Below are 59,640 nucleotides of genomic sequence, written 5' to 3'. Positions count from 1 at the left end.
AATATCCAGGCAGGCCACACAAACTAGTGAAGGCCGCCGTCACTCATGGGCAATCACTGCTCAGTTAAGCACTACTCACAAAGAGCCACACACCAGAAGGCTGGTCACACACAGCAGGCTGTTCCACACCTAAGCCAGTAGCACACTCTGACCAGCACAGAGGAAATCCACCAGAAACCTCTCCCTCCTCTTCCACACTGCTCTTCTCCAGCTTATATCACCCCTGAGGGTAATTGGTTGTAACGAGAGCAGATGAGCAGCAGGTGTGACCTAAAGGAGAAGGCAGGGGCAGAGAGAGACAAGGGGAGGGGCCAGAACAAAGGAGGAGGAGAGGGAGAAGACAACACCACGCCCACACATTCCCACAGCCTCCCAGAATGTAACACCATCCCCAATATTTGAATCCGTAACAATATCTAATCAACCAATCACATAGCAGCGGCTCAGCATGTACACACGCTGGAGATGACCTACTGAAGTTCAAACTGAGCATTAGAATTGGGTAAAAAGTTAATTTAAGAGTTTTGAAAGTGGCATGGTTCTTGGTGCCAAATGCGCTGGTCTGAGTATTTTAACTCCGTCCAACTTGGTACTTGCAAGGTGTAGCGAATGAAGTGTTCTGAACTCTGTTGCAGGTGATGTATTCAGGATAGCACATTCTTCTAGCTGCCTTCTAGGGGTCAACATCGGGGCTCATTGGCCTCCACCTTACTCTCCCAGCGCCATCTTCAAAATTCTTTGTCCAGTATTGCTTCCATCTTTCCTCTACACATGGATAAACCACCTAAGCCTTGTCGCTCTAAATTTGTTGCTCCCGGTCATTCCCCCCAAAGTCTTAGCATCTTCCTCCAGTTCTGCCTCCTGTCTTTTTGTTAGTACCACCATCTCCAAACACTACATCATCCCTTTACCAGTTCCTCCACTTACTGTCCTTCCTACCCATATTGTGCCCCCAGTGGCTGGTAAGACAAATATAGCAACCAAATTAAACACTGCTGTGCTTAAATTCTTTAAAGAAGTCCTTTGAAAGAACCAAAGCAAAGATCTGGCTCCTCTGAGTGGTGGGCTGACATTAGACAAGGCATGCAGGACATCTGCTGTATGTAACACAACAGTAAGAAAGCAATGACCTCATCCTTCAGAATTCCTGACAATGAGAGGTAACAGAGAGTGAAAGCGAGAGAAATACTATACCAGTGAAACATCATACTCAGGCATTCTGGGAAATGTGTTTTAAATTTACAATTTGTGATTTGTAATAGAAAACCAGGTCAGAAAGGTCGGATGAATTTGTCATCTGCAACTCACATTAAGCCTTTTGGGTTACACATGACCTGTGTGACACTGGTTAATACTTGAACTTTCATTATTTCACCAACTGATTGGTGAACACATCCAGTGAAGCATTTAGCTTCCAGGGAAACATTTTATGGTTTGTGTTGTGTTGCTTGAGCAACCATCTTTGTTTTGGTCAAAAAGTGCCCTGTAATTATTATTGCCACATGAGCTGATGAACACCAAAACAGAGGTAAAAGAAGATTAGCCATACATTTGCTAAGATGTCAAAAACACAACTTCAAACAAATGGAATTGGTTTTAGCCACATACGCATATTTTCAAAAGAGAAGATATTACATTTCAAATTAAGCCTCACACACTGTGGTTTACAGTTTCTCTTTCCTTTCACAAAGGAGTAGACACCAACCAAACCCTGCCCCTACTCAGTTTTTGGCACTAAGTGGCCAAAAACCGATTTTATAGATCAAAATCAGACTTAAATGCAGTTCCTAATTGACTTGTACACTACAGATGATGTGAGATAAACCATCCGCACTCACTGCTGCTTCCTTTGTTTGAGCTGTGTGATGTAGTTCCAAACGCTACAAGGCTGCAAATTTGTTTTTCACAAATTCAACATTTTAACTTCACGCACACCAGCAGCGCTCACGTATGTTCAACTTGTTTTCCTCAGTTTTGATGATTTACCAGCAACTGATCTAGTGTTGCTAAACCAATTATCTGTTGCGTGACCCATAGCAAATGTACTTTACACCCAGTGTGAATATGCGTTAGTTCATACAGGTGTTGACAAAGTGTGGTGTACTGTTGCGTGTGTGTGCCAACTGCTGGGCTGCGGCTGTGTTCACTTGGATAACTACTGAACTGAAACCATCCAGCTCTGGAGCCAACCCTCAGTTGGTGCCATGACTTTGAGTATTTCAGTATATACACATGCAAGCAGAGAGCTTACTCCGCTGATGTCTAACACAAAATATCATTATCAACAGGCTTAATTGGTCCCACTGGCGTGCTGAATAACCGTGGCTAACAGACCATGGAACTTCAAACATTTGGATGATTCTGGTATCAATTTAGGGAAGAATGTGTTTCTGTGTGGATGGATGTGTGAGTGCGCTGGAATGTGCGTCAACGAAGCTGATTAAAAACCCCCAAAACTGCACAGTGTGATCAAAGCCCGGTGGGTTCATACAATAAATAACCTCATGGAATTCAAGCTTTTTAGAAACTGTAGCATCTTTTACCTTTATACTGATGAAAAAGAGCATTTCCCGGGGCTACATTTTAGACAATGACAATTTGGCAGCACTGAAGTATCCAGATAAGAATATTTACCATAGTAATGACTGCAAAGAATGTCCTTTGGGTTGTTACAGATTTCTGTACTGGAAAGTCCAGTCGTCCATTTTCTTAACTGCTTATCCTGGTGGAGCTTATCCCAGTTGCCACAATTTATATGAAAACATCTTCGTATTATTTTTCTTACCTATTCAACATTCCTTTTCATGTCAGCCATATCCAGGAGCTATGAGTGTGAATGGCTTTCTGTCTCTCTCTATTAGCCTTGTGATGTACTGGTGACCTTTCCAGAGTGCAGCCTGTCGCTTAGCCCCAGGCTTCATTAGGCTCCAGGTGTCCAGTGGGTCTAAATGTTTACATCTGGAGACTGTGAAGGTCATCAGAGTACAGTGAACTCATTATCATGTTCAAGAAACTAGTTTGAGATGGTTTGAGCTTTGCGATCAGAAAATGACTACACTGTGGTCATAAAGGGGAGTCCATATCTCCCACACCATTGCACAACCAGCAAATGCCTAAACCCAGGCTTGATGGAGCCATGCTTTCATATCATTTTTAGAAAATTCTGACCCTGCGATCTGAACATCACAGCGGAAATCAAGACTCATCAGACCAGGCAATGTTTTTACAATCTTCTATAGTCCAGTTAGAGAGCTTGTGGTAATCGTTGTCTCAGTTTCCTGTTGAGTTACTGTTGCTTTCCTTTTAACTTGAAGCAGTTTGGCTGTTCCCCTCTGATCTCTGGCATCAACAACAAGATATTTTTACCCAGAGAACTGCTGCTCACTGGATGTTTTTTCTCTCACATGGTTCTCGGCAAACCCTAGAGATGGTTGTGAGAGAAAATGTCAGTAAGCAGCAGTCTCTGAAATACATCTGACACCAATAACCAAGAGCCACTTAAATCACCTTTCTAATGAAGCCAAATGAAGTGGTTCGTGAGTGTATACTTTATCAGTAATAATATCAGCAAGTACACCATAAACAGTTAATAGACCTTCTGTTCTGAACTGCAGCTCAGACTAATTATGTGATGAGACTTTTTCATTTCCTGCCTTTCAAAACTAATACAGTTATCTATTTATTTAACAGTAAACAGCTATATTAAACTGCACAGTGAGTGCAGGAGAGGGAAGACAGAGCGAAAATTGTAAGTCTGACAGACGGCCACTGGAGCTGCCTCGTCAGCTGACTGGCCGGGTGTGTGTGTGTGTGTGTGTGTGTGTGTGTGTGTGTGTGTGTGTGTGTGTGTGTGTGTGTGTGTTGGTGCAAAATTTACACCTGCTGTTAGTCTAACTCGCTGGTAGTCAAGGTTAAGGGGAGCAAACTGAGAGGCCTGCAAACTGGTGCCAGGTCTGGATTATGGCCTCGACATGTTGTAGTGTGTGCACTGGTGTGTTTTCAAAGAAACTATTTTCCTGTCTCACAGGCCAAGGCCACAGATATTCAAGGTGCTCACTCCACAGTGTTCTGACATTTGTTAGCAATTAGCCTCGGCCACAAAACTGACATTCAACAAAACACACGGACCCTCCCTGCCTCTCTCTCCCCCTCCCTTTGCCTTTGCATTCTGTCCTTTTCCCTGTCCCGCCCTCGTTTTTTACTTTCTTTGTTTCCCTCCCATCTCTCTCTCTCTCTCTCTCTGCCTCCCTGCCTTCTTGCTTATATCTCTCTTACCAATCTTGTGCTTTCTCTTCATCCTGCCATGCTCCAGTTGTCCCTCCCTCTATAAAGCTACACATGGTTTCTGTCTAAGGAGGTTTAGCTTTATCAGGCTCTGGATGGGGAAGGGATGATGCCAGAGAGCTGCAGGCAAATGTGCAAAAGTTAGATGAGCTTTGATCACCTACCTTCAGCATCGACAATTTTTTCAGAATATTTCCAATAATCCAGATATTGCATAGTTATTTTTTTTCTAAATTTTAACAAAGATTGTTTTATTCTTCACTACACTGGATGTGAATGAACATCTTTTGTGCATGATTTGCTTCTTTTTTTCAAATTTGGAGGTGCTTTTTTTTTCTCACTTTCTCTGGAAATTTGGTCACCACTGGAACGATGCGCATGAATGACCCATTGGTACACTGCTGACTACTTCTGCTTTTCCTTTGCACTTGATTTTGAGAAGAAAAAAAAATAGACCGCAACAAGTTGGCAATACTGCAGACGATATCTGGAGCCAGAAATCATGAAAGGTAAAGAGACTTCACCTACAACATTACATCTTAGCATCTAGAAATGCAACTTTGCCCTGTTTCACCAACTTTTGAACATGCAAAAGATCCATCTGATGAAAACGTAGGTGAATTTCCCAGTGTGGAAAACACTTAGAAATGTAGTGAGAAACATTATGTCTCATGGTGAGATGCAGACAGGCACCTGCGCAGGGCACTAACAATCACATATGCTTCTCATCATCTCTGAAACCTGGCAGTGCAGATCCTGAGAAAGTGCACGTGTGTTGTTGTTGGATGTGACACTTTGATGAGTCATCTTTAAATCTCTGTAATGCGTACATGCGTGCACCACAGCCTGGTCTCATAAAACTTTAGATACTCTCTAGCCATGCCAATCTACCGCAGACTGAATTAATATTCCGCTTAAGATAGGGCGGGTGAAAATATACGAGTTGAATTTGAGTATTTTTACAACAGTCTATGCAAGGAAAACTGCCAACAGCTGTGAAGAAAGCAGAAGTACTTAGATAGTTTCCAGAGATACAGTATGCACAGCAGTCACGTGGGGGAGTGGATACAGAGGGAATGACTGAGCAGGAGTGAGAGGGAGAAGCCAAACAGAACTAACAGCTTGAAAATATGTGGAGATGTCCTCACATATTCATTATCATAACTGATAATTATTTTTTTTTACTTTGAATGATCTCTTTTAACTTTCAAGTTTTATGTTTATCATATAAGAAGAGTATATTTACTGGAAATATCAATCTCTACCTCTAACTGGTACATCGAGCTTAAATGGGGGAGAAGCTGCACATGAACCACAAGGCGACACAGCAAATTAACTCCAAGAACAGTACTCTTCTCAGCCACACAATGCAGGAGGTCTGTTAGTGGTTTCAGTCCAGCCCAGCCAGAACAAAACATGCTGCCTCATACATTCCTCCCAGAATGGAGAGGAGAGGGAGAGTCCAAAAACAAGGAGGTGCAGGGAAAGGAAAAGCAGGCAGACAGGTGTATGGCTGGCAAAGGAAAAGGAAAGAGTGAGCAAAGTGGAGGCCTGAGTGCAATTTTTGCTGTGGAAGCTTTATATAAATTTACAGTCAACGCATCATGAATTTGAAGTGAAAGGAGAACAAGGACACTGAGTATCTGGAAGCTGTGTTGGCTTCTTGTCACTGTATTCAGAGTGCGTTTCCTCATTTGTTTTTACTAGCTTGGATTCATAATCTAAATGTTTCTCCTGGGCATTTTCATGTTTCCACACTAGAGCTGGCAGCACAAAATGTTGACTGTGATGTTGAATCTGCAACTTGATCTTTAATTAAGACCTTAGCAACATTATAAGTTCCAGCTATAACAGTGGCTGTTTGTTTATTTTTCTTCCCTCTTCTCACCACTTTTATGTGCAAACAGAGCTTAATTCTTTCACTGCATCACAGTTCGGATACTTACATTACCGGACTTCGATGAACCACGTGGACTACATACTAAGTTGTTTATGAAAAACCTTTGACAGGGTCATAGCAACTTGTTGAGCCCCTGACTGCACAAAATACTAGATTCTTCTAGTTGTAGTTGACAGTTTAACTCACACAAACACAAACAATGCCAAAACTAAGGTAACGGCAGTGCCCAAATAGAATTTGATACTGAATTTGTCAGACAGACAGCAAAGCCTCCTGCTACTGACTGAAATGTTGCTCTCTTTCCATGCCACACCCAAAACAAAACCAAAAACTCTTGTTTACCGTTTTAGTGTAATTAATTAATAATAGCATTAATTACCTTTATTTCTACATCTCTCAGTATCTCTCACAATCAGAGTTACATGCTGATTCCTAGAATTGACAAAAAATAGCATTAAAACATTCCAAAATCCATGAAATGAGCTAAAATAAGAACACAAAAGAACAAATTTAAGATGACATCATTTTAAAAAACCAAATACAAATAGATAGATATAGATTTTTTTAGGTTGTTTAATATTAGCTGAAAAAGTTTGTTCCACAGCATTGGGCTTAAAACTGTGAAAACATGGTCCCCCTTTGTTTTAAGCCTGGGCGGTCGAACCTGTAACAGTAACTACAGTAACAGTAGCTCAGTGCAGTTCAGGTGGTAGCGTCACCTACTAACTGGAAGGTCAGGGGTTCAATCCCAGTCTGCGCGAGTGGGTGTGAATTGGTGAATGAGGCAAGTTGCGGAAAAGTGCTGTATAATAACTGGTCTATTTATCATCTTTTGGGTATGTGGCAGTACATGGTGTTAGACATTTTGAGATGGATAAAATGGAGCCATACCATTAACAGATTTAAAAGTAATCAGAAAATCTTAAATTGTTTCTGTAGGGAATGGGAGGCCAGTGTCTTATACACTATAAATGGGAAACTGCTTGATCATTTAGGCATGTATACAGTGAGTTTCAATGGCAATGGTAGATGAAGATAAAAACATAAAATCCTGTGTGCGTTAACAGCAGCTTAATTGACAATGTCAGTAAAAACAGCAAAATATAATAAAGCAAAAACACGACTAGTAAGTGTAGACCTTTATGAACAACAATGTTTTGAGTCTGTTTTTAAATGTTTGCACAGATGCACAGACATATCTGATCTCAACTCAGTGATCACAGTGGTCGAATCTGGAGGAGATGAGGGTGTGAATAAGCTGTCATATTACATGGACCAACTAGTCTGACCTCAGCCATGTTTCTAATCTGTGCAAACAAGACTGGATAAACACACTAGTTGAAACTAAGATGACGATGAAAAAAACACCCAGGTTCAAGCAGGTTAATTTGAATGGATTCTTAGTTATCCAAGGCAAGTAATGTAGCTAATTTAGCTTATTCTGTTAGCTTTGCAGGTAAGTTTTTGGACTCTGAGGTATACTGGATTAATTTTTATGAGTTTTAGTTGAAATCCTTACAGAGATGTTATTATTTAATAGGATTTTGATCCATTACTGTTTTGTTTCTTATGCTGCTGTTGTTTTTAGTCGAGCCAAACAAAGGCATTCAAGTTTTTGTAGTACTAGTTTCTGTGGTGCGGCCTATTTTGATTTGGTACAGTTGAGCAAACACTGGTGTTAATTAGACTCCAGAACAAAAAGAATAAAAAATGAAAAATGATGTCCAAGCTGTCAACTGTACACTTTGGCTAGAAAACCTTTGGAGTGAAAAGATGAAGAAATGATTATAAAATATGAGGGTGAGTAAATACAGAAAGGCTTAGTTGTTGAAGATTGTACATTTCCTTTGGCCTTGCAGTCTTACTGTATAAAACTAACCAGGCCTGCCTTGCTTCTTTTTTTTACTTTCTCAGCCTGGTTTTCCAAATCAGTTTAATCTAGAAAAAACATCATCCATTTACTGGATGTTAACTGCAAAGATCTTGTGTTTTACTGCCTAACCACAATAAAAGAGTGCTCTATTGAAATGGCCTTTCTATACATTCTGGTTCACAGTTTGCAGCGACACATACCGACCATTTATATTCTTTTGCAGAAACCACGCATTCCAGTCACAGGGCACCTAAATGGCTGAGATGTCAACAAAGCTTTAGAAAGGGACTCATTTTACTTTATGAGTTGTGGTCAAGACCTCCACTCTGATCTGGAGGAGGCCCCCTCTCCTAACTCTGGTTCCACTTAAGGCTTGGATTTGCAGGAGGAGGAGATTTTACTGGTCAAAACAGCAGAATGAACCAATGAAGGATGGGAACATGAAAAACTATTATGATGTGGAGTAGGCATCTCTATTTGAACAGAAAATTGGATAATGCAGCGAGTGATGTGGGGAGGTCAGAGGGCATACAGAGCCTGTTATTTACAGAGGATAACATTTTGCACAATGCCTGTAGCGAAAGTAAAGTCCAAAGGGAGAAAAAGGGTGGGTATGGGGTTTGGAAAGTCCAGAGCCCCCTGAGATAAAACCTCAGCAAAGGAACCACAAACTGAAGTGGTGCTGCTTTCACGAACACTAAAAGTCAGAGAGTAAAAGATCAGAACGACATCCTGAGATCTGACTGTTAGACTTCACAAAGTTTCTATATATATTTTAACCTTTCTTCTGCACACTTTTCCCTTAGAAGTATATCAGGGACACAGGAAAGGCTGTTCCAAAACTGCTAGTGTTGATATTTGTACATCATCTACACACGAGGGCTTTGACAGCAACAGGAGTTACCTGTGGATGCTTGTCTGCATGACTCAGTAGTTTTTGTCTGTGGCTTTCATGGTAAAGCTACAGCATAAAGCAATGCCCCCAAACCAGTCCACCAAGAGGTGGCTTTCAGAGTTTGGTGTGGAAGTGTAGCTGATCTCTGCTCCATCCAACACCTGTGGGATAAATGGGAATGTAGACTGCGAGACCACTTTGTGTGAACGGGACCAAGAAAAACTTTGCAAGAAGAATGGAGGCTGTTGTAGCAGCAGATGGTTTTTGGCATTTCTGGCTGTGTTTTATAATCTTTATTCCTATTAGTGTTCACACTGAGGACATGAACTATTCATCGCGCACAGAAATACCGAATGTCTCAAATGTCTCACAAAGAATGTCCAAAATATAAATATATTTTGATTGTTTTGTACTTTTATTCTTATTTTTAATCTTGTTGGACACGAAATGTATCTATTTCTATTTCTAGTCCTTGGTTTATGATTGTTTTCTGATTATGATGCATCTTTATGTTGCATATTCTGTCCTTCACATGTTTCCTCTAAAAAAGCAAAGAGTTCAGTGATGTTTGTTTACCTAAACTGTGTAAATCTGTTGTATATAATAAGGTTCACACATTTTTAAACACCTTTTTTTAGCTGTTTAACAAAATATACTAACGTCATATAATGAGTATGGGCTTTGCTTTAATTTGAAAGATTGTAAACAAATATTGTATTAACCACCATGCCTTCACAGCCATGGCTCAAAAGACTTATTTTAAATCCTTTGTGAATGAGGTCTTTGAAGTTTGGAATCAGGGGACCACCAAAGAATGGGATTTCTACTATGATGTTTTTCCAGGCCTCTAGTTCTTCTCTCCTAACTCTAACTCCTCATTTTCCATTTCTTTGTTTGTCTTTCTACCTTCAGCTTTCTCTTTTAAGTGAAATCCATTCTTGATCGATTTGAGATCAGTTGATTAACTCCAGCGTCGCTGCATATTTCACCTCCTATCTTTCAAAAATTCCTGGCTTGCTTTTGCTGTATTTGTTGGGTCATTACCAACCTGTGCTGTGGAGCACCATCCAGCTGCAGCCAGCTGAATCTTCCTGATCCTTATCTTAGTTTAATCTGTCTAATGAGCGAATGTTCTGAACTATTTTCTATAGTGAAGTATTGTATTACACACTTTTTTTTAAAAATAGAAAATTGACATGGCTTCCTCCTGGATAAGGCTCGACCACCTTGCTTGACCATGGAAAGCATCCTATGATCATCCACGACCTTGGTCCTCTGTGGACCTCAAACTTTTTATGCAAATAGCCACATTCATCAAATAACTGTGACCTGAATATGTTTTATACGCAAATTGTGCTTTCACATGTCCAAAAATATATACACCTAACTGCATGTACATTAACAATGCTGAAAACTCTGACTACTCTATATCCATGTAAGGTCTGTAACTCTGTTACATAGGTCACAAGCACAGTTACCATATAATCAGGGCCAGCTGCTTTCAAGATAACTTACCTGCCAGGGGGGAAATGCCCAGTTATGTAAAGTATAAATGCACTGGGATCTGAAAGCAATGAGATTTTTATGGGTGTAAAAGTAATCTGCATGTGACCACATCCTCAGGGAGGAAGGTCTAGCCAGAGATCTAACCCCTGACTGCTGCTGAGTATGCCTGGGATGTACTGGAATGAACTGGAGGATGGGGTACCTATGTACAGGTGTCCATTACCACAGCTGTTTAGCAGCATGGATTACCTACATAATACCCTTCAGAAGGTTTTATTGTTTTGGTTGGTTTATTAGATAGAAATCTGTTTTTATTTTCTTCACTTTTATCTTATTACACCTCGCAGCAGTTATCCTAAACCCTGAAGGTGTTATTCTCCCTTAATGATGAAATTTGAACCAGCTGAATCAATGTTGCAAGGGTGCTTTTGAATAATCTGACCTTATCAGTGACAGGAAAACAAAGGGTTGGGTTTTATGTGAGCTGTTTATGCAGATGCTCTGTGTTTGTTTAATTTGGAGGGAAATGCTTTCAGACCATAGGTGGTAGGTTTGTGAAGCACCGCAAATTAATAAGACTGCCTTTCCACTGAACCAAAACATCCTTTTAATATGGCAGGGTTGTGTTGTGCTGCTGTCAGATCAGCTCAGTTCTGGTCTGTGTGTGTGTTGGACACGACAGCTTCCCCACTAATGAGACAGACATAAGAGGGGTTTTTTTCCACTGAGAGAAGCGAAAACACGACTAAAAAAAGGCGCAAGTCAAAGGAAGCAAAGGAGAGTCATACATGTAGGGTTGTTCGATATTTCTTGTTGAATACAGTTTTAGAATTTGAATTTCAACTTCCAGTAACAGACAGTGTGCTGGCATTCAAACATATTTATACCACAAAAGTCCAAAAGAATTCCAGGAATTCAGTTTTCCACCAAGTATGTGCTTTAGTCAGGGTGGGAAGGTCTCTGAACAGGATTTATACCTCTTTTAGACAGACATGAGGGCTCTTCACTAAAACCCCCATTTAAATGTATTACTACTTTTAATTTCACTGTTACAACATGAAGCCAGTTGCAAGATTTTTGAGCAATCCGTAATTTCGTTATGGTTTGTCAGGAAAATGGGAGATAGAATTGCACAAACTCTGTTTTTACCTTATGTTGTAAAGTTCTGAACACAAAGTTCTGAAAATTGCTTGCTGTTTGCAGGGTTAAATTTAGTGTTTTGGCCAACTTAGGTCAGCAGAAGAGACTTCAGAGTCCCAGTTTAACTAGTAGTGGAAATTACAAATTCAACAAATGAGTCATGGCTGAAAGATATGGAGGGGACAAGCTGTTAGGCAACAGTGCTAACCACCGTGTTACTATGTAATGATTTATTTAATGATGTTTTTATTTAACCCATTCTGGCACTTGTGGCCTTCCATACAGCACAGAAATCATGAAATAATTAATTAATTAAAATGGGAAATAATTAACTGAAATAGGGACATCAATAAATGCATCATTAATTAATTAAAATTACCGATAAATAATTAAATGATTTGAATGACACAAATTTAATTTAATTTAACTGATGACATGTTCAATCAATTATTTATTTATAAATATAGTTAATTCACTTTGGCACTTGTGGCCCTCAATACGGGTTTGGTTTTAACTTATAAAGAGCGTTAGAGAAAAAAAAAAATACCAGTAAGTGCCAAGTGTTGCAGGTATTTAGTTAAACAAGCACAGGCTGCAGATCACATCGAACACTTCAGTAACAGCTACACATTTGTGAAAGCTAATGAAAAAGATTTTCTGCTGATCAGAGTAGCTGGCCACCAGGTGCAGATTATTATAAAAAGTCTTTCTTGCCACTGTAAGCATGGCCTCAGTCCATATTAACCTGAAGTTCTTTCTCTCACTCTTTCCCCTTTCTACTCCCTCCCCTTTTCTCTGCCTCCACCCATCCTTATGTCAGCCTCAGTGTTTTGTGACTTGTCCACCCAGACCTGACCTCAGCCATTTCAGCACTGACTCACATAAACATTTACCTCATTGCTGCTTTTGCAAGTGTATACTTTCTTCTATCAAAACTTCACTAACATTGTTCTCCAAATAGATCCCATGGTTTAATTTCATTTGACCTAACCTAACATATATTTTCCCTAATTTCATCCAAGCCTTGAATCCCTGTTTGTTTTCTCATTTGTGCCATGTGGAACCAGAACCCAGTCATCTAAGGGCAACTGTGTGTGTCTGCATTACACAGACATTTCTTTTTTTTTTTTTTCAACAAAAGTTGTACTAAAACCGTTTCTCTAGTTTAAAAAAAAATTAATGTCTTACAGTCCACCATTAGTTTAATTCTCCTGCTGTTTTTTGTCCTATTTTTTCTCACTAGCGGAGGCCAGACCTCGCCTGATGTTGAGATGATCTTGTGGCTAACTGCAGAGACTGATCCATAGCAGAAATTCCCCAACATGTTTTTGCAACACAGAAACATTTAAGGCAGTTTTCACTTATATAACAATGCACAAAAGAGACCAAAGTTATGTTGCACAGTGGAAATCTCAGACCAAACAACTCTTACACCTGCTCATTAGCATGTGGCAAACCTTTCACTAAATGCTGCAACCTCTGACTCTTTTTTCCCACAGCTGTATTGTGCAAAGGAGTAGTTCCTTAAAAACACTGTTTTTTTTATAGCTCTAAACATTCATTACATAGTCTAAATAAATGTCCATATCTTTGTCAAAATGTCACAAAAGAAATACTAGACATGCTACGTTGCTGCTGAAGGAAACATTCAGGGACTAATAAGTCACCAACAAAACAGTCAAAGTAATCATTTAATGTCACATTCCAAAAACAATCCATAGAGATGTTTTTCACTCTAAGGATTCCACACAAAGACGGTTAGGATGGAGGTGCGACAAACACAGCTATCATTCAAACAGGAGACTCTCGCTGCAGATGGCTGCTCCTCCCTGAGCCTGGTTCTGCCGGAGGTTTCTTCCTGTTAAAAGGGAGTTTTTGCTTCCCACTGCCGCTAAAGTGCTTGCTCATAGGGGATAATATGATTCTTGGGTGTTTCTCTGTATGTATTATTGTAGGGTCTACCTTACAATACAAATCACCTTGAGATGACTGTTGTTGTGATTTCCAGCTCCTCTTCTTCAGAAACAGTTTCCCCTGTGGTCAGCATGAGTGATTGCTAAACTTCCAGCTCCACACCCACAGTGTCCCAGGTGCAGTTGTATGCTGCACATTTAATAACGTGCAATAAAGCCCCAGCACTTACTTACAGCTATGAAAACATGAAGTCAAATGCATCTGGGGATTTTTAAGTAATCTAGCTTCATTTGGTTTGTTAGGCACTCTGTGGTCATATCAAGTCATGCTTACTCCAGCCTTTTCCATGACTGTGTGTGATAACAAATTTCTCAGACTCACAAACAAACACATTTTCTCATGCTTTGCACCACCGTGGGACTGGTTTGTCCTGAGTGAGCAACAATTCAGAGAAAACATCTAAAAAGAACAAAAACATGCATTTTCTGGGACAGCAGCTTCATGCTGTGTGCACTCGGTACAATGCACACTTCAAGGGAAACAGGGAGGCAGCTGGTTTGTGTGATTTATGAGAGGAGTAATAAAACCTCTTTGTGGCTCCAGAGGAGCTGAATTTCACTCAGCTTCATTTTTTAAACGTCTGCTTTTTGTGTCTCTTTGACAGACAACTATGGTGGATATGAGAACCAGCTTTTCAAAGGTAATGATCAAGCTCTTTTGTTGTCCTTGGTGAAGAGCCATGGATGTGAACCAGTTCATTATGCACGACTGTCAATTTGCCCTCACTTGTATTCACATTCACATACTGGAGGTTATGTGGCTCTGTTGACATAAACCACATTCACACTGACTGCAAATAGTGGCCTCGAGTAAACTTCTCGGCTGATGTAATTACATCCATAGCCTGTGAGATTTATCATAAGAAACCTATGATTACAGCTCTGTTTAATAACAAGTGTGTGGAAACTAGCCTGTTTAATGGATCAACATTGACTATTCAGATATGAAAACTTATCCATCACCTTTCAACCCTTATGTGCTTCTTTTTAAGCCTTTCTATGACATGGAATGAAGATTTAAAGAATTGAAAATGACATAATGATGAATAAAACTTGTTTTATCTTTTCAACTTCTTTTGTTTGCATTTTCTTTGTTCTTCAGAGGAGGACTTCACTGGAGAGGAGGAGGAAATGCCTTCATTTAGAGGTAAGGGCCACATGAACAAATCTAACAATGAAAAACAGCATCATCTTAGGATGGGCTTTTTTTTTCTTCCCCCAGCAGTGACATATTGTGTACAAATTGTAGGTTTGGTGAGTTTGTTATGTTAAAAAGCTCCAGTCCAGTAATACAGTTTTAAAGTTTGCCTAACGTCAGTCCAATCAATCCATTATTTGTAATTGAAATCGTACCAGTTAAGTTACAATTAACTGAAGCATTTTAGCAAAAATGTTATTCGTAGAGAATAAAATACCAGATGTGAACAATTTTCAAGTTTTATATCAGTTTTAGCTTTGGGACATTATTATTCACTATATACTGACTAAATAGATCAGTTGCATCAGTCGAGTCAATAAATGGCAGAATATTGACAAAAAACCCTCTAAAGTAGCACATTCAGAGATTAAGTGAACATCGTTAGACGATAGAGGCTGAAGAGCACATTTGTTTCTCAGGAGTTGATTGAAAAAAAGAACAAAAAATAATGGAGTTACATTTTCCATGCATATATGAATACAAACACAAATGGAATAGTTGTGTGTCTCTCATATTAACTCTAAGATGATACTGAATAAGTCAGTTTGGTGTTATTCCTGTTGCCCCCAAGCAGGAGAAAATAAATAAAATGAAAAGATTTAAATGTTAAAATCATGTGCTGATGAGCCAAAACATCACGACAGTCCCTGCAGCCGAATCTGATCTGTCCCACTAAGAACTTTGGAGATGATATCTTGGACCAGGGTATTAGCTGTAGATATTTTAAATACTATACATATCAGTTCAACATGTACCTCCAGTATCTGCCAACTAAAGGCTCCGACAAGCCTTACCGTTTTGGAGATGCTTCAGTCTCTGCCTTAGGAACGTGGTTTCTATGTTTTAGCTACTATTGTTTTTGTTTTGTTTAACTAAAGAATCTGGATACTTCTTTTATGAGCGCTTCATTTTACAGTAGCTACAACTAAACGATCAGATCAGAAAATCAATTTTGTTTTTCGTTTGCTAATTTACTCACTTTGTTGACTTTGTTCGTGTGATTTGATCTCCAGGTCGTAGTCGAGGTGGCTGTGTGCGGTGCCAGCAGAGCCATTCTCTTCAACTGGCTGTCAAAATCCTCTATGGATTTGTTGCCTTCCTAATCATAACTGTTGCAGTGCTGGCTTCACTTGGTGAGCTCAACTTGACTTTTGATTTGCTCTAAATGAAAACACAGAGGTCTTCCTCATGCAGAGATTGGTTGGACGCATTCAGCTCTGTGCATTAAAATGAGTGAAAAGCACATCAAATTTCTCTACATACATTTTAGTTGCCTGAATAGTGCACTCCCCAAACTCCCATAGATCAAGTGAATGTGTTCCAGGATTCTGTTGCCCATGTTTTACCTGACAGTTACTCAGCAGCAGCAGGTGCTTTTTACATCAGCATCACTTTTTATTGGGCTTGAAAGCCGTAAATCTTTATGGTTTACAATTGTTCAGGGACATCAGAGGACAGAGTCAGGCAAGAACTGATTCAAAATCCCTCAACACACAGAAGGCTGCATTCAGATACACATCCTAATAAAGCCCAGTTTTGAATTAGGTGTGCCACAAAATGCGTGTGGGCGTTTTGTGTAATTTTTCATTTGCACGTGTGCTGGAAACCTGGACGGAGTGTGCATGTTCATCATCGGCCATCAGCAAGTGGTTTCAGCAAACATTTGGTTGTTAGGAGAAACCACTTTTTTGACCCCTTTATGCTTAATTTCCTTCTTTTTAGACCATTTCTGCACCTAATAATGTTTTTTTTATTTTGCATGTAAAGAAAAGCACACAAATCAGACACCATTCATTTTCAGTGTAGGATTTAAACCACAGTTAGTTAAGAGTTTTAGCAGAATATCAGATGGAAATATGCCTTTGATTTTTCTTTAGTTTTCTCCCTTTATATTTACAAAAATACTATTTTACTGAAGCAAAACTGTTCCCCCAGAAACTGTTCCAAACTCTAAAAAGAGGAAACCTCAAGTATTTCTCTTGTCTCTAATTCATACAGAGCTACACTGAAAATCAAATGCATATTTTACCATTTGTTTTTTTCTACTATAAAGGACAATTAGCTGACTAATTTGACAGCTGATACTGTTGCAAAAGGTTCTCAAATCGCAAAAAGAATAAAAAATATCACTTTTTCCTTTAAAACCTGATCATCAGCAAGTTTAACCACTTCTATAAGGGCAGTTTTGGAAGTTTACTGCATATCTTAACACAATGTTGCAATTTTCCCAGGACTGAATGTCTAAGCAAATTCACCCAAAGTTTAGAGAAGCAGTATCCTGTGCAATAGCCAGAAAGATTGCAAAAGACCCAAGATCTACATCTCAGACTCTACATCCCTCATTTGGTATGTTACATGTTAAAGTTAATGACAACGCAATTAGAAAAAGACTGAAGACGTATGGCTTGTTTGCAAGAGTTGCCAGGAGTCTTGCTATGAGAAATCCAGTTCTTTTTAAAAAGTGCACCACAGCATGGCTTAGCTTTGCAAAATACATTTGAATAACACACACTGACACTGTGTCAACGTCCAGTACAGCTGTGCAGCACCAAAGTACTAAAACTTTAATACCATTGGAAGAAGTCATGCACTTGGCCGCAAATCCCATCCGTGAATATGCACAAGAAGAGAAACAGTAACCTTTGATATTCAATTCCCTGATGAACATCTGTTTTTTAGCAACAGTTTTTTTTCTGCACAAAATATGGACACAGTTTTACCCCTTTATGGAAAAAATAGTTTGGGGAATGAAATGTGTTTTGTCACACTGAAAGCATTATTTTGAAACATATGCCACCAGATGCACACCCCTGCATACCCATAAAAAAAAGATTTACTCATTCACATTCATACATTTAAAATATATTCTGTTGCTTCAACGAATAGAAGAAGCCACAGGCCATGTTCAACTGCACTGCTAGTATGCGCACATGTGGAAGCATTTATATATGCAAACAAACTACAGAACGGCTTCTAATATTGCCCTGGCTCAAAGCTTAGGATGTTAAAAAGCTAACTGTTGCTAAACTGCTGTTAGTCACTTGGGAAATATGTTGAGGAATTATAACCTGACCAGCTGGATAAACCATCATACATAATTAGTGTTTAGGCCAATGAAAACTTTAGGTGTTTTGTTGTCAGGGCTTAAATGACAACTTCCTGTTTTTACTCCTTTAAATATCTCTTATTTCCTGTTAACACCAAGTTACTGCTGTTAATTATTTCCTCCTTACATGATTAAATCTAATGATTTCATTCCCCATTTACCCCAGAGCACTCGGATCGCTCACTGTTATTGTTCCTTTACTTATATATAAGTTATAAATATATAAGTACAACTGTTTAAAAATACTTTGAAATATTTATGTGTAATTCTGTGTACTCAGTGTTCAGGAAGGTGGACAGCCTCTCTGAAGAAGAGTCAGCTTACTACAAAAAGATCACAAAGGTCCAGCAAGGAATAGAGGGTAAAGTAACTTTTTTTAATACTCACTTTGATCCTATAAGAACTATGAGAAAATATCAAGGAATAATTGTTTTTTCACAGATAACAAAGTTTTTGCACATTTGTTGAATTGAACTGTTTTACTTACATTCCTACTAACTTCTGGGATTTTATATATTCCTAAAACAGCTTTAATTGTGTTTCAATTTAAAGCATGACAGGAGTTGGCTGTCTGTGAATATTATCACATGGATCAGCACATTTTAACATATTGGAATTCAGGAAGGTTTACCTTACAAGCTTCAGCTGATCGTTTATACATTAGTTTTCTTCTTCTATTCACCTGATTACACATTAGGAACTTGGTTGTGTGGTCAGCTGTCAAATACAGTAATTTAGAGCATCCTGCCTCTTTTCCTGTGCCATCTCACGTCCTTTTTAACTTCCCATCCCAGATGTGAGGACCACATCTAACTGTTCAGGCTGCCTGGATGCAACTCTGTACAGTGAGGAGATCAGTAAACTGAAGAAAGAGTTTGAAGACATTCAGAGAATGATACTGGCACAGGAGCAGGTATGGTGGCCTTCAAAAAAAAGCTCAAATAATAAAAGGGGACCAGTAGTTTAAAGCCCAAAGAAAATTTACCACCATTTCTTTCTTCTCCAGGTCCTGGACCAAGCCTCCAAGACCCAGTCGACACTAAAGGATACAAGTAACCGGCTGACACGTGACATCCAAAACCACCTTATGTCAATCAAAGTTCTCAATCAGTCACTGGAAAGATACCTGGATCGGGTGGAGGGCTGGAAGGACGTGGTTGAAGAAACTCAGGAGAAGATAAAAACACTGCTGGAGGATTCGTTTGACATCAAAGCTACAGCGCATCAAGTTAATACAACAGTGGCACACAGGTGAATGAAAAGCTGAGAAAGGACAGATGTGACTAGATCATACACTTAATGGAGCATGCTCAGTGTTCAGATTTATGAATGGAGGAAAGCATTTTGCAACACCAGTAACCTTAAACTATACAGCATCCACAGCCTGCCGGATTATTTCAGTTTTTTCTTAACTCTACGTGTATTCACCTTTAAGGGTGATGCTCATTTATAACTCAGTGTTTTTATTCTTGCACTCTACTAGAGTAGCTTTGCGCGATTCAAGGTTCATAATAATCCTGATTTAGGTTATATTGGGCCTTGGTGCAGTTCTCAATATATCCAAAGTTCTTGTTGGTTGCCCTTGATAAACAAATTATTAGAACATCATGTACATGTGTGCATATGTGTCTGAAATAACTCTATCAGGGATATTTGCCCTTATTATCAACACTGCTGCTAACTCCCATCTTCTGTGATCCCTCTACCTGTTAGTACACAGTGGATAGATGCCCTGCAGAGAAAAGCAGATGAGGATACGTATGTCCTCCATAAATTAACCAGTGACTGGCAGAACTACAGCCGGGTTCTGAGTGCTATCAAGTCCAACACCAGCAGCACAATGCAAACCATGCGCTTCCTACAGAACAACATCGTAGCAGATCACCAAAGGATCGCCATATCCACTGAGCTCTACTATGATCTCACTCACCAGGTTAGTGCATTTGTAAGCTTGATTGTTCTTAGATATTCATAAACAGACTGTGTTAAATAAAAAATCATTAATCATTAATAGAAGAGATATGGTTGTTTACATGGCCATAAATCAGTTAGGAGGAACAGTTATCGGGATTTAAATTGATTCTAAGTTAACTTGTCCTTTGGGGAATCAAATGGTCAAGTTGCAGCTGGACAGTCTAATCTCTTGTAAATCAGTAAATCAAGCAATTTGGGGACGTGTGAGGATAGGATCCAGATTGTTTGGGTGTTTTCTGCAGGTGATGAACTTACAGATGCAGCTAGACAACGTGTCAACATTCACGGACGAACATGAGGAGAACATGCATGACCTTCACTACCATTCAAGGTAACATTCAAAACACTCAATGTCCTTACACTGACTTTCTCGTGTTAAGGCTTAATATACTATCAACTTCCTGATTTTTACATTAGTCTGACTTATGTGAAAGTTAAATACTGAAACAAGTGATGTTTACATATCATGAAGTCTATTATATGTGTATATATTTATTTATATACACAGAGAGACATATCATTCCAGCCATCACAAACTTCTGTCCTCTTTAGGTACTATGAGAACCGGACGGGTGAGCGGTTCTCTGCCTTGGATGGTCGCTTGAACTCTATTGAGATGGAAATTGTCTCAATCTCCTCCAGCGTCAATGCTACTGTGAGCCACGTCCAAAGCATGTATAAGTACATCAACACAGAGAGCTCGTCATGCCAGACTCGCCTGGGCAGACACACCGATGAACTGCAGGTTGCAAAAAACACAACAACTATATTGTAGTTTTTGGAGTTATTTCTGGAGACCAAGCGTTTTTCCGAAATGCTGAAACATATTGCAGTTTCCGTCTGGGTCGTACTAGTTGTCCAATACTAACAGCTTTCAGATTTAGAGTCAGCAAGTGAAAATTCTTAAAGTACACACAAAAGACTCCCAGTAGCAAAATGCTTGTTGTAATTTGCATGATCACTTGGGCTAGTGAGTTAGCTTTAAGGTTAGTTAAGCTGATTTTTGATTTGCCACATAAACTTCTAATATTTAGCCCTTCCATTGTTAAATTCCAACTGCTTCTCATTATCTATGCGCCCCCCTCCTCTCTTTTTTTGTGCAGAACTTGAACAACACAGTCTTGCTACTGCTGCACTTAGCTGACACTCTAAGGCAGCAGAACCTGTTGCTGAATGTCCGACTGGACATGGACATCAGGAATTTGTCTATGGTGATGGAGGAGATGAAACTAGTAGATGTTCACCATACACAGCTAATGCAGAACTTCACTATACTTAAAGGTGGATGTTGCTGTGTATAAACAACAAGAATAGCAAAGAATGCTTTGCTTTGATTTGTTTTTTCCTTTTACATTTACAACACCATCTGTTGTCAACAGGCGCTCCTGGACCCCCAGGACCCAAAGGGAACCGTGGTGAAAGTGGCCCAAAAGGACCCATTGGGCTGACTGGCAGCAAAGGTGACCGAGGCCCTACAGGAAATCGTGGACCTGCTGGACCTAAAGGTTCACCTGGTCCCAAAGGAGTACCTGGTGAAAGAGGCCCGAGTGGCAGTAGAGGGGCACAAGGTAGCAAAGGAGATAAGGGGTCCATGGGTCCACCAGGCCCAAAGGGTGAGAGGGGCCAGAAAGGTGATATGGGTCCCCCTGGTAAAGATTGTCTCCCAGGACCTCCAGGGTCTCCAGGGATCGAGGGCCAGGCCGGAATACCTGGCATTAGCGGGCCAATAGGACCCAAAGGAAAGCAGGGGCCAGTGGGGCCGCATGGACCACCAGGAGTCTCTGGACCTCCTGGCTTGGCGTGCAGCCATGACCGAATCAACAACCCCACACAAGGGACTGTGGCGCCTGCTGCTGGTTCCAAGAGACAATAGAGAGAAACATGGAGTCCAATGTAATTTGTCTCGTACGAAGAAGTTGAAGGGGTCATGGTCCAATGCCTAATTATCAATTTCTATGAAACTGAGGAGGACAATGAAGAACTTAATGAACAAGTGCATCAAATCAAATTTAACATGGGGGAGTTAAAAAGGGTTTTCCTGATCCTGTGCTGAACTAAAAAGGAAGGCCTAAAACTATGACAGAACTGCTATTACAAACTGAACTGTTGGTGAGAAGTCAAAATGACCAAGCCTATAAGCTGACAGTGTTTGGAAAGACTTTTTGGAAATGGTCTTCACATAACTGATGGGTTCTCTTACAGTGGAAATTATACAACAACAACAAATTAATTTACGGAACAAAATAAAAAACAAAATCTCAAAATCAGTAGGAATATGAAAAAAGAAAAAAAAACATCCATTACTAAACATGAAGTCTTGCCTGTTTAATGTAGCAGAAGCAAAGAATGTGTTTGAGGTTGTTGTCAAGCCGCTAAAACCTCTTGGGGCATAATAAATGGAAGGGTTGTTAACCACAGATTTGGACTTAAGTAGTGGGGTTTTCCATCCAGACTAGCCAAAGGTTTACATTGTCATTCACGACTCTATGGAAAAATATCCACTCGTTCTGAGATTATGTACGCATTGCTGACATAACCTTGCCAATGGGGGGCACTGTTATTAAAGTGTCACAATTAAAACCAAAATCAGTTTTCATTGGAGGTTCAGAGCGGGTACTCTGAGAACCTTTTTTCCTTTAGTGGGTTCAAAGGTGATGAATTGTTTTGTTGTGGGTTTATTTTTCATGTGAATGTCTCTTACATGCAGTGATTTTTTTTTGTGGTAAAGTTGTTAGTTGAAAATAGTAAAAATGAAAGCTAAAACAACTGCTGCTGACATTAGAGATCATAATTGTGATAATTCTTAGTGTAAGATAGGAAGCTTGATATCACTCCTATATCTTACAGCATAGAGCTTAAAGTGGTGATAAATCTAGTTTAGCATAAAGACTGGGGACATAGAGGAAAGCTAGCTCAAGTCTTTCCAAGATACAATATGGAAAAAAACAGATTCAGATGTGCTTTTTGATCTTTGGAGATTAAATTAATGCTATTTTCCACTAGTATCCACTCAGCTTGACTCAACTCTATTCACTATTCTAGTGTCAGTCATTTTGAACACCACCTCAATGTACATGGGGTCGTGATAGCGATGCGGCCGAAAGTCCAGTGACTTGATTTGTATGTGCAACAAGCCCAACACACCAATGGAGGACGCTTAGGTGATGGTTTACCTGCTTCTCTGTCTACGGCTTTTTGTCCTTTCTGTGATGGAGTCACTCTCATGACTTATCAAATCACACCATTGGCCAATCAGTGGCATGCAGTCTGTTGATGTCACATTTTCAGATCGACTTAGCTCATTTGGAACGTTGGCCGAGCAGGTACTTAAAGCACCTAGTACCAGGTACCACCACCTAATGGAAAACCCCGAAAAACCGAGTCAAGTAGAGTTGAGCGGAACTGAGTTGTTACTAGTGCAAAAGAAGCATAAGTGCATCACCTCGTATATGTTGACACTGAGAGAGCTTTATTTTTCTCACATCTAGAAAGAAAGCAAATAAGCTCATTTCACTTTATGCGCTACTAATATTTTAAGACGTATGATGCCTGACAGGTCACAGAATTAAAGAAGTTTATATAAATTTATCAAGTATTAAAAATAAAAACACCAAAATTAGGGATAATTTTTCTTTACACTTTGATGATAGATATATGTTTTTTTAATGGTGTTTGGGTCTTAAGAAACACAAATAATCACTGATATGTCAAAGCGAAAGTTTAACAAAAAGAATATCATAAAATGTCTGTAAATCTGGATGATGTAATGAAATGCGACTGGCTTGCATTGAACTTCAATAAATGCTTATTGTAGAGTTTCTACCGTGTCACTATCCTGTTGAACTTCCAAAGATTATGTAAAGAAGGGAGACTGGTTTCATCCCTGCATCAAAAGACATGTCACAACCCTTCCCCATTAGATTTTTAAGCCTGATTCAATTGTCTGTATATAGCCTGGTATTTTAACATGAGTATGTATTATCTAAAACACAGATAATTTATAAATTTAAAGTCTATAGTGCAATTAGTGCAGTACAAAGCTGTGCACAAATGAGTCAACAACAAAAAATACTTTTGGAATGTTAAATATCACCTATTTTATGCAACCACAAAGCACTGTAAATCAGACTGTTAGATGTGACTACGATCAACAATCTGCACTGATATCTGAGAAAGGCTTGTGCAGCTGTGGACGAAACCAGATGAAAACCTCCCTGCAGAAGACTGTGGCTGCCCTGATCTCCTGCTGAATTATATTTTCACAGCCTTGCCCTCTTTTTCCCTGTGCTGGAACATCACATCCCTTGTGGGATGTTAAAGAAACCTGACCTCCAACAAAAACGTCCTTCAGAAAGCCACCAAAAATCCCTTATTCCTTCAGTCTCTTGAGAAGTTATAAGCATAAAGCGTTTCCTTCCTATAAAGCTGAAGCAAAAGTGTGAATTTCTGTCATTTTTAAATCATTTAGAAATTCTTCACCATAATTCAAACCATTTCTTGTCTTTCTATTTTGTAGTTGGGAAGCCCTAAAACAGACATGTCTAAACTCTTCCCATATGTAGAGCCATAAATCATTAGCAGTGATGCTAAACTGATGGATGGGGAATTTGCAGGGCAGAGTATTAAAGATATCACCACAAACAGCTATTAACAGACATGCAAACAATTGTGCAACTATGCTACATTTTTATTTGTTTTAAATACTTTACATACGCATCCCTCATTGTGCTTTTTTATTTAAACAATTATCATTTAATTATAGCCTACCTTGTTCACAATGTTCCGATCTTACTACCGCCCACCCTTGATGTCAGTTGCAGGATCATCAAGTGCTTGGACACACTCTGTATCCAATGGCAGGAATTATTTGCTAATTTCAGTTTGCACTTTGCACCACACGCTAACTTGGAAGGTATATTTGAGAACCTTAAACCTAAAACTTGCAGAGGTCACTGGAGGGGGGATTTTAATTACAGTTTCTTTACATATTATGAAGGCTCAGCATCTCTAACCCCAGACTCCTGTCAGAATAACACATAGCCAAAAGAGCAACAAATATTCATCATGTTTACCAGTGAAAATACTCTACTGTTGTCTTTTTGGTGCCCAAGTAAAGCTAACTGATTTTTTTGCTACTTATAGTTTATCTAGTAGATGTAGAAAAGTTTTGATTCACTTGAAAGTTGTATATTTTTTTTTTCAGATTACAACACTCAGTGACGCTGTAACATAAATAAGGAGCTGTCTGCTATGAGAAAATGTTCAAACCAAGGCATGTTGTGCTTACTGACCAGTATAAATCAACCCACCAGATTTGCTTTCACTTCAGAGTGAATTAAACTTCACTTTACAGAGTAAAAGCTCCAACTTCAAAATTTTCCTGAAAATCATTAATGGGGGGATGTAACACTTCTTCCCTCCCTCCACACCACAACTGGCTGGTGATAAAGAAGGTTCAGTAGTCGTAAAAGGCTGTATGTGGGAAACAGTTTATTACCAAAAACCCACAGGACCAATGTGTTCTGCTGATTGTGATGTGATGTCATGCCTGCACATGGCTGAACTGTGTAATGTAGAAAAAAAGCCCTGAACATCTGTAATTCACATTATAGGGTTAGGGTTAGTTGTCTTTTCAGCCCTCTTTGCCCTCCCATTTCTCAGGTGATATATTGCAGCCATAAGTAATTCTTTAATGGCCATGTTTAATTTAAACATGCTTACCTTTTTATTAAGATTGGCACCTCAAGCAGTGAAACTATTTACCTCTGTAAGTATAAAAGCTTTATAAATTAGATAACTTACTTTTCAATCTTCACTTGTCTCTTTAAGATAAAATTCTCCATTAAGAAGTCTGTTTGAGGGGTGGGGCGGGTCTTTTAGCTTTCTGTCTGTATGACAACTCGGGTTGTGTAATTTTAAGCATATTGACATTAAACCTGCCAGAAGTTAGAGGTAGCATACAGAGACATTACCTAACCTTCGTCAAGACACACGTACATGCACACACATATACCACAACATTTGAGACGTTAGCTAACTGTTGATTTGACAGGCCCCCAAAGAATTCATTACATAGACAGCTGTAAAAACACTCTGCTTTTCCCTGTGGCTCAGGTAACTCATACTATGTTTGTGTGTGTGAGAGAGAGGACAGATATCACACCTGCTGCAATGTGTGATTAACAAGTCACTGTTAAATAAACACATACTGGCTTACACTTGGAAAACACACACACACACAAAATCGTCACCAGTGATGTGGTAAAGACATTTTGAGGCAAGTTAGAGGCCCAGTTAGAGTAGTTTCACCTCAGCTCCTTCACATCCACCCAGTGTACAGTTCTCTTTATTGCCTCAGATGTCCACCAACACACTTGACTGCCAGAAACCTGACACAGTGCCTACTAGCCCAAAAACATGCATTGCGTTGGCTGATGTGATTTGTTGTTTCGTTGCCCAAATACAAACAATTGCTAAGAAATTGAAGTTACATCTATACTTCCTCCATCCCTGTAGAATATACAATATATATTTTAATTATTTGTCAGAAGGTTCAATAAACACAATCCCAGGACAGGAACAAACTCCACCCAACAACTCAGCAGGCATGCCCAGGTGTCCACACCCTAAGAAAGAAAAGGAAAAAACCCACAGCCATCCTCTGGTGGGAGGCGTCACACATAAACACTGATAATAACACTCATGTTTGAAAAAACTGAGATTTATCTGGTCATAATTTCATGGTTCAGGCTTTAAAAGGGTTAAACTCTGACTTTAGGAGAATTCACAGAAATGTTCTATGTTCACATAATTTATATTAAAACACCATATGTGTGTGTATATACATATTTCATGTATCCACACACACACAAATATATACATATATAAATTCAAATACATATATATATATGCATGTATATGTGTAGATAGATAGATAGATAGATAGATAGATAGATAGACAGACAGACAGACAGACATATATGTGTGTGTGAAATATGGAACTGCAATACAGTTGTTAAATACACTATGGTTACATTAAGGTAAGATTCACCAAGTGAATCACCATGTAAAGACTAAGGAGAAAACTGGAAAGGTCTGTGACACAACTTCTGCCAAGTTTCAAGGCTCAGAGGCTCAAGATGAGAGATGGACTCAAACAAAGATTCAACCAAAGACTCAGGAAGTGATAAGCAAAGAACTTTATTTAACAGTGATGAAGTGCACATGGTAAACAGAGCTAAAGCTATGAACTGAGCACGAACTATGAACATGAACTAGAAACTCATAGCCAAGAGGGAAGGGGCAAATAACATGAACTGCAAGGGGACACTATGACGGCTGGGTGCGGGAACTTGACGAGGCAAAATGTGACAGGCCAAGGCATTGTCTGGAGGTGGAGAGAAGTAGGAGGGGAAGCCGAGAGACAGAGGTCTGGGTGAGTCCAAAATTCCAAGCAGTAGAATAGGGAGGCAGGCAGGTGAGAGTGGTGAGTAACAGAGAGGTTTTACCAGCAGCAGCAGCATGAATGAGACCAGCATCCAGGCAAGCAAGGCCATGGCATGGTTGCAATGATCGCTTCCGTGAACCGACTACAAGACAGGAAAGCAAGGTAAGTACAAATTCTGTGATTAGCAGGGTTTGGCGAGCGGTCACACACTAACATGCATTAGCTGACATTCTGGTGGAGACTGGTTGAGAATGTTGTTGGCCTGATTTCCATCAGGTGGGATTCCCAGGAGGAGCCATGAGGGCTCCGCCCAGAGGAGGAGAGCAAAGACTGTGGAAATGTACTGTGACTCACCCACAACCATGACACCAAGATTGTTACTATACAGCTAAATGTATATCTGCATTGCTGTGCCTGGAAGAGGCAACACTTGAACGAAAGAACCATGAAGGAGACTGTGACTATTATGAAGTGCCACCTCTGCTCTAAAGATAACCTCATAAAGTTTAATCCTGCATTTTCTACAACTAAATGTTTCACTCCAATATTTGCAACTTATCAAATACATAAACACACCCATATTTGAACATGTAATTCCTAGAAGACAGTGTTTACAGAGAAATCTTTGTGATGGTGATGTTTCTTTATTTATGGCTATCTGTTAACTTTGTTTAAGGTCTCTTTAGTTTGTAAATGTATGTTTATTAGATGGAAGGAAAGTAATGATATATTGGATTGATTATCATGGTATAGTTATGTAAATAATTATAAATAATTATGTAGTAATGATAAAGAAATGAACAAAGAACAAAGAACTCACTCGAAAACACAGACTTCAATTTTCATGTTACACACCTGTTTACCTTGAACATTTGCCCAGCTCTTAATCCACTTTCTAAGACTTTTACTCCCCCGGAGGAGAAATGGCTCGGCTAAAAATTCAGCTTCATGCAGACACCCTCAAGTCAAGTTATTTCAATAAGTAACCTTACATTTAATCCAGAAATGAAATTAAAGTATTATAAGTTTGTTTGCTCTGCATAGCTGCAAAGGAACATGATTTTTCCCCCATTTTTTTATTATAACCATGTGTTTTTATGAAGTTTTAAGAGAAGCTGCAGCCAAATAAGGAGGATTAGTCTGCAGCGACCAGCTGGAGAACATTTGGAGAACATTTTTGTCTGCATTTTATTTTTTGACACGCTGATGTTCCAGTGAACTTGCTGTCTGTTGTCAAGGTCTGTTTATGACAGTTGCAATGTAAACTTTCTTCTCATTAAAGTACTGGTAAGAAATACTGATAAATTGTTCCTCAGAAGTGTAAATCAAGGCATTACACAATTTTATGTGGTTTCATATAAATAAAAGAATCTTATGAACAACTCCAGAAATATGTTTAAGAGTGGGCCAAAGTTTCTTTGCCATTAAGTTGAAAATTGGTACATTTTTGTCTCTAGCTTTGATTCAGTTCTGGTTTATTTATATAGCACCAAATCACAACAACAGCTGTCTCATGGTGCTTTACGTGCAAAGTAAAGGCCCTACACTATTCAGGAGAAAATCTTAAGAAGACAGCAGCAACATGATGGTGGCTTGTTGTGGATTGGTGGGTTTTCTCGCTTTGCCTTTTCTCATTGGGTAAAACAGGCCTTATTCTGTCCTTTCCCCATATGGCTGACAGCTGTGAGGATGAGTCCTAAAAGTTTCACAACAATAAAAAAACCCCAGCCATTTGTTTATAAAGTCAAAAAGAAAGAGATTCCTTCTGACTTTGTTATATCACTAGATCATAACACCAGTATAATTTTACTTTTACCACACGAAACAAGATAATGTCCAGTCTGCACATGTAGTGTTTTTGGATCAATGACAAGGTCATCTCTTTGCTCAGAATTCAACTAAACATCCAGTCTTTCACATCTGCTCCACATTTTAGGATAGGAAGTGTTATTGGGCTTTATGGGGAGCGATATCTGGGTATCATCTGTGCAAAAGGGAAAAGCAAAACCCCTTCTGCATATGATGACACTACAGGGATGCTTAAAATGTGCTTCCTACCTTAAACAAGGTCTGTTTCTTTAAAAACTGAGCCCAGCACATGACCTTGTACAGACACACAGCCAGACCCTTGGTTTACCCTCGTTCAGTGTTTTGGGAGGAGATGGAATATAAAATTAAAGCCCTCGCCTCATTTCCCTCTCTGTGTTTATAATAACAGAAACCCAGCTGCTTTGAATGGACACTGGTGTTTTCAGACTCTAGACTCTGCTGTCTCTGCTGTCTTTCCGTCTCACACTCATTTCAAGTGACGCTCAGCCTGCATGATTTAGCACAGCCGTCCTGACAAGAGGAAATGGGCTGGCCGTTACACATTTAAATAACCTCTATGCTGCTATACATCTTCCTTCACTACAAAAACGCAAACACAACAAAAATAAAAACAAGCACACATATGGGGAATAAAGAAGAGAGGAAAACTGGATCTATGCAGCCTTCATAATTCACTCAGAATAATGTGATGTGTTGAGTCTTTCAGAGATATGCATCCCATATCATCAGCTGCTTTTGTGCATGTAGGGACGTAATCATGTCATAGACAAACCTCAGTGATCCCAAAGACTTCACCACTGACATACAATAAAATCAACAGTTTTTGATTTTCTTCCTCTGTTTTAAAATTCAGAGTTAGGAGCTCTTTGAGTTTTCACTAAAAGTGCTATATACATGACGACCGCATACCTAACATTGTGTTGGTTCCCCTTTTTGCTGCACAAATGGCCCTGAACTGTTGAAGCGTGAACTCCAGCAGACCTCTGTAGGTGTGCCGATGTATCTGGAGTCAAGATGTTAGCAATCCTATCCTGTCCTGTATGTTGCAAGTGGGGCCTGGAGTGAGTTTGCAAAGCACAAAAATATGAAAGAATGGTCTGGTCCACAAAATAAATCTCAGAGCGAAACGTTAAAACTGCTTCTATAGTTTAAACTTGAAATATAATCAAATGTACCAATTAAAGCTGTAAAGCTGTGTAGCTACCAATGTGTGGTCCTTTGCGTGCGAAAACCGCTGCTTATGTTTGTGTGTAGTCACGTGTACAATCTATAGCAGAACCATATGGCAATGTTGATAATAAATAGTAGTAAAGAATTCTCCTGAGTTAAGAGTTTGGGCGACACAGTGAAATGTGACAAACAAAACTGGTCCCGCATGTCATCATAGGTAATCATTTCCATAGGGAGGATATGAAGCGCAACCTATAAATGTGACAGAGCCTCAAATGTCGAAGGAAAGGTTGTAAGACTGTGGGTTTGAGGGAGCCTGGGTTCCCCACGGAATCACAGTTAAGTATCGGTGTGTGTGTGTGTGTGTGTGGGGGGGGGGGGTTTATAAAGTTATTGCCTGAAAAATGCAACATTTAGTGGAGTCATTCCACTACATTTTTAACTGCTCAAGGTATTTATAGCCAGGTGACTGTTTTACTCTCCACAATTCTGGATTCTCATTGAAAATCCACTTTACTGAATGGCCAATGGAAATCTGATTCTCCACCATTTTTTCTGTATTGGATTACACGTCACATGTTCCTTTTTTGTATTCAAACATCCTCATTTTGGTCATCCAGAGAGAGAGACCATCGCAGAAGGTAGCTGCTCAGATATTTTTCCCCTGGGATTATGAGCTGCTTATTCCGAGGTGGACGGGAGTTAAACTGGATATTTACTGTACTTGAAATTTAAACTGATGCTCCAAGATGATTAAAGAAGTGTTGGCTGCTACCAAGAAGATGAGTGATTCCCATTTTTGCACCCTGTGTTGAAGGTGCAAGTGTTAAGTAGCTGATATGAATACACAGGAAATATTTTGGGGATGAAACAAGCATGCAGAAACATTTGCTTATCCATTAACTGAGGAGTCTGCTGATAAAATCTCTACCAAAACAAACAAACAAACACAAAATAAATTAAAATTTTAAAAAAAGCAAAACAAATTTTATGATATTTTTTTGTGTTTTTGTGTTATGTGTTGAGCACTCAAGAAATAAGAAACATCCAGTTTGCAAAAGGAAACAAATTAACGATTAAGGTTCAAGATTTCCACATGGTTTGACTTGTTTGGCATATTTATTCATATCAAAGCATTTTGTTTGACAATGAATGTAATAAACGGGGTGATAACGCAACATATCACCCACTTTTACGGTAAATATCCACATAATCATAAACATCTAGTGCAGAGGAACACACAAATAAAAGAGCTGCCAGATGAAGCAGCAGGACTCCACATGCTCAAAAGACGGGGGCGAGTGAAACCTTCTGAATCACACGATATGAATTAGCTGCACGTTCAAAGTCTTATCTGATCATAAGTGTGAGGACAACAGTCATCTAAATTTAAAGAGCAACTGCAGTGAAGTGATCTATTTAAAGCAAGATTATTTTATGATTTCATGATCAAGAGAAACTTCATAAAGGTATAAGAAACCTTTCTTCCGTGTGTAGCTTTAATTCTAGCAAAACAACTGCAGTAACTGTTTATGGTAGGCTAAAGTTTAAGGTGTTAAGGTGCAGTTTTATATATAGTCCCAAAATGTGTTAACCTGTTGGAAGCAAACATCAGAAGATGCAATTTCCGGAACTATATTCAGGTAGTCTGGTATTGGCGCAATGTTAGTGCTATGGGGTGTGCCATGGATCCATGCTTTCATAATTACACTAAATGCTGACTGTAACATCCAAAGGTTTCAGAATGAATCAAGACTCATCAGAGCAGCCGATGTTTTATTCCAATCTTCTATCGGCCTGTGTGAATTGTAGTCTCAGTTTCCTGTTCTCAGCTAACAGGAGTGGCACACAGTGTGGTCTTCTGCTGTTTTAGCCCATTTGCTTCAAGGTTCAATAACGTGGATTTAGAGATGCTCTTCTGTATCTTCTATATGGTGGTTGTAACAAGTGGCTATCTCTTCTGATCTCACATCAACATCATATTCATCCGGAAAACTGTTACTGAAAATATCCAGTATTTTCTGTTTTTTGTGTTGTTCTCTGTAAACTCAGGAGATGGTTTTGTGGGAAGATCTCAGTAGATCAACAGTTTTTCTGGCACCATGCCACAGTTAAAGTTACTTAAATCACCTTTCTCCTTTATTTTGATTCTCAGTTTGAAATTCAGCAGGTTGTCTCAGTGTTGCTATGTGACTATCTGATTAGATGTTTGACATTGAACGGAATAAAAGTATGCCATAAAGTGGCTGGTGAGTGCAGCTTCACAAGTTTTTTAGCAAAATTTAAGACTTTAACATCCTCTTTGTGGCATTGCTGATGCAATATCTGTAATATCTGAAGACCTCTTTTTACTGCTTATATAAAACCTGCATGAGTTCATGTTGTAAGATCTGTAATCAATCATCTGCTTGCTTGCTTTTTTGGCTTTTAGTCTATTCTTTACATCATGTCCACTTTCCCACACTGTCAAATAAGTGTTGACAACATCAACTTTGTGCCCGACATCTTCAAACAGTCAGCCTCTACTCTGCGTGCTTTAAATTTCCCTGCTCATCTGTCATTCTATCCTGCAGACTGCTTTATGCAACCTTCATCCTCCCATTCCAGAAATCTTATGAAGAAGTTAATTTGCGTGTTTAATGCTTGAGATCATTGTTTGTATGTCAACATTTGTTTGCAGTTCTACTACATATGTTCTGTAAGGATTCTGTCCCAGACTAGTTTAAGGACTCAAAGTATTTGTCTCATTCTGTTCCACAATATTGTGTCCCCCTCTCAGACACTTACATCGGATTACAGTAATAGTTAGTGTTGCTGGGTTACAGACCTCTAATCTAACTTGATGTGGCAAAAACATAATTTGGAAAACTAGCGAAACCACATCTTCAGCAGGAACACACAGACATCGTTTTGGTTAAAACAAATGACGTCTGACCTCTTAGACCCTGCCCCTATGGTTGGCTGGTTTGCATGCACAGTAAAGCATGTCTGTATGTACACACATGGACACAGACGCACACGCACTGCCACGGACTGGGCTGCAACGTCAGTTTCATTGTCCAAGAAAAGCAAGCACTGCTTTTAAACACAAAGTGTGTGTGTGTGTGTGTGTGTGTGTGTGTGTGTGTGTGTGTGTGTGTGTGTGTGTGTGTGTGTGTGTGTGTGTGTGTGTGTGTGTGTGTGTGTGTGTGGCTGATACATAGCAGTGGAATGATTTATTCCTTAAAGTGTGAAGACAAGATATGCAAGATTACATATGACATCTATGGCATGTTTTTCTGTGTTATCACAATGACAAATACAGAAATGGTTCACTACACTTCCCCATCCAGTTAGAGCCATGGGTATAAAGGTGTGTGTGTGGTCCCCGTCTAACATGTTCAACCACCAGCAGATGTTAGGGTGACCACTACGGGGGTGGCATGCTATTTCCACTGCATGCGTGTGTGCGTGACCTGTACAAGGGGTGGTAGAGGTTGTTGTGACTGGAAGCCCAGCAGATAAAACAACACAGCTGAGACCATCACAGCCCTCACACTGACTCTTCTCTAACCCTCACCCCAACCCTAAACTGAGTCTCAACAACAAGATTAATACAAGCACACACACACACACTGGGACACACAAGCTGTGTGCAGACTACTCGGCACCATGGGTAATTTTACGGTTTTACACGGATGAATATATTCAGTCTTTTCTGCCTCTCATTTGCTGTAGGTGAAAAATGGATTGCAGAATGGAGAAAATGACAACATATTTCCTATACACTGGAATTTAAACACACACTCACAAACACACACACATTGACACACACACACACACACACACACACACACACACACACACACACACACACACACACACACACACGCAGTTGTTGTGTGGCTCAGCACCTAAAATGACCCGTATAAGATAAGCAGGGGAATTTAACTACATCTGAAAAGTGATAGAAGTGGAAAGGTGTTGTGTGCTATGTGTATTTATACTGCATAATGCAGTTATTATCTGAACTTTATGCTCATAGTCTTCAGACAATAAACAGGGTATGTAAACGGTACTATCGTCCAAGCAGCGAAACACAAAACAACATGACCCCCACCTGTCTCTGTAGCCCGACTAAGTATTTCATTCGTTTGCATGCTCTCCTCATGTTTGCATGGATCTGGTACTCTGGGTAATTCGGCTTCCTCCCACAGCCCAAAGACATAGGAACTAGGAAGTGAAGTTTCCAAATTACCCAGCAAGCATTTCTACATTGAGCAACAGCCAGTTGACCGTCTGTTCCCGACATTTAGTCTTGGCTAAAAAAAGAGTTATTAACTGAAAGTCATGCCAGCATTAAAAATGCAGCCTCGATGTCTGCTGGATGTCCTCAGTGGAAAGTTTCTGTTCGAAAATTCAATCAAAATGAAACGAACAAAGCATTCTAGCTTCTGAGAAGAGTAACAAACTCATGAGAAACACTCTGGCTTTAGGTGCATTTCTTAGCTCGACAGTGTGAAGACACAGTTAGCACAATAAATATTACCACGCAGTAAATGAGACACAATACCATCAGATACACTGTGGATATTTGCAATTTGAACACAGGTGTTGTTTATATCTACCAAACAGACATCTAGGTTATGAATATCTATATTCAATTTCTTTATCACAATAATCTAATTGATATTTTTTTGCTTTTGTTAGAAATTCTCTGACATGTCCATCTATAGTTCAGTGTTATACCACAGCCAGTTTTGATCTGAGAAATAGTAACACTGTTTCCATCTGTTATATGTGGATTTATGGATCCAGGTTCACACTCACTCCAGATGTATTGTCTGGGACTGTAGCCCTCGTCTGTTTGTGAAATTACTTAGAAAACAACAGTGACCTTCCTGCTCAGACACAAGTAGCGACTAGCTGGTGAATAATTGGACCAGTTAGTAGCAAAAGAGTCACCAAAAAAAAAAAAAAAAAAAAAAAAAAAAGACATATGGAAATTTCTAAAATTCTTTTAGGAATAAAAACCAAATAAAGGCACTTTGAAAACTAGCTGAAAAATTGTGATAATAATTCTTACCTTCATAATCACCCATTAAGAGACCTAGCCTCCTTGTAGCAGATTCGTGGAAGCACAAGATTAATGGAATTTATGGCAACGTAATGGTGATGATGTACGTATGTATGGAATGACATATGTAAGACCATATGTGTTTTAAAAAGTAAAGTCATTTTTAAATTTATTATATTTTAATAATATTCAGTTATATTATTATGGTAGCTGGGTGAATGAATGGATTCCAACGGTAAAAAAAAAAAGGAGGGGGAAAGAAAAAATAGAGGGGTACCCAAAGGAAGGTGGAGAAAAGGGGGTAGCAGGTTAAGAGGGCAGGCCTGTTATGGTCTGTTTTAAGATGGGAGGGGTGATGCGATTCCTCTATTTGGAAATGGAGGTGGATGTTGTACTTGGAAAATAAAAGAGGAGGTTCTGATAGAGGCTGGATGTTTGGGGTGGTTGAATCATACGTGCAGTGAAAAGGCTGCACAATGGTATTATTATTTTTGTAACCAACAGTGACTTGGACATTGCTTTGCATGAGATGCGTTACTGATAAAATCCCCCAGTACGAACTTAAAATGACACATTACATCTACATCCAGGAAAAAAGAAGAGAAAAACACGATGATGTAAAATCAGGAAGCACCGAGAGGAAAACTGCACTCAAAATAAAGATGAAATAAATGAAACAAGTAATTTAAAAAAGGTCGAGGGAAGAGGATTTTCTTTCCATTTTAAGTTTTCTATATTTCATCTGCTTGAGCTGACGCCCTTCATCACAGAATGAAACCTTTCTTCCCTGTCTGCTGCTTGTTCAGGTGAAAGTTCTCACTATTCCTGGCACCCAGGATTAAAGGCTTTCCACTGGAGAGCAGCCATTATCGTGGACCAGACACTGACCTCTGGCTGTTACTGCTGAGGAGTTTCACAAGTGAACACTCAACTCTTTGATTTAGTTTATATGAATGTTTAGATGTGCAATATGACTCTCAGTTTTACTATCAAATCAAAGGTGGAAAATTAATTAGACCATGAGTTGCCTCCATATTTTTTGTGTCTGTGGTTTTGAATTGATACTTATGGAAGGATTTGAACTGTAACCTGTTGTTCATATTTGTTAACTGCGTGCATGAATACAGGGGAGAGCTTAACTAGCAGTTCATAAATAAATGACTACTACTCTTTTTTCTCAGGACTCGCGTAACTAACAGTAGGTCAGTCACCCTGAGGACAAAATCCAATGGAATAACACCACCAGATGAAAAGGTCTTCACAAACCTTCTTTCTATGATCTTGAACCGTCCATGAAGTTACACAGATGAATCCTTTCCGTCAGCTTAAGTATCAAAAGTGATTTCTGAGTGGACTTTACAGAAAAAGGGGGATTCCCAACAAAGAGGAAAGCGCAATTGCATAACCCCGGTTCAACACCTTTTTTCTAACATGCAACAGAGAAGGTGAGAAGTTTTAGTATAACAGCAGTTGGTGGTGCATGTTAACACTATGAGAATCATTCACATTAAGTTCCTTTAAAAAATAAAACTTTTACCAAAACTGCAAAAAAGTACATAGTTAAAAAAAGAAAATAGCCTTTAATAGGTGGGATAATACAATCCTTTCCCAGCAGTAAAATACTGGAAACGAGGGAGGAGCTGGCTGAATTTTGGGGCCAGTAAAAGCTAAACCATGCACACATCTACACTGACATGAATTATGGGAACTATGGGAGTTTGGCAGGAGATTGCTCAATAAATATGAAATTAAATATCGGTGACAGAGCTGGACCTGCTCTCTGCAGGGGAAATCTGTTTTAATTTGCTTCTGCCAGACCAGTCAGGCTCTCACAGTGTGACTGCCAACACTTACTGTGGCTGATTGAGACGAACCTTTCACCTCCTGCTAATTATACCCTTCCTCGCCAGTATTTTACTCCTCTACACTCCATCTCTTCCACACATGCAAGGACATCGCCATCAAATTGAGAAGTTTGGTAGATCTCCTATTATTCTGATGTGATTTACATGCTAAAATTGAATTATTATTGAAGAAAAATCCCAAAATTAAAGAATGGTTTATACAGCAGACACACCTTTTGGGCACAGATCAGTCTAAATGCATGTGATTTTATCATTTATTACCTAAAGTGGTAAATAGTTCCCTCAACAGGAAGGTTAACCAAATCTCAGGAAGCTAAATGTGAGTCAGAGACTATGTATGTGTATAGGATAATATGGAACACACTGTTAATGCTGTGAGACAGTCTTAAAGGGACATGTGATGACATATGATGTGATGTGTGTCGTTTTATGTCATGTTCCTGTAAAAATGAAACGAGTCTTTGAAAAGCCTTCCACCACCTTTACCCCAGTAGTTTCTCAGTATTTCTTGTAATTGCATCTAATTTACTTTATGCTGTCGTACAAGTTCTACTGAAATCTGAACATCTTGGAACTTTGAGGTGAATTATTTGTGTATAGCTAAGGCAGCAAAAGACGGTGATGGGTTATTTGACCTGAATTTGACCCATGATGACAGCCTTCCATGCTTTCTTCATAGCCAGAGGAGAAAAGCCAGGCATCAGAAACACCTCAATAATATAGTGTTGTCTTTTAAAAACTAGAGCCAACCAAAATGTGGAACAATATATCAATATGTGGCACAAGGGCTGAGGGAAAGAAATGCTGCCCTAGAAGGTGGTTGAAACCACACCAATTTAAAAGGAGGGTTGATATTACTTGCAACGCAAAGTAATATCTAGCAGCCTGTCAGAAAAAACCGAGATACAGAAAAACAGGAAGTGATAAATCCAAATTTGAGCATTTTTGGTTCAAGTCACTGCAAGTATGTACAAAGGAGGTCAGGTGAAAGGTACAACAGTGTTTATGGCCATCTGTAAAACACGGTGGAGGCTCTGTAATGGTTTACAGCCACATTTCAGTCAGTTGTGGATCTTGTTAAAACTGATGAAATTATGAATGCAGAAAAATACATGAAGATTTTCATGCACCAAGCAATGCCATCTGGAAAGCATCTGATTGACTTCACTTTCAAAGAAATGTGGGGTGTGTTATTTCTGTGTTACCTTACAGCCAGTCCAGGTTGAATCTTGCGACTGCGTTAAGCAGTTTGTTTGTTTTTTCCAAATAACTGATAATACTTGTTTCATGTACAGGGCACAAGTGGTACAAAAAATGGATATATAAGTATACATATCAGTTTGGGTAAGAGGTTTGTTAGCAAACATTAATAAACTGTACTGATCCACTGCACAGACACACAATGTTTAAGCATAAACCTTTGGATGTTTTTGAAAAGCATAGCAGACACAACTTGGTTAGCTAACTGTGTGTGTGTGTGTTTTAACTCACCCACTAGAGGTATGAAGGGTGAAACTATCCAAAAAAGAACAATTAGTAATGTTGTAAAAAAATAGCATTTTAACGTGACTCTGGTGGGCGGCCACTACAGGAACTGAAGTTTGAGTTTGCGTAGTGTATACTTTGAAAAATTAAATCATAATAAAGAGTAAAATAAGGCTCTTTGTCACCATATCTCCACAAGCCTTGTATGTAAATTAAATATTTACACACCAAGTATTTCTTTTTGAGACTGTTTGACACCCTAACATTATTTATTACACCATATTTGCTGCCACCACCATATTTGACAGTGGGCATGGTGTGTTCAGAGTGATGTGCAGTGTTAAGTTTTCCGCCACACATAGCGTTTTGCATTTTGGCCAAAAAGTTCCATTTTAGTCTCATCTGACCAGAGCACCTTCTTCCACATGTTTGCTGTGTCCCCCACATGGCTTGTGGCAAACTGCAAACGGGACATTTGCAGGGAATCACCATGTCACCATGGGCCTCTTGGCTGCATTTCTGATCAGCACTCTCCTTGTTCAGCCTGTGAGTTTAGGTGGATGGCCTTGTCTCGGTAGGTTTACAGTTGAGCCATACTTCTTCCATTTCTGAAAGATCACTTGAACAGTGCTCCGTGGGATGTTCAAGGCTTGGGAAACCTTTTTGTAGCCTAAGCCTGCTTTAAATTTCTCATTAACTTTATCCCTGACCTGTCTGGTGTCTAAATCCAATCGAGAATCTGTGGCAAGAAGGAATTCCAACAAAAATTGATTCATGTTTGTGGCTGTAATGTGAAAAAATGTGGAAAAGTTCAAGGGGGCCGAATACTTTTGCAAGCCACTGTATTCTCTATGGAGCATAAGTGAGCCTAGAGACAGCTCCCTCCTCAGTCACAGACTACAAAGCAGACTGCAGACTTGGCCTTTAATGACCACTACAACAGGAATGCCCCACTCTTATTTTATGACATATTTTACAAGAATATCACAACAAAGGCTTTTTCTTTGTGCAGACTAATTTATTCAGCACAGCAAGAAAGCAGAACAGCAGAACATAAACACTGTCTTGTTATTTGGAAGAATTGAGAAACACATAATTAAAAAAACCCAAACAGATTAACTGAAGTAACAATCTTTCCTTTCTCTGTAAAGTTTACAGAAAGACTACCTGCTCCATCTAGTGTTGAAAGAACAAATTTAAAAAAAAATGGCTGGAGTGAAGTCTCAAATTTTACTCACTGAATTTCTCCCTTGCAGTTTAATTTTATTTATTTTTATTATTAATAACTAGAAAAGCAACATCTATTTTTATTATTTTGATAAATATTAACATATGCAGAAAATACATTAGATTCCATTCCATATGAACAAGGTGTAACAATATATCAATGAAAATATATTTACAAAGTTCTACTTCAATACCTGCAGAGCCTTACACAGTGCTAATTCTAAATAGTACCGTGTTATCATAAAACCAGTCCCAGCATAGTTGTTCTTCCAGTAAGTGCTTACTCAGCAATAGTCTGAGCTGAGTCACCCACCAGCTGGATGCTCAGAGGGGACAGAGCTGTAATCATACTTCTACTACACCTATGAGCATGTAGTACAATTGATACTTAAGGTGTGTTAAAAATTAACTGTTAAAAGTTAATTTTACTGTCAATGCTAAATATTTATTTTTGGTGATGAGCTTTTTGTACAAGTTTTTTAATTGAATGCTGAGTTCATTTTGTAGTGTGCAGATAACACATTCTTTAACAAAATTCTCTTCAAACCATTTCATCTTAATTACAATACTGTAACAGTGTAACAACATAAAAATGCTGCTCAATAGCATCGGAGCACGGCCTTCATCGGAGCAATTCTCATTCTTCTTGTCGTAAAAGATATTCCGCCTGAAAAAACAATTTAAAAAAATTCAACTGCCGTATCAGCTCACTGATGTTCAACAAAGGTAATTCTGTTGGAAAGGGTTTTTTTTAAATACCAAAAAGTCAACAGGGTCCTCCGGTTTAATCTCGCTGCACTTTACCATGGCCTCAGTGAGCGAGGGCATCACATACTTCATCAGGTAGTTTCGCAGGGGAAGAGCTTGAACTTCCAGATGCTCACTCTCTTGTCTCTTCACCTCTGATAAATTTTTCTGCTAATGATTAAATCATTTAACCTGCAGTTAGTATTTAAGAGTCATTTGCTCCTCTGCATCTTCTGGTATGAAACACTCACAGTGTTACTTACCCAGTCCTCATACTGAGCAGCCATCTCAGCCAGTACAGCCTCATTCCTGAGTTTCCTCTCAGCAGCCTCTGCGGACCGTTTCTGCCTCCTCTCTTCCTCTTTTTTCTGGTCCTGCTCCTCCTGCTCCTCTGGACTCAAGCCATAATTCTTAGGAGGGCCCACCACCCGTGTGATCATCTTCATGATGTCTGTGTATTCTGGATCATCTGTCCTGACCTCTGGAGAAGAAGAAATCACACAAACAGAGCCACTGTAAACAGGAAAGACCTTTTTTTCGTGGGTAACTGACTGCTAATAATGGTTGCAGTTTACTTTCTACCTTTCTGTACATGTATAGGGTTACACATTGAATCTACATAATATTATACATCTGGCCCCTGACGCTGAAAAGAGCAAAAGACTAATAGAAACAGACAATATGGAGACAGTCGGACACTCTCACATCCACCAAACATGTTCTGAAATGTTTGACAGCTTCACTGTTCTGTTCATGGTTTATCATTTATGGGCTCTTCAGTACTCTTTGCCTCTTGTTTGTGATCAGTTTATCAGAGTGCAGTGTTGTGGTGGCTTTGCAGACAGTACCGATATGTAATGGGTGAATCTCAATCTGATCAAAGTAGTCACACACTGTTTCCTCAGCTCCACTGAGCTGTCTGTGTTTTGTCAGGCGAGGTACAAATTCATCCTGGGTGTAGCGCATTTTTTCTGCCACGTTTTCTGGAAGTCCTTGTACTCTTCTTGTCAGGAAGTCATCTGATGCATCAAGGGCAAAAACATACTCTGCAACACATGTTGGAAACAGAAGTAAGTCCATTCTGATAAGTCAGCAAAGGCTTAGACAAAGACATAACAAAGACATAAACAACCTGGAGCGATGGCCTGTTTGTAGGCTGGTGCTTTGGACATCAATGCCAAATCCTCTTTCCCAGCATCCTCATCCACATTCACATCTGAGCAACAGAAACAAGCGCTATACTTTATGAGACAAAGACTTTAAAAGATTATACAGTGACTCAAATAATTGATGAAACCTACCAGAGAAAATCATCTTCGCTTGCTCATAAGTCTTAGGGAAACCATCAAGAACAAAGCCTTGGTTCTTACATGGCTTTGAGTTTAGTTTTTCTTCCACAATTTCAAAAAGGAGACGGTCAACCAGTCGACCTGATGGAACAAAACACTAGTTTGAATAAACCACAGAAATCTGAACACAGACACACAGAATCTGAGAGTTTGGGTAAATTGAAGCCTTTCGAAACAGAGACCCCGACAAATTGTGATTTACAATGCTGTCCATCCTTCCACAAAAGCGTGTTGTTTTAGAGACTTTTCAAGTAAGTTTCAAGTAAAAGAAAAAAAAACCTAGACTGAAAAAGACTTCAAAGAAAGATTTTTAAATAAATCAAATGTGTTTTGCAGTTTTCAGCCTCACAAGATTATATTATTTAGGGTTATAATTCTGTTACCAACCTTGATTTTCTTTCATGCTTTTGTGAATATTCCCCAGTTGTGTCTGTGCAGCAGTCATTATCTCTTGACTGATATTTTCAGGGTTAGGTCCATTTACTATCTCCTTCTGCAGCATACAAAAGAAACATAAGAGATTTTCTTTATTTTTAAATGTCACTGGTACCACATAACAAGTCTCAAAGTACACCTGCATTAGTACATCGACTGCCTTCACAGAAAGACTTCCACAGGAGGGCAGCACATTTTCCTGTAGCTGCAGGACAGCAGTGAGAGGAAAATCAACTGTCTGGTATGTATGTGCAGTTCTGCTTCCACTGACCAGTTGTGCAATCTTCTCTTCGAGGACCTCTTTGAGCTTGATTTGATGCAACCGGTAATGATGGCAGAGCTTTCCTGCAAGGGTGGTTTTCCCCACAGCTGGAGGTCCAAGCAGCAAGATTCGAATGGGCTAAACAAGAACAATTTTTTAAAAAGTCGATGATTCAGAAAAGTTTTTGTTTTTCAGAAATGATCAGCTGTCATGAAAGAACAAGCGAGAGATACAGAAACAAACACTGGATGCATTGTAGCTCAATTTTCAGTTTTCCTGCCACCAAGTGGGACACCTACATTTTGTAGGATACATACATTTTTACCTACATTTTCATACTCATTTTCTGTCTATGATTTACACACACAGTCGTATTTAACACTTGTGATTACGGCAGTGGAATGAAGAGCTAACGTTGTTGTCACACATTCCAGATAACAGTTGGGACAACTTTCGGTCTTCAATAGGTTTTTCAAACTCTCTTCAAATTGAACACATGGACTGGCATGAATCCCAAGATGAATCGATGAGCTCTTCATAATTAGTTGCTTAATTGATTATTCAGAGCAATGCAGTGTCCTCATCTGCAGCTGCAGTGCCTACCATCTGATAAATTTTTTGCAGAATGACCAGATGGTATTTTTTTAAAATTCTCCACAAATCAGAACGTATGAATTACAATATAATACTATAGTAATATAATGATGTGTAATATACAAATATACTGGGAAAAAAGTGAGAAAAGTATTTTCTTTTCTATTTCAGGTTTTCTCAAAATTTATGATGACTTAAGCAAATGATGTAGCACATCCTAAAAGATGCACTAATTTGCATAAATGGATTGATGAAATTTAATTTGACAGACTTGGAACACTCACAAGCAGCTGCCAGGCGTCTTTGTATTCCTGCACAATGTTATCCATGTTTTCAACCATCCCAGCTTCGGACGTCCAGCTTAGATTGAAAAAGTCATTTATGATAAAGGTCTCCAGGCGGAGGTTGATGCCGAGGCACTCCAGTTCCTCTGGCTGAAATAAAAAGGTGTTAAATTACCAACAGTGTGTTTGATAATAAATATTTTTCAGCAAACATCTAAATAGCACAGATGTTTACTACAAGCCAAACAAACAGCAGATAGTTTATTTGATCCATATTTACAGAAACTGGAGTTGTAACAGCAAACAGCTCGGAAAGAAAATACATTTTAAATCTCTCAACAACAGAAATTGAACGCAAACTTTTGAGTCTTTTCCTTGTGTCACAAGCTGTTATTGCAACACTTTCAGGGACTAAAGAAAACATTTACATTTGCAAGTGACAGTAATAGCAGTACTAAGCTTGGGTGAGTAGTCTGCTTAAAATACTTATATGTAGAGCTCTAGATCTTTGCATTATAGGCAGAAAAAAAATCGAAATCATCTTAAAATGAAATAAAATAAATCACATAGTTTACAGTACCTTAAACGCCTTCATGACAATCGCTTCCTGTGGTGGTAATTTCTGAATTTCTTCTGGTCCAAGCGCATGACTTATCATCTAAAGACATAAAGGTAAGAAAGAGATTGTTTTGTGTGTTTTTTCTCCTTCTTTGCCAAACGTGACTTCTGACAAAGGATCTCAGTTGGATTTTCATCACCTCAAAAGAGTATTCTTCCTATAAATACACTCACTGGACACTTTATGGGGCGCTCCTTACTAGTTATTAGATACCGTTTTACCTTCAAAGCTGCCTTAATTCTTCATGGCATAGATTCATCAAGGTGCTGGAAAAATTCCTCAGAAATTTTGACATGACATCATCACACAGTAGCTGGATCTCAAAATCCACCACCACATCTCAAAGGTGCTCTATTGGATTCTGATCGGGTGAATGGCAAGGCCATTTGAGTACACTGAAATGATGTCATCTGTCTGTCATCTTCAAGAAAAGTGTGAGATGATTTGAGCTTTGTGGCATGGTGTGTTATTTGCTGTTGCTATATATATTTTGGTGAGCCCATGTGAGTAGTTTTCCCTATAATGATGCTCGGTTTGAACTGCAGCAAGTCGGTTTGACCATGTCTACATGGCTATGTGCACTCAGTCGCTGCCATGTGAATGCTAACATTCACATTAACAAGCAACTGAATTACTATAACTAATAAGGTGGCCAGTGAGTGTAGTTTTCAATCTACTGTTTTTCTTCATAATGAAAAGTCTAGCTGTTCTAGTTGAAATTAGAATCACAAAATCACCTGTACAATATCCTCTAAAGTGTTCCTGGAATTATCAATGGCAACAATGTACTTTGGTCTTGGTCTGAGTTGAATGATGTTCTGGATCACTCTGCAAGACAAATATATATTTAGTCCAGGTCTGTGCCATTTATCTCCAAGTATATATAGCATATGTGCAGAAGTACAGTTAAATAAACTCACCCTCCAAGGTCAGATACATGAATCGTGGGAATGTAATTTGTGCCATGTCCAAATATGGGAACTTTTGGAAACTCCATCAGCCAAGAAACCTTTTAGAAATATCAAATACATATTATTCAAGCAGTATAGACAAAGACATGCAGTGTAAAAATGTGTTAATGTGTTAATATTACCTTGAAAAAGTAATGAAAGAGGTCCTCCCCCTTTCCATACTGAAGGCCACTAGCTACAACATAACCGGCAAGTTTGGACTTTTTCTGTAAGATTGAAAAATCAGAGCACTTTTAGTTAGTTTTAGATATATTTATTTTCCTGGGATCCTTATGAAATCTTGGGATGAATTGCTCCTGTTGTTGTGAAACATATTTTGGAGGATTCTGTGATTTTCAGCATCATAATCTTACCCCTTTAGCCAGGTTTAGCACAAGTTTTTCCAAACTGTGGTGTTTTCTGAATGCAGGGTGAGGCCTTCTTCTTATGAACTGTTCCTCTGATACCAGAACATCAGTTTCATCCTGAAGAGTAAGATTACACTCTCAGTCATGGAAATCTGACAAGTTCACACACTGTTTAGCTTTTCTCCAGACTCACTGGGTTTTGAGGTTTAGTCATGGCCCACGTCATTACAGTGGAGACTAAGATGAACAATTTCTGAGACGTGAAGCTCAGCATCTCATTATGAAGGGCTGTTTGTAAAAGAAGAACGGGCAGGGATGACAAACAACATTAGCATGTTATTGGAACAATGCAGTCTCTTTTAAATGTTGTCTCATGAAGATAGATAGCGATACATTTAAAATGAGCACATGAGGTACAATCTTGCAAACAGTGCCCTTTAAAGGTACCCGGCCTTTAAAAATCTTTGTCTATGATTTAAAAAATCGAATCCTTCACTGGTCTTGTAGAAGTCTTACAGTCATACCTGTAAGAACCCACGTTGCTTCTTCAACCTGTTGCTGTGTGGCACTTTCTGAGATGTTGTACACCACCACATCACACTCCAGCAGGTGCTGGAGGAGCTCATCACTGCTTGGTGACTGCAAAAGGAAATTGTATACCCTATTAAACGTTCAATTGTTCTTGCTGTGTCCATAAATATATTTAAATTAAAGTTGCTTAGTCTAAAAATAATTGGTTTTAAAAATACGGCATTTAAAATTATTTGTCCTTATCAAAATCTTAACGTATGATGTTCTATAAACACACTGCCCGGAGCAAAAAAATGTCACATACTCATATTATTCATAGGACCACCGTTAGCTTTGATGACGACACGCATTTGCAGGAGTATCGATTGGATAACTTTATGCAATGCCATGACATTTTTTTATACAGAGTTGCACTTATTTTTCACTAAATCTCAGTGGGGTTAAGGTCTGGACTCTGTGGTGGCCAATCCATGTGTGAAATTAATGTCTCCCAGAGCCACTCCTTTATGCCTTAAGCCCAATGAACCCTGGCGTGTATCTTGCATGTATACCTGTTTCATCAGGGAAGAAAAGCACCCATTGATGGAAAAACCTCCTCATTCAGTATATTCACATACTCAGCTGACCCAAATGTTTTGGCATATAATGTTGCTAATGGTGTTGGGTGCCATCTCCAACAACGATGAGGCGGCCTACATGGATGAAGTGAAGAATCTGGCATCGTGGTGCCAGGACAACCACCTCCAGCTGAACGTCAGCAAGACCAAGGAGCTGGTGGTGGACTTCAGAAGGGGTCAGCACAGAGACTACAAGCCCATTATCATCAATGGAGCTCCAGTGGAGAGGGTGCAGTCCTTCAAGTATCTTGGTGTCCACATCTCCTCAGACCTGACATGGGCTGCCCACATTCAGGTCCAGACCAAAAAGGCTAGGCAGCGCCTGTATCACCTACGACAACTGAAGAAGTTCAGGGTCTCTCCAAAGATCCTCAGGATTTTCTATACAGGCGCTGTGGAGAGCATCCTCACACAGAACATGACATCGTGGTTCGGGAACAGCTGTGTGAAGGACCAAAAAGCTCTCCAGAGAGTGATCCGTACAGCAGAACGCTGCTGCAGGATTGCTCTCCCCCCGCTTTAGGACACCTACACCAGGAGATGCCAGACTAGAACAGCGCAGATACTGAAGGACCCGTCCCATCCTGGCAACAAACTGTTCCAACTTCTGCAATCTGGTAGAAGGTTACGCATCTTCCGGGCAAGGACAGAGAGACTCAAGAGGAGCTTCTATCCCCAAGCCATCCGTGCCCTAAACACACACACCCGCCCGCTCACATCATCTATAATTGACTGAGACAGGACTCTCTTCCAGACACTAAACCAAGGCACAATGTACATTTCAATTCCTTTAATTTTAAATATGTTTATATTGTCTATCCTGTAAAATAGTCAGATGTCTATTCATATTAATGTACAGAATTCACGTGCTTGCTGCTACTACTGCACATTCACCCAGTGTATATACTATATGTATGTATATATATATATATATATATATATATATATATATATAATGTTCTTCCTCTACCCCCCCCCCCCCCCCCCATTTTTGCACACGTCGAGGAGCGTGTCAGGCTACATTTCACTGTGTGTTATACTTGTATAACTATGCATGTGACAAATAATAAAGAACCTAGTACCTAGAACCTAGTACCTAACCTAACCAACTGGAGCAACCCCAGATCATGACAATGTCCCACAGTCTTTCGCATTTAGCACCTCGCTCACCTCATATTTCTCCCGTAGAAAATCCCACTTTTCACCTTTAGAGGAAGGAGACACCGTACCGACGACATGGAAAGCAGGTTCACCTTCATGGGAGGCTAATGCCTCTGCTTCTTCCTCATCCTCAGAGGTCACCACGCATGAGGCTAAAAACTGTTCAGACAAGTCAATAATATTAAAATGGACTAATGTGACTGGTTAGGCAGGAACAATAAAAACTCTCTTTTCCCTATATTTACCTTTGCGATGTGCTTGGAGGAATATCTGTCAACATCGTTGATAAAAATTCGCTTAGTTTGTTGCTTGTTGTCCCCCATTTTAAAAACTAACGCCTTGAGTGATTTAAAAAGCTATATTTATTACCAGACTGTAAGTTTTACAACAGGAAATGAGAAATACGAGAAAGACAGAGAAACTTCCATCTTGCACCTAGTCTTCTTAAATGTTGCTAGGGACTCGCTACTGTTGCTATGGCTGAGCCAATGAAGCTCGCTAGCTAGCTCTCGAGCGCTTCCATGGCAAGGGGTATGGAGGGCCAGGAGTGACAAAATTAATTAATTAAATACGCCATTAAATAATTAATTAAATGTCTCAATGGTTAATTAATTAATTAAATAAAATTTGAAATAATTTATTAAGTGTTTTAAATGAAATGAATAGGCATTTAATTAATTATTGACACGATGAATTAACTATTTAATGGTGTTTCTAATTAAATCATTTTGTCACTCATGGCTCTCCAAAGTGAGTAGCCCCCATTTTAAAACAACTTTTAAACATTATTAACATGTTTCATTTCCCCCTCATTTAACCCCTTCCTCTCTTCTGCCCTCTTTCCCCATTTAACATTATCTGCTTCTACTATGCCCTCTCATTGCCTCCTTGCTTTCGTTTGCTGCTTTCTTTCCACCCACTATTAGATCTCTGCCTTCCTCTTTCCTCTTCTTTCCCTCTCTTCCTTTCCAGCCCAATTCTTCACCTTTTAGATAGAAGCATGAAGAAAAAGGGTGAGGCTGTACCTCTCTGGACTGCTAACAGGGTTGGGCTGTGAGTTTTTTTCCCATTAAAGTGACAGTTAGCTACATGCAGAACAATTAGCTGGAATATTTCAAAGAGAGAATAAGATCCATCAGCGTGAACTATCGCATGTCCGGCATGAACTGCCCGAAACCGGAAGTGACGTCATTTTGCGGAAATGTAGTTTTTTACCATCGTGGCCATATGAGCCTATATTTGTGTTTTTAAAAGTTATGTTTGACTTTATGACTTTCTGTGTCGTTTCTGGGATGCTGAGGACTCATATTGCACTGCTGGAAATATTTTATTTTGATGCATATGCTGTTATTTTGCAAATTTGCACTATAATATATTTTTTCGTTTTTCCTGCAGTATATGAAAATTGGTGTATCTCAAAAATAAAACTATGAAGACACTTAAAATAAATTTCCTTTGGTGGGAAACTAGTTTGTGCAACTTTTTTGTATTTACAGTTTTGAGGGATAAGCCTCTTAAATTTCTCTAACTAGAAATATATGTTAAAAAAACAAAAACGATTTTAAATTTTTTTGTAGTTTATTGCACTTTTTTGCAATTTATGTAATTACTATGCACTTAATGCAGACATATTATTAAAATTTGGGCTATAATGGTTGTATTGATGTATAGCAACTTGAAATGCTCCAAAAAATGGCTCCACAGCATGTAAAAATATACTATAAGCTCTGGCGGACTTGGTTCTATGGTAGGTCTTAAAGGGTTAAAGAGACAGCGCTGTGCAAATGCATATTTGGTAAGTTTGACCTTTTATTGTTGTTTTATGAGCCTAAAGTGAACAATAAAGCGATCAATTGATGTGCTGGGTGCGTTTAACATTTCCTTTGTCCAGTCTTTGCTAGATTTCTTTGTCTTTCTTAATAACAAGATTTTTATGTCCTGTTACTCTGGAGATGGAGTCGTAGGTCTTCGGCTTCTTTTGTCCTCTTGTTGTACAGTTTGTACATCCCGAGGAACCCATGTTTTCTTTTTTTGAAAGGATACACGGCACACCATGCTAAGACATATCAAATGTTCTGCTAATAGCTCTTTCAAAATCAAAGTGATGTGGCAGTTTGCTGATTTCCGCCTGGTGACTAGGGATGGGTATCGAAAACCGGTTCTCAACAAGAACCGGTTCCCACTGTTTCAATTCCTTGGAATTGTTTGCCATTTTTGCAAACGATTCCCTTATCGATTCCAGTCGCCCCGAATGACATCACCACGTTGCGGAGCGTCATTTACTCGGCAGGAAACACGGCGCCAGCGGCTCAAATGCTCAAAAGTTTGGTCATACTTTACGAGAACGGATGACAACAGGGCAACTTGCAATACTTGCAAAGTAGATATTTCATTTAAGGGAGGAAACACTACGAATATGCAAAAGCATTTGCTCACAAAACACACGATAACCTTAAATGAATGTCGTGTTTTTAATTCCGCTCCGGACTCATGAATCTCAACCCAGCAGCAGCAGTAACGTTTGCACGTCCTCTCCCGTTAATGTGGCAGGTAAATAATCAACAACAGTGCATATTATGTTAGCTGCCTTATTACAAAACCTGCCATTACTGTGCATTTAGGTGACCGTGATGAGACAGACAGAGTCTGGCTGGCTCAGATGCTGGCAGTTCTCGCTGCAGTCTACCGGTAGCGTCTCCTTTCAGGCCAGGATAGACGAATGTCACCGAGCAGTGACTGAGTTTGTGGTCAAAGGCTTGCACCCATTTGCCACAGCAGATGCCCCCGATTTCACTTTGGTAAGTGAATGTGTTTAATTGTAGGCAGGGACATTTCTGGATATTCTTGTGTAATTGCTACAGAATAATTTATGTTACACTTTGTTATTGCTACAGAAGAATATTTATTTTATTATTTTACATTTACATTTTTTTTCCTGGGGACCCTGTGACACCCCATTGAAGAGCTGTAGGCTGTGGATCTCTTAAGATCTCACTGTTGGGTTTGTAAGGCCATGTTACTCCTAAATTTCTATCTTGTTCAAAGAGAAGATATAAAACAAAGTTCTAAGCTAATCGACTTTAGTGTTCTCCTTTTTTAAAAATAAGAATCGATAAGAGAATCGATAAAGAATCGAATCGTTAAACAGAATCGAAAATGGAATCGGAATCGTTAAAATCTTATCAATACCCATCCCTACTGGTGACTTTCATGTTTATCAGCCCAGTAGTTTACAGACTTTCTCCCAGCTGAAGACAATTAACAAGAGGTTATTCATGTGCTCTAATTCCCCTTTTCCCTTTTTGTTATTTGTATTTTTTTTTGTGTTTATTTTTGTCCTAGATGGCCTGACGCAGCAGGTAGGGGTGAACTCTATGTCTGAGTTTGTCTTTGCTCAAGCTGTCCAGAAATGGCTCAGATGCGCTCCATATCATATGGGTGGTGCAGGGCGCCCAACATCCATCCCCATCCCGGAGTAAATAACAAAAAGTGATGTGAAACAGAGAAATGTAAAAAGGAAACTTTGTCGTTTAATAAAGTATTTTGAAAATGATACATGTCTATTGGCCTTTTTTTGTTGTTTGTTTTGTTGTTTGTTTTGTTGTTGTTTCTGATGCTTTATATTTTTGGGATATTACTATTGACGTGATACATTGTAACATAATTTTTAACATATAAAGGGTGTCCAATTTGTACAATTATCTGGTGGTTTAAGTATTGATGGAAACTTGCAGTAGTTTAGTATTGATTAAAATAGCTATAGATTGTATATATTTGTAACTGTAGGTTTCCAGTCATGATTTTACTGTTGTTTCAATAGAAACCAACTGTGCGAAAGAGGTGGAAAATCAACATCATAGTTCAACAGTGTTTAAATATCAGAATCTAACATTGTTTCAATATTAACAGTGTGTCATAATTATATGTTAAATCAATGTCAGCGTTCAACATTTGTTTCATATCAAAACCTGACGTTTCAGTATTAATAAGGGTGCAAGAGTGACGTTAGGTCAACATCAGATTTCAACGTTGATTCAATAGAATCACCTGATATTGACTAAACATTGTTTCAGTGTCTCCTTGCTCTCTGGGAACACACATTTAAAAAACTGTTTTTACATAATCTCAGACCTACTCAGGTTTAGAAGATATAAAAAACTATTTGAAAGCAATCTAACCTAAATTCAGCAGATTTTTTATAGCTTAACCTTACGGTCCTCAAATGCTGAAGAAATGAACTTTTACTCAAATTGCTAATGTGTAGCACTACATTTTTAGAAAATGTAGAGCAGTCTTTTTTTTTTCTGAAAGGTATATTGTAAATGGTCAAATGATAAACAAACCCCTGTGTACCTAACAGGCTGTGCAGAAGCAGTTGTTGCTAACAGCTGCTTAAGTGTGTGCATGTGGACGTGGGGGGCTGCAAAGGAGGCAGCTGTCAAGACAGACATACTGTGTGCTTCCTACATTCCCTTATAAGGACGAATGTCCCTCAAAACCATGACCCATTTAAGACCATTCTCTTTTTTCCTGATTAAGACCTGGCGATAAAGATAGGACTGCCAAAAAGTGCTTCTTTGACTTGAAGGGAGCTGTTGACAAAACACAGAAGCAGTTTCACCCAAAGGCTGGTGTGATCTTTCTGCTTCATATGTTTTTGCTCAGAACAACAAGCCAGATTATGGTGAGCACACACTAACGCCATATTGAAACAGGTATATTTGAGCATTTCTGTTGTAACACTTTTACACTTTACTGCAGTAATTCTAGTTATTTTTTTATTCTTCACAAATAAAACACACAGTCTATAAAGTCTCAAATAAATAGCTCCAAAATAAATGCAGAGCCATATATAAAACTGCTTTATTTAACTCAGTTGCAGTTAAATATGATTTTTAACTACCACATATATCTATTTAATATGTAGAAAGTCCATCTTTGCCAACAACATGAGTGCACGTAAAAGCAGGAATTCATGTTTTCTTGTCCAACTATATGATCTGAATGCTTTTTTCAATTCTAAGTCCTTTTGCAGATCATCAGAGGGCAAATGACTCCTGAAGCACTGCGGTCATGCACTATGATTGCTGCTGCTATAAAAATGTAAATATAGAAAATAGAAGAACACAGTGTTCAGATATGACCTGACATAATCTATGCACAGTCTATCCAACATCAACACAGGGCGGTCGTGCCTGATTTTCTTGTTGGAGTCCCCATAGACACTGAGATCACCAGTGATATATCAAGCTCTTTACAAGACCCCAGATCCTTTTCAAATCTGTCTTGATTACAAAAATGATTCTGCTCATGGTAGGTGAGAAAAGATTCCTTCCAACGTTACGCAGCAAATTTGATAAACTGGACAATTTAAGAAAGTTGCGATATCCAGTGAAAAAACAAATTTTTGGACGTTGAATTGTATAAACAGACCGTGAGAGTCAAAAAAATGTGAGTAGAAAAAAACAACAAGTAGGTTAGTAGTGCCTTTGCCTTGCACATGGCTACAAATGGAATATTTCAAAGTCTTGATGTTGCGGGGGGTATTTACATTCTTTCTGCACTCGCTGTTGCCTGTTCTGGCTTCAACATGGGGGTAGTGTGAGTTGACGAATAAGGAGTGTGAGCTACGCTGTGTGTGTGGCGACGTGCAGACTCTGGCACCTGCTGCTCTGTATTTCCCTAAAAGGACACTCTGGAGCCAATCAGAACAGAGAACGGATACTCGTCACTCTTGCATTTGCCATCCCAGGAGTCTGTTGTCTGGTGGAGGTTTTGGAACTGCCTTTAGCTCCCTCCATTTACCCCCTTACATGATTGCCTCTCAGCTATCTGGAATTTTATGGCCCCCACTCTTTACAAACGACGTTGGCAAACTCTCCCAGGCAGGTCCACCGTAGACGACTCCTTAACCAGACTGCTCAGGCAAGATCTCGTATTACTGTCACACCATCTAATCATCCACATCCCCAGGACCCTGTTTGAGCTTAGTCATATTAACACATCCCTCGGGATCTGAATGGCAGCTCCACAAACTATGAATGGGAGAAATGTGTTGCTATGCATAAATCTCCATTACAAACTATTTACTGATGGTTTTGCAGCTGATTGTTTTTCCCTGATGGGAGTACGACAAGCTCAGCTTTTATATTTATAAAGAATCCACAAAAATAATTTGACAGCTAAAATACAACTAAATTCACTATTTTCATGTACAAATAATATTGGTTTTAATAATACTCCCATGCATATAACATTAAAATCCTTAATCATATAGAAGATCCACATTCACTGTCATTTATCACATTTAACCTTCATGTACCTTTTAAATACTTCATAATGTAATCATCTATCTTTAATAAATTTTCCACTTGCTGCTCCCCCCCCCCCCCCCCCCCCCCCCCTTACTTCTATCTATGGCATTCAATGTCCAGGACAGCATCTCTATAGATTGGTGGTATTTCCTGACACAGGATCCACTTTAATGGACTATTTTGCTGAGCAACACTTAATTTGGGCTTGTGTGAACCCTTGAGCCCGCCCACCGTCCCCCAGCTCCAGGACGCAGAGGCATATTTAAGGAACCCCTTGCACCCTTGCCCCTTTGTCCCAGTGGAAACTCCAGTCTTGTGGTTACAACTTGGTGAGTCCTTTTGCTGGATCATTGCTGTGTTTCAGATGCTGCTTTTTGGAGGATAGGTGTCAGTGAGGATGACCAGATAGTGCTGCTGTATATTACAGCCAGTACATGGATATACTGTATTCATTACAGCTAGAAGTTGTTTCTTGCCTAAGCAGATGTTTTATTGTTTTGTTGAAGAGTGGTAAAAGGATAAGTTGTGTGTGCTGAATAGTTTAAGGGCTGCTGCGGTATATAAGGGCAAGTCAGTTGCCATCAAGACTTAGGGTGGAGGATATATGTGATGCTTGACTCGGAGAAACAGGCAAACAACACTAGCTCAGGTTAGACTCAACATAAGGAAAATTATCAGTTCATTATTTTTTCTTAAAAAGGCTTCCTCACTGATGCTTTACTGTTTTTACTGTTTTTAGCACAAGTTAAAGAGCATTCTGAAAAAGGTCATTTCCCACATTTCTAGGTTATATTTAAATGTCGGGCTGTGTAGTATGGAAAGCAACAGATAAAGATTTTTTACAGATTTTTATGTAACTGTTATGTTACTTGAACTAAACTGATAATTAGACTAATTTACTGAACATAATAATTGGTAAAATATACCTTTATATTCAAGTTTTATGTTTCTCAAAATCAAGTTTTTGTAACTTGGTCATATTCACAGTTACAGACAGCAGTCTCTAAGGTTTACAGGGTTGTGGCCTACTATAGGACATATTAGACAGAATAGGACAGCGGTAAGACTCTTCAAAGAGGGGATGCTGGCACTTGGGATGCAGGCTCAGGCCTGAGAGCCCGGAAGACTCCAAGCACATGGTCTCCATCCAAACAGAGGAGACTACTATGTGGCGACAGCTGAGAGGAGAGCCAGGCCTCCACTGCCACTTGTCAAAAGTCACACTGCCTCAGCTGTTAACTGGCTCTGGCTTAACGATGAGATACTAAGAAGGGGTTGTGGGGGCAGAGGGGGCTTTACAAGAGTCCAGAGGCTGAAAATAGACCCATGAGTGTGTGGTGGTGGTCCTGTTTTGGCTTTTCAAGCAGCTATAAGGCTCAGAGAGATTAGACTACTCAAAAGTGTCTTCATACTGAACATAGCGCTACATTATTTCATAGAATTGCACAACTTTGTTTCTTCATGTGAACTTCTGCTTCTTGAAATGGAAATAATATGCATTTAAACATTTCTGTAAATATACCATAATATTCTGATTAATTTCTATTTTTTGTGTTATATAGAAAGCCAGCCCGGTACAGACCAAACATGTGTGACGACGACGAGACCACTGCCTTGGTGTGCGACAACGGTTCTGGCCTGGTCAAGGCTGGGTTTGCCGGTGATGATGCTCCCCGTGCTGTCTTCCCATCCATTGTTGGACGTCCTCGTCACCAGGTTGGAATACGGGAAAGGCCCCAAGTTTCTGGGAGATAACATATTTGTTGCCCTGTCACAAGATGTCTGTTTTTAAGTCTTGAGCTTGAGTTTGTTTGTTTTATTCATTCTCAGGGTGTGATGGTAGGTATGGGTCAGAAGGACAGCTACGTGGGAGACGAGGCCCAGAGCAAGAGGGGTATCCTGACTCTGAAGTACCCAATCGAGCATGGCATCATCACCAACTGGGACGACATGGAGAAGGTGCGAAAGATATAAAGATGTGGGAAAACTGAAATGTTATTTTTGTCAACAAATAACATCATTCTTTCCTGGATTCACAGATCTGGCACCACACCTTCTACAACGAGCTCCGTGTGGCCCCAGAGGAGCATCCCACCCTGCTGACAGAGGCTCCCCTCAATCCCAAAGCCAACAGAGAAAAGATGACCCAGATCATGTTTGAGACCTTCAACGTCCCAGCCATGTATGTGGCCATTCAGGCTGTGCTGTCCCTCTATGCCTCCGGCCGTACCACTGGTGAGCCCTCTTCTGTGCAATGTCGCATGTAAGTTAAACCATATCAATCTGTGCATATTTTCTTCTAACAAACTACTGCCTTCACTGGACAGGTATTGTGCTGGACTCCGGTGATGGTGTGACCCACAATGTGCCCATCTATGAAGGTTATGCTCTGCCCCACGCCATCATGCGTCTGGATCTGGCTGGTCGAGACCTGACTGACTACCTGATGAAGATCCTGACTGAGCGTGGTTACTCCTTTGTCACCACTGGTAAGAAAATTACCAACTTTAGCCAAAAACAATCCCACAGAATTTTAATGAAAAATGTAAACTGTAAACAGTGATCTATTTCAACATTTTTAGCCTTTTAATCACATGAGCTTACCTACAGTTTCCAAATTCCTGAACAGGCAATATGCATATACTGTGACCGTGCTTTGTCAAACGGAATTCTGAACGTTCTAGATATAAACAGACTTTTCCTGGTTGACTGAACTGTGATATTTCCTCCATTTAGCTGAGCGTGAGATTGTGCGTGACATCAAGGAGAAACTGTGTTACGTGGCTCTGGACTTTGAGAATGAGATGGCCACAGCCGCATCGTCCTCCTCCCTGGAGAAGAGCTATGAACTCCCTGACGGTCAGGTCATCACCATCGGAAACGAGCGTTTCCGTTGCCCGGAGACCTTGTTCCAGCCTTCTTTTATTGGTCAGTCGATCCACCGCACATTCACAGAAAGGCACAAAATATATTTTGGTTTCATACCAATACCAGCAATAGTAGTATCTACTTAGGTGTATTGTTCTCATGGGACCTAATGTCCCATAAGAACAATAAAGCCATATATAGGCTGTGTATAAATATAATTCATAATACACTATACTGGAGTTCTGAGTTCAGTATAGCCTCCCCTAATAGCCCTTTAAATCTATAACACTATTAATTCATAGACACTTACGAATCTTACTAAAATGATGTGTAAATGATAACTAGTAGCATTTTATCTCCTGAGTTTCTTCTTGTTTTATTGTCTACATCTTAAATGTATTGCAACGACCACCACTGTTAGCTGCATGAATACTTACCTCTTTACAACTTTTCCCCAGGTATGGAGTCTGCTGGCATTCATGAGACGGCCTACAACAGCATCATGAAGTGTGACATTGATATCCGTAAGGACCTGTATGCCAACAACGTGCTCTCTGGTGGTACCACCATGTACCCTGGTATTGCTGATCGTATGCAGAAAGAAATCACTGCCCTGGCTCCCAGCACAATGAAGATCAAAGTGAGTCCAAGGAGTGCAAAGTTATTAAAATGTATTTTGTCAAAGAAGAAATAAGCAAGCCTTTTGTTCAAATTTTGGCATGGTGTAAAATGTTCTAATATGTACTTCATTCCTGATTTTCCTATCCACTCCTTCCAGATCATTGCTCCCCCTGAGAGGAAATACTCCGTCTGGATCGGTGGCTCCATCCTGGCCTCTCTGTCCACCTTCCAGCAGATGTGGATCAGCAAGCAGGAGTACGATGAGGCTGGCCCCTCCATCGTCCACAGGAAGTGCTTCTAAATCTTCAGACATCACCAAAAATCTCAAAACCAACCACACCAGCTTTGCTTCTATTTCTGTATTTCTACTGTTCCTTTTGCTGTATATACATGTACTGTTGTAATAAATATAGTTCCTTTTATCAGTAATCCAGAGAGTTGGAGTCATGCTTTTTCCCCAAAGAACATCAAATATAATTCTGAAAAACAAATACAATACTTCAGATGAATAAATAGTGTGTTTGAAAAAGATGGCAACACAAATATACAGTATACTCTAAAAAAAGTGCACTTTTAGCAAAAGAGTGGTTACATAAACCATTTTAATGAAGACTAAATAAACTTTTAATTATTTTAACAAACTGCCCTTTTCAAGGCATTTTCAGTTTTCTATAGCTCAAAAGTTAAACTGCTTAAATAAACAATGATGGTCAACTACTATAGTTAGAGGGTTGAAAACTTCAGCAACACTATTCTGTGACTGCTTTCTTTCCTTATAGACCCTGCAGTTAATAAAATGATAAACTGATGCATTTATTATTATCAATTAGTATCTAAATAACGCCAGTCTTACACACATTATAGCAAGCTGGTTTTGATCAGTCTGTGGTTTACACAGAGTTTTATACATTTTGGTATGCAAGATAGAATAGTTGAAACACTGCTTTACCTTTATTGCTATCAGAAAAAACAAAAATAAATTAAAGCTGCAAGCAGCGTTATGAGGGCCCTCGAACCCCGGCACGTCGAGCCACGCCCAACACCTACAACCAGCACGTCTGATCTGATGTCACATTGATGGAATTCATGCATTTAACCACCAGCTAACAATTCATCTCATTCAATCACGATTATAGTCGTCCCACTAGGTGGCGCTCTAGCCATTACTGACAATTGGCATAACAAACATTTCCAAGCTCGAGTCTCATCATGCCTGCGACCGGAGAGATTGGACATTGTGTTTTTGAGTGACAGCAGATTACTGCTTTTTGGCGAGTGATTGAAACTCCACGTGCCGCCATGACCACCCCGTTTCCCTGAACGTAAAAAGCTTCGCAATTTAACATCACAAAGGTCTTTAGATTCCACACAGAAGATATCGCGTCAATCTGACGAAATCCCTTGGAGGAGTTCCGAACATTCCAATTACGGAATTCCGAACATTCTGATTACGGAATTCCGAACATTCCGGAACCTTGGCGCATTCCAAACATTCCGAACATTCTGATTCCGGAATTCCTAACATTCCGGAACCTTGGCGCATTCCGAACATTCCGATTCCGGAATTCCTAACATTCCGGAACTCTGGCGCATTCCGAACATTCCGAACATTCCGAACATTCCAATTCCGAACATTCCGGAACTATGGCGCATTCTGGAATTCCGGAACATTGTCGCATTCCGAACATTCCGAACATTCCGATTCTGGAATTCCGAACATTCCGGAACTATGCCGCATTCCGAACATTCCGATTCCGGAATTCCTAACAATCCGGAAGATGGGAAGAGTGAATCTACAATAGGCAAGCAGCTTGGTGTGAAAAAATCAACTGTGGGAGCAATCATCAGAAAATGGAAGACATACAAGACCACTGATAATCTCCCTCGATCTGGGGCTCCACGCAAGATCTCATCCCGTGGGGTCAAAATGATCATGAGAACAGTGAGCAAAGATCCCAGAACCACACGGGGGGACCTGGTGAATGACCTGC

At 39.4% G+C, this 59,640-nt stretch overlaps 3 protein-coding genes and 1 long non-coding RNA gene across 5 annotated transcripts; 3 read left to right on the top strand and 1 right to left on the bottom strand.

Annotated features, from left to right (window-relative positions):
- Positions 1-3,938: 3,938 nt before the first annotated feature.
- Positions 3,939-23,669, top strand: scara3 (scavenger receptor class A, member 3). Its single transcript, XM_026142836.2, has 12 exons — positions 3,939-4,793; positions 14,177-14,212; positions 14,674-14,718; positions 15,783-15,902; positions 18,156-18,236; positions 18,670-18,788; positions 18,882-19,126; positions 19,589-19,808; positions 20,092-20,180; positions 20,402-20,594; positions 20,953-21,130; positions 21,229-23,669. The coding sequence occupies exons 1-12, from the start codon at positions 4,787-4,789 to the stop codon at positions 21,720-21,722; spliced, it is 1,827 nt and encodes a 608-aa protein (XP_025998621.2). The 5' UTR covers positions 3,939-4,786; the 3' UTR covers positions 21,723-23,669.
- A 3,619-nt stretch (positions 23,670-27,288) lies between these two features.
- On the top strand, positions 27,289-28,687 carry LOC145420613 (uncharacterized). The gene is made up of 2 exons (XR_013901935.1): positions 27,289-27,458; positions 27,573-28,687. It is a non-coding gene; the product is annotated as an uncharacterized LOC145420613 (long non-coding RNA).
- Positions 28,688-39,699: 11,012 nt separating this feature from the next.
- Positions 39,700-48,342, bottom strand: LOC113006394 (adenylate kinase 7-like). Of its 2 annotated transcripts, none has more exons than XM_026142348.2 (18): positions 48,092-48,342; positions 47,856-48,005; positions 46,062-46,176; positions 45,731-45,825; positions 45,544-45,654; positions 45,313-45,396; positions 45,140-45,228; positions 44,957-45,047; positions 44,181-44,258; positions 43,601-43,750; positions 42,732-42,860; positions 42,413-42,518; positions 41,978-42,106; positions 41,809-41,892; positions 41,525-41,722; positions 40,940-41,157; positions 40,689-40,844; positions 39,700-40,596 (listed from the first exon to the last, which is right to left on the bottom strand). In XM_026142348.2, exons 1-18 carry the CDS (start codon positions 48,167-48,169, stop codon positions 40,567-40,569), a joined length of 2,091 nt encoding a protein of 696 aa, XP_025998133.2. In that variant the 5' UTR covers positions 48,170-48,342; the 3' UTR covers positions 39,700-40,566. The 2 variants fall into 2 exon arrangements, with proteins under 2 accessions (XP_025998133.2, XP_025998132.2); XM_026142347.2 differs by having other exon boundaries at positions 40,689-40,847; positions 48,092-48,341.
- Positions 48,343-54,271: 5,929 nt separating this feature from the next.
- Positions 54,272-58,078, top strand: actc1a (actin alpha cardiac muscle 1a). Its single transcript, XM_026194548.2, has 8 exons — positions 54,272-54,489; positions 55,723-55,876; positions 55,991-56,119; positions 56,200-56,395; positions 56,488-56,649; positions 56,897-57,088; positions 57,487-57,668; positions 57,807-58,078. Exons 2-8 carry the CDS (start codon positions 55,748-55,750, stop codon positions 57,948-57,950), a joined length of 1,134 nt encoding a protein of 377 aa, XP_026050333.1. The 5' UTR covers positions 54,272-54,489; positions 55,723-55,747; the 3' UTR covers positions 57,951-58,078.
- Positions 58,079-59,640: the final 1,562 nt, after the last annotated feature.

Source organism: Astatotilapia calliptera, chromosome 15 (genome assembly GCF_964374335.1).
Source record: "Astatotilapia calliptera chromosome 15, fAstCal68.1, whole genome shotgun sequence".
Lineage (NCBI taxonomy): Eukaryota > Metazoa > Chordata > Actinopteri > Cichliformes > Cichlidae > Astatotilapia > Astatotilapia calliptera.
This window is presented reverse-complemented; position numbering and strand designations above follow the sequence as displayed.

Coding starts and splice junctions, on each gene's coding strand:
- scara3 (XM_026142836.2), top strand. Junction 19,127..19,588: donor AATACAACAGTGGCACACAG/GTGAATGAAAAG, acceptor TCTACCTGTTAG/TACACAGTGGATAGATGCCC. Junction 20,181..20,401: donor GACCTTCACTACCATTCAAG/GTAACATTCAAA, acceptor TGTCCTCTTTAG/GTACTATGAGAACCGGACGG.
- LOC113006394 (XM_026142347.2), bottom strand. CDS start 48,169: ATGGGGGACAACAAGCAACAAACTAAGCGAATTTTTATCAACGATGTT. Junction 42,519..42,731: donor AAGAGAAGATTGCACAACTG/GTCAGTGGAAGC, acceptor TGTATGCTGCAG/AAGGAGATAGTAAATGGACC. Junction 40,848..40,939: donor CTGCTCAGTATGAGGACTGG/GTAAGTAACACT, acceptor TTTAATCATTAG/CAGAAAAATTTATCAGAGGT.
- actc1a (XM_026194548.2), top strand. CDS start 55,748: ATGTGTGACGACGACGAGACCACTGCCTTGGTGTGCGACAACGGTTCT. Junction 56,120..56,199: donor ACTGGGACGACATGGAGAAG/GTGCGAAAGATA, acceptor CTGGATTCACAG/ATCTGGCACCACACCTTCTA. Junction 56,396..56,487: donor TGCCTCCGGCCGTACCACTG/GTGAGCCCTCTT, acceptor TTCACTGGACAG/GTATTGTGCTGGACTCCGGT.